Source organism: Sander lucioperca, chromosome 20 (genome assembly GCF_008315115.2).
Source record: "Sander lucioperca isolate FBNREF2018 chromosome 20, SLUC_FBN_1.2, whole genome shotgun sequence".
In the NCBI taxonomy this organism is placed as follows: Eukaryota; Metazoa; Chordata; class Actinopteri; order Perciformes; family Percidae; genus Sander; species Sander lucioperca.
Window position 1 is genome coordinate 16523983 of NC_050192.1, and position 72089 is coordinate 16596071.

At 41.4% G+C, this 72089-nt stretch overlaps 2 protein-coding genes and 1 long non-coding RNA gene across 7 annotated transcripts in view; 2 read left to right on the forward strand and 1 right to left on the reverse strand.

Annotated features, from left to right (window-relative positions):
- The first annotated feature begins 3577 nt into the window (after positions 1-3577).
- On the forward strand, positions 3578-53166 carry LOC116053447 (scavenger receptor cysteine-rich type 1 protein M130-like). 2 transcript variants are annotated; one of them, XM_031304566.2, is made up of 9 exons: positions 3578-3645; positions 5407-5439; positions 5704-5994; positions 8170-8487; positions 14330-14635; positions 15279-15611; positions 50088-50420; positions 50826-50911; positions 51914-53165. In XM_031304566.2, the coding sequence occupies exons 1-9, from the start codon at positions 3603-3605 to the stop codon at positions 52022-52024; spliced, it is 1854 nt and encodes a 617-aa protein (XP_031160426.2). In that variant the 5' UTR covers positions 3578-3602; the 3' UTR covers positions 52025-53165. The 2 variants fall into 2 exon arrangements, with proteins under 2 accessions (XP_031160426.2, XP_035851740.1); XM_035995847.1 differs by lacking the exon at positions 50826-50911 and having other exon boundaries at positions 51914-53166.
- Positions 20415-21918, forward strand: LOC118493944. The gene is made up of 2 exons (XR_004895985.1): positions 20415-20531; positions 21422-21918. It is a non-coding gene; the product is annotated as an uncharacterized LOC118493944 (long non-coding RNA).
- Positions 53167-59042: 5876 nt separating the features above from the next.
- Positions 59043-72089, reverse strand: part of si:cabz01090165.1 (uncharacterized protein LOC100333421 homolog) — a 471441-nt gene continuing 458394 nt past the window's right edge. For all 4 annotated transcript variants that reach the window (XM_035995843.1, XM_031304122.2, XM_031304121.2 and 1 more), the window contains one exon: positions 59043-59166. The gene's annotated coding sequence lies outside the window, so the exon portion shown is untranslated. The remainder of the gene's footprint in view (positions 59167-72089) is intronic.

The window sequence follows — 72089 nt, forward strand, 5'->3', positions numbered from 1 at the left end:
TGGTTTTACCACTGATGCTGTTTTTTAGTTTAATAAACTTTAATACAAAAGTCACTGCTTTGTTTTATTGATTGATTTTATGACTTGTTACTATTTACTTTTAAAATTTAACCTTTATTTTTTTTACTTGTACAGTACAACCTTTACTAAAGTACCATAAATAACAGGATGTCTGTGTGTTTTCAGAGCTGCTCTTTGATTCTTACTGGATTTAATGCACTTTGCAGACAAACACGGCTGTCAACAGTCCTACAAACAGCAGATCATGCACTTTATTATTTCATCAACCTGCTGAATGAAATTATTTTTATTTAACTCAGCTGCTAAGACATTGTCCTCAACATAATTTACGGGGTGATGGGGTGGGGTTACAACCCCCCCAATGATCAAAACTGGCCGGGGTTATGAAGTCAAAGAGTTTAAATGCTGTGGCAAGCAAAGATTTAAGATGTGCATAATTCCTAAAATAAAACATCCCGAAACACGCATCATGTTTAGAATCTTTAGGTTTTTAACAATACAGCAGATTAATTAATTAATAATAATACTATTTACATAAATGAAGACATTTGCACCATAACTTGATGCAGAAAAGGCCCAAATTGTTGAAGAAAGATTCACCAGAATGCAGGAAGTGAAGCGTTTGATGCTCTAAATTTCCTGGGGACGACCCAGACACCCCAGTTATTATTTGTCCTCCCCAATACTGAATCAAACATTTTGGCTAGATAGGTGGAGATTACATTACATTACATGTCATTTAGCTGATGCTTTTATCCAAAGCGACTTACAATTAAGTGCGTTCAACCTTGAAGGTGCAAATTCCAGACAACAAGTAGTAAGTGCAAATACATTAGCTTTAAATAACTAAAACTACAAAGAGCCAGATGAAAGTGCAGCATCAAGAAATATATATATATATATACAGTGTTGGGCAAGTTACTTCCAAAATGTAATACATTATAGATTACTAGTTACTGTCATTTGAGAGTAATTAGTTATATTACAATATTACTGTCTCTGAATTGTAATGCGTTACACTACTTTTGCATTACTTTTGAGTTACTTTCACCAAAATAACAGGGGAAGTTTGATTTGGCAGCTAGCTTGTGAATTTCACCATCGGATCAATAAAGTCTCCTCTTTATCCACTTTAATACATCATAGATTATTCATATTTTGTATAATTAATATAAATATGCAAAGTAACTAAAGCTATACAAAATAGATAAGTAAAACGTATAATAGGCAAGTAGGAGAAAATGAAAATACTCAATTAAAAGTACGGCATTGTTGTAAAATGTTTGTTTATAGCACTTCAATAAGAAATTCATGTTGTTTAGGTTAAAACACTCTAAAGGAAATGTTCAATTATAGTGTGATTAAAACTCACTATTAACATTATTTACAGTACTTGATTTACAGCTGATTTGTGAAAAGGTAGCCTACACAACCTTATTTAACAGTAATTTAGTTTTACTGCGAACCGTCACAGGAAGTGCTTTTATTTTGAAGTAGGCTACACGGAAGTTGTCTGTTGTGTAGCCTACTCTTGCTAGCTTACTGAGATGCAACATGTCCGTCAGGTTCAAGTTGTTCACTTTCTTGTTTGTAAAACTGCAACATATTGAACAGTAAATGGTCACAGTAAAAGACAAGCGTTTTTGGTCGTCATTCGAAGCCATTCCACTACAGGCATAGTTACTCTCCACGGCTGATAAAATGCAATGATATTTACGTGTAGCAAGCCTCAACATTAATTCCCGACATGTTTATATCTGTCAGCCGCTGACGTACCGTCACCTGTTGGGACATACATGCTGTCCGTACCGTCACCTGTTGGGACATACATGCTGTCCGTACCGTCTCTGGTTCTGGTTCTGACCACGGGAACAGATACAGGACAGCTCACTTCAACGCAGCGTAATAACTCCTGAAAATAATATCCATCTCGCAAATGTATTTGTCTCTGCAGTCATCTCAACCATCGAATACAGCGACAGGAAAACAATACGGCTTTTTTTTTTTCCTGTGAAGAAATGTGTCGCGATGTTGGTGAATTCTTAAAAAACAACAATGCACCGCTAAATGTTGCGTTAAAATGCGTTGTAACTCGCGTTACTGAGATTGTAACGAGTATAATATTACCGAAATTTAATTAGTAATGCGTTATGTTACTGCGTTACAGCAAAAAGGAATACATTACTGTAATTGCGTTACTTTTGTAACGCGTTACTCCCAACACTGTGTGTGTATATATATATATATATATATATATATATATATATATAAATATTTTTTTACAAGAGAAATGGAGGATTCTGCAGGAGCAGTTTGATCTGTTTCTATATAGGATTTGATATATTAATTCCACTTTACAAAGTAGCCATTATGGTCACATTTATCTCACATTTTTATATTTGTTGTAATTGAAGTTAACTACAGCTGCCATGTACCGTTAACAAACAAATGCAGTAGCTTTCAAGTCAGGAGCTGAGCTGTTTAATATTCAAAAGATAAGGAGGCTTCACTGCTGAGACTGCTGATCAGAGAAGAGGATGACAAACTGGGATAAGAAACTGATAAATGGTCCTAAGGTCTGAATTATCTCTTGTCACAAACATTTCCTTCTGTCTTTTAGAACGTCTAAAAGTTGACTCATGTACTCTGGACCTGCAAAGCCTTGTAAGTAATGAGGAGGATTTAAAATTGCATTGCATAAGAAACTGGCGACCAATGGAAATATACTAAACCATATTAACAGCAGAAAAACAATACACAACTCTTTTAAATGGGGCTAAATTATAATTTGAATATTTTCCCTTTCAGGCTTCACACTTTTGCCGGTGCCGTGCCAAAAAGTGATCACCTGCTAAAACTGATTGCTGTCAGTGGGAGTGTGTTTATACACTTCCACAACTTACATGACAAACTGTGTGTTTCTGGATGTATTGGCCCTTTAAAAAGGTATTTCAACAGGTAAAGTAAAGTTCTGGGTGGGCAATGATCTGTCAGATATAACCCTCAATCATTAAATCAAGATATTTTGAGGCAGGAACAGCCTTTCAAAAACAAGATTGGAGCTGCGATCACTTTTTGGCAAATGCAAAAGTTTATGGGTTGTATTGTGTCTTTAAAAAAGGTATTTCTACAGGTAAAAAGTTCTGGGTGGGTTATAATCTGACAGATAAAAGCCTTATGAATGAAATCAAGTCATTTTGAGACATGAATAACCTTTCAGTGACAAGGTAGAAGCTGAAATCACGTTTTGGCAAGTGGTAAAAAGGACTGGATTGGTTATAATCGAGGGCACAGGGCTCTCCCGCAGACATCAATCACTTTGTGGCACAACACCTGTCCACAGTCCAGTTCTAGTAAGTAAATGGTACTGCATTACCTGAAATTATCTGATGATCTTGATGAGCAGTTATTGATGCAACATCACTTGAACTAGCAGCTTCCTGTTGTCGAACGGAGAAACCACACGAAACCTGATGAGGAGATTAAAAGATAAGAGAGGAAACTGCACATCTGAGGAGAGCTGAAGACGATAGACGATAGAAGTGAAGATGATAGAGTGTCAGGCGACACACCAACTGGACATGGGTCATGTACCGGTGCTATTCATGTTGCTCTGGAGCTCAGGTAGGTCTTCAACCTGTTTAACTACAGTACAGCTGCCCACACAACACAAGTCTGGATTGTTGTTGTTTTTTACGTGCTTTTTCTATATACTTTGATTAGTTAACTGTCAATTGTTTCTGGATGTTTGAGTTGAGGACAGCTCCGCTTGTTATCGTAAGTGCAATAAAAAGTTTAAGGCCAATAAGTAGTAGCCTACTTTATCAAACCGTGAGTGAATATGATTGTGTGTCGTAGGCCAGGATGGGAAACTAACCCTCGGAGGACAATGTTTATTCAATGTGTCTATTAAACAGTCCCACCAGATTTTTGCGGCCTTTTTTTGAGCTTGTTGCAGCCCAAAATGCCTTTTGTGGGAGCTTGTATAAAAAGTTGCAATAAAAGTTATGATGTCTTTTGTATTTTTGTTGCAATGAAGTTGAGAGAGACAGTGAAAGTTGCAAAAAAGTTGCAATATTTTTTTTGTATAGTTCTTTAAAAATGAAAAGAAAGAAAGAAAAAGGAAACTTGTTTTGGGGAGAATAAAACTACTCTGGGCTGAGTTTTCCTAGTAACCTTACCAAAAAAGCTCAGGATGCTGCAAATGTTGGTGTAATATGAAAATGATGGATGGATTTAAGAGAAAAAAATAATAATTTATTGAATTAATTAAATTTGACCATATGTGTCAGTGGTTTGATGATCTTTACATTGTCAGTTAATTTCCTATACTGTATGAATGTGTGTCCACACTTTCATACGATTTGATAAAGTACTTATTGGACTTTAACTTATCATTGCACTTACAATAACGAGTGTAGCTGTCCTCAATTTAGGTCATTGTGTCGTCTCATCTCCGGTTTTTCCTGCATCCACTGTGTTTGTGTGTGTGTGTGTGTGTGTGTGTGCGTCAGTCGCGGGGAGAACTGAGCAGCAGCCCCGCCCGCTGCAGAGAGCCGACAGGATTGAAACAGCAGCCGCTTTCAGCGACTTTGGAGTGAAAAATCGTTACAGCGTACATTGATATTGAAATGTATACAGGTTGGCAGGACGGTCTGAAATGTTTTGCACGGTCTTTCGCTGTACGTTTTGTTGGTAAATGTGAGATGTTCGACTCACACACGTCTCGTCTTCATATCAGAAACAAGGAAACAAATTTGGCGACGTCACATACTGATACAAAGTCTGGCACGTGGGACTGCTGGGATTGGTTGAAGTCGCGGGAAACTCCGGTTATTGGTCAAATTTGCGGAAAAGTTGCGGTGATTGGCCAAAATTGCGAGTCGCACCAAATTCACGGTGATTGGTTGAATTTGTGTGAATTGTTGCGATCACGACATCGCAAAATCCTGGAGGGACTGATTAAAGCTATAGTGCCTAGTTTCTGTCGCCCCCATGAGGAATTCTAAGTAATGACAACAAAACTGTCGGTGCGTCCACATGATACAAGCCTTCTGTGACCGTGCACAAAATGTATGAGTATTTTTGCAGCATTGCTACTTTAAGGATCTGAATACAAAGCCCCTACTCACCCAAAAAAATTATCATATTGTGATACAGATTGTGCGAGCGGCTCATAGCGACCGACAATTAAGTTTCTTGTTAGCCATAAAACTCTCGTGGCTGTAGTAATTATCGCGAGAGCAGGTTTTAAACCGTCAGTTTGTGTTTCGATGGCTTGTTTGAATAATAACTGTAGAAACTATAAAGGATGTTTCTGCTGTAACCTATCTGCCTGACCTGTCCAGAACAGGACATGTTTTTCATTCATTTGTTTTTTTTTAGGATTCCTCCCAGGTTTCCAGACAGAGGAACAAGGTAAAACGGAGAAACTAGATATAAATGAAGAATTACACAGGAGATTATTTTACTAATTACTCTCTTGTTGCACACTGCCTGACTTGCAAAGATATTTAAAAAGGTTTTAGATCACCAGTTATTAAAGTTATCTTTGCAAGTTAGACAGTGTGCGGGAGTTTCTTTTAAACCTTTGACCTACTCGTCCCTCTCCTACACACCTGTCTCATGTAATAGATGTGTGAAATATTTCTCTGTACTAATTACTCTCTCGCCTGTGTTCAGATATTGATGATATCCGGTTGTTTGGAGGATCCAGCCGCTGTTCTGGTGTGCTACAGGTGAAGCGCCAGGGAGAGTGGAGAGAAGTGGATGACCAAAACTGGGACCTGAAGTTAGCAGACGTAGTTTGCAGACATCTGGACTGTGGCTCTGTGGTTCGAGCTTCATCAAAAATAGATTCAGACCCTTTTAGCAGCATCACACCTTCCTGTCTTGAGTCTGGACCTAGACTGAAGAAATGTTTAACAAAAAGGTCCCGGATTAGGGTTACCAGTTTGGAGATCACCTGCTCAGGTAACAACAATCAGTAACACAAAAACACAAATTCCAAAACAAGCTCAAAAGTAGGTTTGTTGCTGGAGGCTCATGGCTTCAAACCTTCCAAGATATTCCTCTTACATCAGCCACCAGAAGGGCACTGTCACTGAACTGGCCTGTAACAACGCATTATGTAATAACTTATATAATAACATTTCAAAATGTAATGCATTTATACTTCATTATGTAATAACACTCGCATTATGTAATAATTTGCCACATTTAGTAACAAAACCCTGATACAGAGCTCCATCAAATAAGCAGTAGTTGGTAGTTCAGTTTACCTGATAAAGGGGACTTTGATCCAGGTACAGGGCACCTGAGTTGTTGGTCATTTTGGCGGACATTAGAATTAAGTTTAGACGAAAAAAAGTGGGTGTCATGTGGCGACGACAGTTAAGTTTAGGCACCAAAATGACTCAGTTGTTCAACTCATGATTAAAATGTTCATTATAACAGCAGAATATTGTGTTTGGCGTCCAGACTCTGACCTCATTACTCCCCACAGATTGGGTTTACATGAGATATTGGGGAGTGATGATAAAGTAGCTTCCCCCTGGCTGGAGCCTGCAGGTGGATGCTGGGGTGGTGGTGGGGTTTACAGAGCAGTCAGCAATACGGGAGCAGGGCACCAGTGCCACTGACGAGCAGCTTAAAGGGATATTTCACCGTTAGAAAGATGAATATATCTTTAAATTGGGTCACTTATGTAGTAGAAATGTTAAATTGTTTTAGAACTTGGTGGCTTCTAGGCCGAGAAAAGCCAGAAAATGTGTTTTTGGCTCATGTGGATGAAAGACACCAAATCCCAGAATGCACTTGCTTCGCTGCTTTAGAGTCCTCTCCCAAGCCACGCCTACTGTTTACAGACAGACAGTGAGACAGTCCGACATACATATGAAACGACATACGAAACACACCCCATTTCTGCACAAGTCCGTGTTAACACAGCCCACCTCCACAAGTCTTACCCGGCGACAGAGCAGCAGGCCTGGTAGCCTGGTTTCCACAACAACAAAAACACAGCAGTCTCTGAACTTGCGTTGGGAGTTTCATTGAAGTGGATGTAGTCCAGTTTGTTGTCTAATGAGCGGACACTTGCAAGGATTGATGGAACAGGTGGCCGGCTAGCGTTAGCTTTCCACCTAGCTGCTTTCCACTCCTGCACACCGCTGTCGAGGCCCCTTTCCTGTAATAAAATAATAGTGTCCTGCATATTCTCCGATCTGTACCAATGTATCCCGGTGGTACACATGTGCAGTAGTTTGAATGTACATAATTGTTGTAAAAGTTTTCTGCTAAAAAGGCGGAGCTCCCTGTTAGCGAAGCTTCAAGATGGCTGACACTCGTTTTGCTTCGGTAACCTTCGGGTAAAGATGACAGTCCAACCCCCTATGGGTGGGTTGAAAACATGCGGAAGTAGCTCCTACTACTGGCTGTAGTCTATTGCCTCTGGGCAAAAAATCTTCCGATGACGCAAAAATTGTCATTTTCAGTCATCAGAAGATTTTTTCCAGACCCACAATTCAAAGATCTCTCGTCTCAGGGGGACATGAGGGAGGGAAGCACGGTCATTCAAAAATACTACCGTGTTTCTACTGATAAAAAGCTTAATGCTAAATCGGTGAAGTATCCCTTTAAATAGAACGCCACATGTGTATACAGCGGTGCAGATTGAGTTGCCTGCCTGAACTAGCTCGGAAGCGTCGCCCCATTTAAGGAAAAAGATCATGGTTTGGATTAAAACACTCCCAAGGAACACGCATTTCCTGTGTGAAAATCTTGTTTCCCCATGGAAACGAACTCCGCTCCCCGACTTGAAAGCGCTGTTTTATGACCCAAATATCCACCCTGACCTCCCCTCTACACAGCCCACAGCGTTCCTTTACAGCAGCAGTTAATGTGGTGCATACAGTGAAAAAAACATGGAATACATAGGAATAACAGTGCATAACTTTTCATAGATATGTACGAATAGTTCTGGTTTGGCAACATAAGGCCTCGATCAGACAGAGAGCGCGTTTTAGCAGCCTTGTGTCAGTGTTATTTTTCCATGCCATATACTTTTATACATTTTCAATTCTCTGTCTGCATTCTTTTCTGTCTGTCTCTTTCTGTCTCTCTCTCTCTCTCTCTCTCTCTCTTCTCCAGACTCTGTCAGGCTGGTGAATGGGACTAGTCTGTGTTCAGGCAGACTGGAGGTAAAGTCTAACCAGTCTACCCAGTCTAACCAGTCGTGGTCCTCAGTGTGTGAAGATGACTTTGACCTGCCGGATGCAGAGGTGGTCTGCAGGGAGCTTGGCTGTGGGGCTCCTTCAGTCCTCCAGGGGGCGCTCTATGGAGACATGGAGGCTCCAGTGTGGACCAAAGAGTTCCAGTGTAGAGGCCATGAGTCTGCTCTGCTGGACTGTGACAGCTCAGATAGAAACACCTGCTCTTCTGGCAAAGCTGTTGGACTCACCTGCTCAGGTAGAGTAGAGGAGCTGTAGCTTTGAATTGCATTTCTATTTTAATAAATGTGGCATGATCTATTTTTACCAATTACTCTTGTCTGCTCAGAGCCCGATAATTTCCAGTTGGCGAGAGGATCCAGTCGCTGTGCCGGTGAACTGGAGATGAAGAAAGAGGGATGGTGGCGTGGAGTGGATGTTAAAGATTCTGCCTGGAATCTAAAGGCAGCTGATGTAGTGTGTAGACATCTTGACTGCGGCTCTGCTGTTTCAACAGGGAGGAATCAGAGGAATTACTACACAGGAATATTCAGGATTAGATCAACTTGCCTTCAATCCAAGTCTGCAGTTAGGGAGTGTATATTAACAAAGTATTCCCTCTCCCTTTCCAACCTGGAGATCAACTGCTCAGGTAACACCACACCAGGCAATACTTCAGCTATAACTGTAATCTCAGTTTTGTTCAAAGCACGTCCAAATGAGTTACCATCCAATCTACAGTAGATCCAGGAGATGTCATCAAGAATAAGAGCTTGTTTTACATTCCATCTGACAGCGCCACATGGTTGCAGGTGCATGCAGCAATGCATAGATTTATGTGAAATGAAAAGGCAGCATTGAGTAAGTTATCTTATTCAGCCAGCAATGGAGAACTACGGCTGTATGTACCGAATCAGAATTAAGTCAGCTGAATCAGATTTGGCTGTTCAATACGAATATGAAAGTGCTGTGTTTTATGACCCACCCATCCACCCCGACCTTTTCCCTATGCAGTCCACAGCGCTTTGATAGAGCAGCAGTGTAAAGTGGTGCTCATAAGTTTATGAAAGTTGACTAAAAAGAGGAATAAAAAAAATCTTCTTTTGGAAACTGATCTTAATGCCTTAATTAAAAAAATAGGAAAAATCCAACCTTTAAGGACACCAATTTTCTTTGTGAATGAATAATGTATCGTAAATAAATTAATGTTTTTCCTTAAAATACAGGGGTCATAAGTAAGTACACCCCTATGTTAAATTCCCATAGAGGCAGGCAGATTTTTATTTTTAAAGGCCAGTTATTTCATGCATCCAGGATACTATGCATGCTGATAAAGTTCCCTTGGCCTTTGGAATTAAAATAGCCCCACATCATCACATCCCCTTCACCATACCTAGAGATTGGCATGGTTTGATTTCAGTTAGCCTAATAGCTGGTTTGATTTGCATTGAGAGATGATTTTATGGAGAGTACCCCATTTAAGGAAGAACATTCATTTATTTACAATACATTAATCATTCACAAAGAAAATTGGTGTCCATAAAGGTTGGATTTTTCCTCATTTTTTTTAATTAAGGCATTAAGCTCAATTTCCAAAAGATGATTTTTTTATTCCTCTTTTTAGTCAACTTTAGCATGGGTTCATAAACTTATGAGTGCCACTGTATGTGTTACCTATAGCTGTGTTGGGAATTCGTCCAAGATCTAATTATTGGCAAATTATCAAAGATGTTTTATCAATATTAATAAAGTTATGAATATGTGTATTCATAACTCCACCAAAATGACAAACAATCAAAACAGTGCACCACCCTGGAAGTCAGGGACCAATAATCAAACTGTGAAACAGTCTCATTTTGGTGGTGTTCCCTTTAAAATACCGATCTGAATTAATTTGATTAATTTATCTGGTATATTCTAAAAGAACAAAGGAAAAGGTGAATTCAAGCAATGACCTGTTTAACCAGCTGGCTATTACAATAAGTACACAAATAATCACAGACAACTGCTATTTAAAATATAGTAGAATTTATTAACTATTAAATTATAACTAATTAAAAATTATCAATGGCCAATCAATAATCCTTCGATCAATTAAAACCAATATACCTTTTTTAAACAACAAAACAAATAAAAAACAAACCAGCATGTGGTCTGATCTGGGTGTGTGTGTGGGTGTGTGTGTGTGTGTGTGTGTGAGAGAGAGAGAGAGTGCGAGGAGGGATGACGAAACCCGGGGGTTGCTAGGCTACGTCCAAGATTAGCTGTTAGCTAGCCGTTAGGCTATGTGGTAGCTGCACAAATGCTATTTAGCCTCAAGAGGGCGGTAGTGGGCTGTGTTGCCATGCCATGTGACTAAGCTAGTCAGTTAGCTCTCAAACTAACGTGTTGCTGACAAAAGGGACACACTAGCTACTTCGCTATATGCTAGCTGTGTAGCTATTCGACGTACGTGACTCGCTGTTGGCCAGCTGTTCACTTGGGTGTGTGTATGTCCGTACGTGTGTGTGTGTGTGTGTGTTAGTGAACGAGGAAAGAAAGCCCCTTAGAGAAAGAAAGACACTTTGAAAAACCTGATTTTCTCACTCCGTACAATAACTAAAAACTCTGTGAAAGGGGAGTTAGCAGGTAGCAATTACAGTTTTAACACGCTAGCTGCAATATTCAACACAACATATCAACAAATGCACCGTGATCAGAGTACATTCACAGAAATAGATTTGACTCAGTGGTCACAATCATAGATTAATAAATCAAAGTGTGCAGCAATAGCACCATATTAATCGATCACATTAATGGTAAACAATAGAGGGTTTTCACCGACGTCACGTTCTGGGCGGTAACCTGGATGCGCGGCCATGTTGGAGGCACTCGGTGTAAACAACTGAATGGAGTAATGGAGTATTGTGCACTTTGGATGCTTTAATACTTTATATCTAAACAACAGAAAAGCTCATCAAAACGCGTCCAAGATGCAAAGGCATATAGGGAAGGACTTAGACCACAAAAAAGGCGTGATATTTTGAGAAATTACAGTTTACTGGCGGTGCAGATCCCTACAAGTTGGCTCCCTCTTCTTGGATCCATGGCGACCCGGTGATTCTTCCTTCAGTTGCATATCCCGATATAGTCAACTACCTGGTTTTCTCGCCGAGCCCATACACAGCGGAAGACCTTAAATCCTACAAAAGTTTGGAGGCTTATAACCAGATGGTGTGTGGATGGGTGAGGGAGACGCAGTACGAAGTCATTAACGACCGTTATGTTGTGAAGGCCTGAGTAAGTAATGCAATAACGTCTTTAATCAACCTAACCTTAACTGTATGATATCATTGCGATACTCAAGGTGTAGCCAAGTGACTCTCAATTGTTTATTTTCATTTCAAAGACCGAACAAGACAGATTTTTCCCTCGTAGATCCTGGTTGAGCTTTGCCAACCACAAGCGCCTCCTTTCCTCTGATAACTTCTGGCATTCCTCTCCCTGGTTTTTAATAACTTTTGGAAGTCGATAATATTCCAAATGTTTTTCTTGGTCTGACCTATTGGTACAACCTAAAACACGGCAATAATTAGCCATTTTCCTTGACGTCGTTCGGGATCTACTTCAGTGCCTGTGCTTTGTTGTGATGCGGAGTACCTCCAACATGGCGACTTCAGGTCTGATGACGCGTCGTGAAAACCTCTATGGCAACATTAGCTTTTACACATTAATAAAACACACAATTCCTCTGCCCAGAAAACCTTAACCATTGTTACTGTGCGTTCAGTCCTTTCGTGTCTGTCCATAACTTTCCACAGAAAAAACAGAACGCAATCCGGCCGCTCGTCAACGGGCACGGAGAAAAGCTTTCTGATCCCCAGGGCAGCGGGGAACAAGCCAGAGTCGACTTTGAAGAAACAACGGTGTCAGTGTCCGATTTTCTTCTAGAGAATGTCATTGTTCTCTCTGCAGCGTTGAAACACAACGTGTGTTTCCAGGATCCCCTTAATTAAATCCACTTTGTTCAGAAATAGAAGTTTTTAGCACAAGTGCTTGTGTGCATCCTTCAGCAGCGTGAGCCGCCAGCGGAAGACCGGGATTTTTGGGTGGTTAGGCTATTTATGGCTCAGGTCCCCTGACCTGGCTCCATGCTGTTTTATGGTCCCAGGAGCCAATGGGAGATCAGAGTTCTCAGACCTGTGGCCATTTTGTGCAGTAACACCTACTTGTGACTTGCTGGTTGTTGCCGTGAAATGGCTTCACCCTCTTTTCTGAGGAGACATGGATTGGAATTTTCCATGTAGGCTGTTTCTTTGTCTCAGGCCTAATGTCTCTGAGCACATGTTGGCTGGAAATCCTTTGTTTGAAAAAGATAATGTTTATGTTTATTTATGTTCCAACAGTTGTATGGTTCATGAGCAGCCTGATACGTTGGATATTTTATGTTCTGGTTGGGCGACATAAGGCCCCGATCAGACAGAGCGCGTTTTATCAGGCTTGGGCAGCTTTTTCAAGAAAAGTGAAGCGTTTTGCTCGCTGCTTTTGCGTTGCTGAGCACCAGAGCGCCGGAGTGCCCTTGAGTTGAAAAAACTTCAACTCAGAGAGAAAAAGTGCCCAGAGCCGGTGATTTGGTGGTTGCCTAGCAAGAGTAACAAAAACACGCAACTGGCAGTGCTATTGTATTTTAAGGTGTTAGTGTTATTTTGCAATGCCATAATTTTATACACTTTCAATTCTCTGTCTGCATGTTTTCTGTCTTTCTCTCTCTCCTTCAGACTCTGTCAGACTGGTGAATGGGACTAGTCTGTGTTCAGGCAGACTGGAGATAAAGTCTACCCAGTCTACCCAGTCGTGGTCCTCAGTGTGTGAAGATGACTTTGACCTGCAGGATGCAGAGGTGGTCTGCAGGGAGCTTGGCTGTGGGGCTCCTTCAGTCCTCCAGGGGGCGCTCTATGGAGACATGGAGGCTCCAGTGTGGACCAAAGAGTTCCAGTGTAGAGGCCATGAGTCTGCTCTGCTGGACTGTGACAGCTCAGATAATAACACCTGCTCTTTTGGCAAAACTGTTGGACTCACCTGCTCAGGTAGAGTAGAGGAGCTGTAGCTTTGAATTAACGGTAACACTTTATTTGAAGTGTGCAAAAGACTGACATGACACCGGTCATGAACATGAACAAATCTTTATGAATGTTTGACTGTCATTAGGTGTCATTCGGTAAAATGTGAGCCTTTTAATGCAACGTTAAAACATTTTAAGATGTTTGTGATATGACGATTTGAAATGAAGGAAAACAATATAACCTGGCAATGTCTGTGTAATGATTTCTATAGGTTTAGACGACTGGCGGGGACTTCCCATGACACACTGAGCCAAGGGCGTAACTTTAGGTTCAACATTGGACATTGGGGGGGGGGGGGGGGGGGGGTTGAGATCTCCACTTTTGTGCTTTTTCTGCATCAATTTATGGCGCAAATGTCTTTATTTATTGTAAATGAAATTGTAAGTTTTTGTACTGATCTCCTCTCTCCTCCTCCTCTCTCTCTCTCTCCATCTGTGTGCATTCATAACTTAGCTTCTTGCCCGGAGCCCATGTGCTGTCTAACCTCTTCTTTCCATGGATTGTTGTGGAACCTGGATCGTGTCTGTAGCTGCTACCATGGTCCTGCTTGACGGCCTGCTACACCTTGCACTTCTACTGCTATTATTATTAGTCCTAGTTCTAATATCTTTACTGTTACTATAATTACCACTCTTCATCATGACATTCCATTATACCACTTATATAATTATTATGGATCTTTCTCTCCAACCGGTTGAGGCAGATGGCCACCCACCAAGAGACAGGTTCTGTCTGAGGTTCCTGCTTGTTAAAAGGAAGTCTTTCATACCAAATGCTTTCTCTTGTAGGAATTGTTGGGTCTCTGTAAATTATAGAGATTGTTGGTCTTGCTTAAAGTCATATAATTCCAACTTTACATCAAAGGTGTCATAATTTACCTAATGAAACACCATCATGTTAATGTCACTCTTATGCACACCCTTCAAATAAAGTGTTACCAAATGTACTTATAAAAATGACTTAATTTACTTTATTAATTATTCTGGTGTCTCCGTTCAGAGCCTGATGATGTCAGGTTGTCAGGAGGAGGCAGTAGCTGTGCTGGTACGCCAGAGATGAAACAACAGGGACAGTGGAGACCAGTGACTGACTGGGATTCTGAATGGGACCAGAAGTTATCATCTGCAGTGTGTAAACAGCTGGGTTGTGGTTCTGCTGTTTCCACAAACATAAGCAACAGCTCTTCAGAAACATCTGTGTGGGGGATCAGTCATTCTTGTGTTCAGTCTGATTGGATGGTACGGGAGTGTTTATGGTTAACAAGTTTCTTGACAAGCTCCAAGAACCTGGAGGTGGTCTGCTCAGGTAACCCTGAACATTTAGTCACATTCTTAACCTTTACTTTCTTTTGCTAATAAACAAATCCTGTCATCTTATCCGTTCAGCGCGGTCGGGATGGTGTAGATGACGCATATGGTCGCTGCCAACCATCTGATCATTCATACTGGTTGCGGTCAAAGCAGTTAAAAAGGAAATATTGCCTTAGTTTCAAGATGCTGTTTACTCCAAATCCCTACCCTATCTACAGTATGTTATGTAACTTCCAAAATAGTTACATCAGACAGTTTTTGCCACTTTTCTTGTGGCAGGAGTTGTTTTGTTCTGGTTTAGGAAGACAGTTGGAGAACAATTAGACATAAAACAGGATTTAGGCTTTACAGGATGGTTATTTTCTTTGGCAACTTTCATGTTTTTTCTCAAGTGATTTAAGGAGTTTTATGCATTCTTTTATCAAATGTCTTTAAAATAATAGTGTACCCCAGGAATCCCCCCACCCCACCCACCCAGGTTAGAGCTGAACCCCGAATGTTTACAACGTCCGCCCCTGGATGAAACACGTTTTACTTTGCTCAGTGTTTATCACTTTAACAAAACAAATAAAGATGATGATGGTAGAATCTTATATTCTTGATATGTGGTCTTCATTTTTCATCCACTGTGTCCACAGATTTGCTGGCTCAGCCAAACATCTCCTTCTCTACCCACATTGACGGGGTTTCTGAGGCCACGCAGCAGGGATTGCGAGTGCTCATGGGCTCCGACTTCACCATCAGCTGCTCCATCCTGCCACAGTACCCAGGAGGCTCCTTCCAGCTCATCTTCAACAACTCCGACCCAGAACAGAAGAACTACACCCTGCCAGCTGTCAATCACTCGGCCCACTTCCTGTTCTCTGCTGCAGACTCCACCCACCGAGGGGAGTACCGCTGTGTTTATCACCTCTATGTTTTCTCCCATAACTTCTCTTCTGAGAGCCGGCCGCTCCATCTCACTCTCGCAGGTAACTTTATAGAGAATCTAAATCAAATGATTGTATGAAATGCATGCATGAAAGTATTATTTGTCTAGATTAGATGAAAAGTCATGAGGTGCCAACTGTTTCATGTATGAAAACACACGTCTTCATGTTTCCTGCTGCTGTTCAGAATAATCTTATGAATGAATGAATGGATAAAAGCCATGCAAACTGGGACTAAGTATAAAGTTCATATGGAGTTGATTTAAGGTTGCTAATGTCTGTTTAACTGCATTTTCATTTTGCATTTAGTTGTTTATTAAACTAGATTGTGTATTTAAGGACCTGACAATCTGAATCAGCCGGTTTATACAACTATTTGACTGTATGAAAACACATTTAGCATTTATGAGAGTCCATCCAGAATGATTGTAAATCTGTTTCAGCCTCTGTAACACATCTGGTCATCAGACTGGTTGTCCTGGTCCTGCTGGTGGTCGTGTCCGGTGCTGCCCTGTTTTGCTACTCCAAGGTACTATACACAAACACACACTACACAATTCTATGTATCAAACTCACGGACATTTCAAATTAAAAGCCTTCCAGTGGCTCATCTCTCTCTTTCCTGGTAGGCTTTTAATTAAAAAACATCTGCAGAAAATGCTGTTTTTCACTCTCATGAAAGTGTACTGTAACATCAATTGAAGAAAAACGGCGAAGTAGAAGCAATTTTAAATAATAGTGAATAAAAACTGCAATTCATAGGAATGGAAACTGGACACACGGGTAGATTTGCAGATTGTCGGCCCTTTTCCAGCACTCTGCCGTGACGCGCTTCTTCTGTAACTTCTGTCATCTCGGCCACAAATTCCTCTTGTCCCTGCCCAAGCAGCGCTCAAAAAATCTAATTAACCGCCACAGAGTTTGACAGAGAGACTGAATAAGTAACGGATATAAAAAAGAAGTAAGATTTTAACTGGCCTCCACGCTGCTTTGTACTGTTCACTAACCCTGTGTTATAAGAGTAACGTATCTCTTTTGGATAACAAATACCGTATTTTCCGGACTATAAGTCGCTCCGGAGTATAAGTCGCATCAGTCAAAAAATGCGTCATGGAAAGGAAAAAAAACATATAAGTCGCACTGGACTATAAATCGCATTTATTTAGAAATTTATTTCACAAAATCCAGGACCAAGAACAGACATTTAATCTGGAAAGGCAAGTTATTCAACTACACAATAGCACATAGAACAACAGGCTGAATAGGTGTCCGGTATGTTAATGTAACACATTAACAGTTATTCAACTATACAATAGCACACAGAACAACTACCAGGGCGTGGAGACGTAACTGCACCGTTGACGAGCCTCTCCCGGCAGCACGTTGTTCAAGCACCCATCTGTCGACTCGTTCCTCCAGCTCTGGCCATCTTGCTTTCAGTCCGCGATTAGCCGATTAGCTTTCTTTGTTTTCTTGATTGCAGTAAGAGTCACCTTTTCGCCAGTCCCTCGCAAGTTTCTCTCTCACTCCAAACTGTCTTTGTGCTGCTCGATTACCGTTTTCGGCTGCATATTTTACTACCTGCAGTTTGTAATCTGCAGAATAGGATTTTCTTTTCTTTCTCAGTTGTCTTTAGGAGCAGCATATAGTTGTCACAAGCCTAGAGCGCCCTCTCGCGACTTTAGATGGTAATGTTTTCAGTATGAATTAACATTTAAAAACATGTTAAATTATATATATTTTGATATATAAGTCGCACCTGACTATAAGTCACAGGACCACCCAAATTATGAAAAAAAGTGTGACTTATAGTCCGGGAAATACGGTACCTACATATACCTACGCTCTCCGTCTCTGTAAGATTGGGAATGATTGAGATTTCTCTTGGCACAGCTACCAGAAGACTTCCAATTTTCAGACAGGTTGCTCACGTCACATCTACGTCTTCAAGCTCAGTTGGACGCTGCACAGTAACGCTCAGCCATATAATAGCCTTCACTGGTCGTCCAGAGCAACGGGATCTACTGGTCCATTTATTTTACTGTCTATGCATATGTCGCCAACAGTGTCAACCCGGTGTGCGACAGTAATAATCCTCCGTGCGGAAACACCGTGAGTGATACAATGTTGGTAATATTAATTAAACGAAGCTTCGAGGCAAATCATTTTGCATCGAGGATTTTTAGTAATCGAATTATTCGAGTTACTTGATGAATCGTTTCAGCCCTACTGTTCACTAACCCTGTGTTGTAAGAGTAGCGTATCTCTTTTGGAGAACAAAAAGGTATCTAAGACATTTCCTGTCATGTTTCTCTAGGCCAGAAGAGGGCAGACACCAAGACGAGAGGACAAAATGGGGCTGGGTTACCTCGGTGGTGCTGACGACTTGTTGGGTGAAGAGGCAGGAGGAGCGCAGGGCACAGAGTAGGATCTCACAGCCAGATGGACGGCTCCGCTCTCAAACAGCCAAATCAGAGCAGTTGAGGTGTGGGATAATATCAGGCATAGCTTTCCTAGAAAAGACCCAGACAGACAAACAACTACATTGGCAAACTTTTAAACCATTGCAAAGGGGGGAACAATTATAGAATATGATTGTACTTTTGTTTTTATTATTACAGAGATTGTTTTCTGCATAGAGAAATATTTGGCGCCCCCCCAAAGAGGTTTTAGCCAGCATCTAAAGGAAAATCACCAGCGCTAATACATCTTTGACTTCCAGCTGTCAACTCCCCTCCCCTCTCTCTATGATATAGAGGCATCAGCATTACATTTAAACAGTCTTATATGCAGTTGAAAGTTCCTTGTAGTCAATCAACATTTACTTGTATAGCTCTTTACAGCAACCAATGGGCATCCAAAGTGCTTTACAGAAAAGGACCAAGAATAAAACAACATAACATACAATAAAAAGAATAAAACATAGAATTGTAAAATCAGAAAAGGTTGCATTTAAACAGGAGGAAGAGAGGTCAAACGTCACAGCACTACTATATATTAAAAGCCATTCTAAATAAATAAATTTTGAGTTTGGATTTAGAAAGATCTACGTCTTTGATAGTGCTAATGTCAGGAGGTAACTTAACCAAAGTCTTGGGGAAGCAGAAAGCTGCAGAAGCCCGATCACCCCCCAGTCTGTACCTTGACCGAGGAACTTCTAAAAGAAGTTCATTGAAGTTGATTTCCTTAAATAGCAGTCCACTTCCGTGTTTTGCTACAGGTGTTTTCATACCTGATGCGTACCGTACGGGAGTTACACATGAACCGTAGACCTCAAAACCACCTTTTCAAGTGGACTTGGCCACGGTTGGACCAATTGGGCCTTGGTTTGGTACACAACGTTTAAACTAGGGATGCACCGAATCCAGGATTCGGATTAATATTGGGCTTTTTGACGGGGTTCGGTTTATGCCGAACCTTAGAATTTTTTCCACCGAACCCTACGCTTGCACTACGTGCGCTATGCTGGTCGACGTAATGACGCCGCCACCGATTACGGGAAGGTGTTTACGTAGGTGGAGTGTTCAATGCAGTAGGCTGTGAGAAAGTGAAAATGGAACTCGTGAGCAGAAAATGTGTTGTTTGGCAGTACTTTCAGTCAAAAGAAGACCATTCAAGTGATTGATGTGTCACAATAAAAGCCTCCCAGTGGCTCATTAGACACAATCCCTCCCTTTCCTGGTAGGTTTTTAGGTGGAAAGAGACACCAAAGATAATTAAAGTTGCTTTTGTAACTGATTATAAAGATGATGTAGGGAGGAAAATGTGATATTTTGTTGCATCATATAATCTGCAGAGCCAGTCAAAGAAAAGCTGTAGTATGTTAGCCGTTAGCTTGCCTTATTCATGATAATCAGAGTGTATATGTTTAACTATATTATTTTTTACATGATGAAAACAAGATGCGAGTAGTGGTGATGAAGTTAAGAAAGCTGATGATGTAATTGTTTTTATATATATATATATATATATATATATATATATATATATATATATATATATTTATTAGGGCTGTCAGCATTAAGGTGTTAATCGCGATGCGATTAAGGGCCAAGCATAACGCGTTAATTTTTTTTAAATCGTATTAATCGCTTGCCGCCATTTATTAATTTATTTTCACTTCACTCGGCTTTGCGTCGTGCCTAACAGGCTACTATTTTGCCGTACTTCCTCGTAACACATCCTGCTGTTGCAGGAATAGTAACGTGGATTTCGGTGCCTCATTCTGGTGCCACTGATATGCCTGCACTTCTCTCTGATGCTCTGAAACAGACGTTACAGGCAACAGAAACATTGCTGCACGTGATGCTAGTTAACACTATACTCGTCAGCAGCTAACGTTAGCCTACCGCTAGCTAGTAGTTGGATTAAACACGGTTGCAATGCTAACGCTAAATGGTGTAAAGTTTGTCTGTATTTCACTGTAGAGGATTCCGACACCGGGATGTAAGCTGCTGTTGTCGGAAAAACACAGACGGTGCGTTCAATGAAACTGGTAATTTACACCCTCGTGGTGCATTAAAAGTTGTTGTTAAATGCCCTTTTCCCATCTGGTGGTTGTTTTTGTCATTCAACAGCTATTTACTAGTGAAATAAGTTCTTGTTATAGTGATTACATTGTTATTAAACATTTAATTTTGACGATATGGCCTTAGCAATAAACAAGCCATTCTTTAATGTGGCCAACTGTTTAGTACCCTTCTTTTTTTTTTACTTTCTTTAAAAGTATCGGTTCAGGCACCGTTAAGGCACCGGCACCGGTACCGTTTTAAAAGTACCGCTTTAGTACCGGTATCCAAACCAAACAATACCCAACCGTAATATTGACTCTAGATTCAAATGTGTGATATTTTACACATTATACTCAGCTTCATATTTTAACTTTGCACTATTTTAAGTTTTGGATTCTCTTTTCTTTAATGATTTTCTTTTTAAACACATTTAATGAGCGTTGTTGGAGGGGTGCGATGTCATTTCTCCAATGCTCCATTGTTCCGACCTCTCAATAACTCGAAAAATTCCCTTTGGTTCTACAGCCCACTAGTCCGACGTATTACAAATCCCACTATTATGGCTAAGCCTAAAACTTAAAGCCACGGAGGGGCTGCTATGCGGACTTAAAACAAACAAACAAACAAACAAACAGTCTATGGCTAGTAGACTAGCTGACGCGCTCTATTGTATCTGACACCGCTCAATAGTCTCCTGTTGATCTCACAGACTCCAAAGTCATCATTGCGTTTTGCTCGGCATTTATTGATCACAAAGTTCTTAATATCAACGTACAAGAAACCATGTGTCCATCAAGCTCAAGCTCCAAACATTTCATCATACACATGAGCGTTGCGCACTGTAACAATTTGATGCGGTCAAAAAACTGTTTGTGCTCCTTCACTTAACAGCACCCCTAGTTGCCTGATGAAGGTTCCTACCTATATAGACTTCACTCATATGCCTACCAGTGCCACCAGTGGACAATTTGTGTCCTACACCCAAACCAATGAAAATGGCTCTTACACCCACTATGGCCACGCCAAGACCCGCCCTTCAATAGCATTTATTGGCCAGGCGTCCATGCTTACGCGAGGTAACATAACCCCATTTGTACAGGTCCTATGCCCTGACCAATCGGCTATCAACCTTAACCACTCGAGGTCAAATGCCTAAACCCAACCAACCAATCTAGCTGCTTCATATGGGGAAGTCTTGGCCATAGTGGGATTTGTAATTTCGCCACCAGCGGGACGTCTGACTAGTGGGCTGTAGGACCAAAGGGAATTTTTCGGGTTATTAAGAGGTCAGAACACTGGAGCGTCGGAGAAGTGGGCAGTCCCCGTTGGAGGGAGCCCGAGATCTAAGAATTTCATTTCAATGATAGCTTTTCTGTAATTGATGTGCATATGACAAAATGACTAATTAAAGGCTCTCTTACATATCGTTGCTGTCAGGCGAAAAACTTGTATGTCCAAAACTGTTGCTTTTCAGGAAATGAAAAAAAAAAAAAAAAAATGCTAATTTGAAGACATTTTATTGAGCTATTTAGCTTTGAAAAGTCAGATGAAACTGCCTCGTCACTGTTTAAATATTTAGAAAAAAAACCACAGACAGACAGACAGACAGACAGACAGACAGACGTAAAGGGGGACAGATCGCTTTATAAAAATATAAGATACAAGGTTTCTGCCCGGCAGCGACGATATACGGAATACCAAATGCATGATATTAATAATATTTTATTACTAGTGAGTAGTTGAACAGAAGAATATATAAACACAATTATTCTCACTTTTTTGTTTGGTTTTACCACTGATGCTGTTTTTTAGTTTAATAAACTTTAATACAAAAGTCACTGCTTTGTTTTATTGATTGATTTTATGACTTGTTACTTTTTTTTAATTTATTTTTTTTATCCGAGGTGTAGTCGGAAGAGATGCGTTTTTAGCCTTCGGCGGAAGATGTGTAGGCTTTCGGCCATCCTGATATCGATGGGGAGCTCGTTCCACCATTTGGGAGCCAGGACAGTGAACAGTCGGGATTTCGTTGAGTGATTAGTTCTCCCTCGCTGTGAGGGAGCAGCCAGCAGTTTGGCTGATGCAGAACGAAGTTGGGCGGGTTGGGGTATATGGTTTGACCATGTTCTGGATGTAAGCGGGTGCTGATCCGTTCGTGGCCCTGTACGTAAGTACTAGTGTCTTGAAGCGGATGCGGGCCGCAATTGGTAACCAGTGAAGAGAGCAGAGGAGAGGTGTAGGGTGAGAGAACTTGGGGAGGTTGAAGACAAGTCGAGCCGCTGCATTCTGAATGAGCTGCAGGGGTTGGATGGCACATGCAGGCAGGCCAATCAGGAGGGAGTTGCAGTAGTCTAGACGTGAGATGACTAGAGCCTGAACCAGAACCTGAGCCGCCTTCTGCGTTAGAAGGGGACGTATCCTTCTGATGTTATGCAGCATGTATCTACACGATCGGGTGGTTGCAGCAATGTTAGCAGTGAAGGAGAGTTGGTCGTCAAGTGTTACACCCAGGTTTCTAGCAGTCTTGGTGGGGACTACTATAGAGTTGTCAATTGTTATAGTCAGGTCTTGGGTAGGAGAGCCCTTCCCTGGAAGGAAAAGGAGCTCAGTCTTGTCGAGGTTGAGTTTCAGATGGTGTGTGGACATCCAAGAAGAGATGTCAGTCAGACAGGCCGAGATACGTGCTGCTACCTGAGTTTCAGACTCAGAAAAGGAGAGAATTAGTTGGGTGTCATCTGCGTAGCTGTGATAAGAAAAGCCGTGCGACTGAATGACAGACCCGAGAGAGTTGGTGTACAGAGAGAATCTTTAGGTTTTTAACAATACAGCAGATTCATTAATCAATAATAATATTTACATAAATAAAGACATTTGCACCATAACGTGATGCAGAAAAGGCCCAAATTGTTGAAGAAAGATTCACCAGAATGCAGGAAATGAAGCGTTTGATGCTCTAAATTTCCTGGGGGACGACCCAGACACCCCGGTTATTATTCGTCCCCCCAATGCTGAAACAAATGTTTTTGCTTGACAGGTGGAGATCTGTACAAACCCCCCCAATGTTGAACCCAAAGTTACGTCCTTGTGTACTCAACATAACCTTAATCACTGCAGCAGTATCTCTCCTGTGCAGAGCAGCAGATATGTGTTAAAGTGATACAGGTTTGTACATGTGGATGGTGTAATCATATTCTGGTGAAAATAAGAGTTTAAAACTTGTTGAACACATGAATGGACAGTGGGGAAATGGAGGATTCTGCAGGAGAAGTTTGATATGTTTCTATATAGTATTTGATATATTAATTCCACTTTACCAAGTAGCCATTATGGTCACATTTATCTTACATTTGTATATTTGTTGTAATTGAAGTTAACTACAGCTGCCATGCACCTTTCAAGTCAGGAGCTGAGTGTTTAATATTCAAAAGATAAGGAGGCTTCACTGCTGAGACTGCTGATCAGAGAAGAGGATGACAAACTGGGATAAGAAACTGATAAATGATCCTAAGGTCCGAATTATCTCTTGTCACAAACATTTCCTTCTGTCTTTTAGAATGTCTAAAAGTTGACTCGTGTACTCTGGATCTGCAAACCCTTGTAAGTAATGAGTAGGATTTTAAAATGCATTGCATAAGAAACTGGCTGTCGTAGTACTCAGGGAACGGTGGACCCAAAAGCAGAGAGAAGGCAGGAGTTTCGTCGTTTGAGAATTTATTAACAAAAACAAGGTTCAAACAAAAGAGGAGTCCCAAAAGCAGTCGGCAAAACTGATTTCCAGAACGACGAAAAAACACAGAACAGGATATCAAAACTGGAAATAAATGACAGCAAGGTAAACACAACACGCGACAAGAACAAAATGATCTGACACAGGACAAGGGGAAGACAAAGACTAAATACACAGGGTAATGAGGTAACAAGAGGCAGGAGACACAAGGGCTGGGAAACAGGTGAGAAACATCAGGCAATCACAAGGGCGGGAAAACACAGGAAGTAAAACTAGACATGACAGCACAGAAAACCAGGGCATTTCTCAATCTCAAGAATGTAAAGAACGGACTTGTGTTCTTGGGGAGAAGGTTCTTGCTGGTTGTTCTTGGAAGAATGAACCTGCAAGTTCACAAGCACAGAAAACGCTGTTAACAGTTTGAGATGTTGTGTTCTTTCTGTTATTGCTCAACACCCCCAGCACAGAGGCTACCTGCAGGGCTCCAAAATAACAGCTAGAAATAAAAACCACAACAATATAACCACTTTGTATTAAAACAATTTCCGGACAAGAAAACCTCATAATGCTACAACTACTGCAATAATATTGAAAAATAAAACTTATTGAGCTTTAATTTTATTGTTTATGGTTTAGCTCAAACACCCCTTACCGATCCCTACTATTGTTAGTGTATTAGTTTAAGTCCTATGTGTCCCTATTAGTGTTATGTGGAATTATCATTTCTATATTATTGTAGTCCACTGTAGGCTATATGCCCAGGGATAACAGATGGGAATTAGTAATTAAAATTATAAAGGTTGGTGTCTCCCCTTTAGTCTACATAACATGTCATAGAATGTTACCACTTTATGTACAACTGTTCATGTATCATACAAACTGAAACTCAACTTCTAATAAATCAGAAAACAAATACACCAACAAAAATGTGAACTAAATACTAAATCTAATGTATAGCCTATGGCATAATTTAAACAAGTCTCCCGAAGAGAAACAGGTATATCTCTTTACCCCGCCTCTGTCTGCTGCGCTGTGTGTGTGTGTCTGTGTCTCCGAAAACTTTAGAGCAAATTGTCAATTCGGCAAAGATTTTCGCAAGAAGGCCTATATTTGAAATCTAAACCGTTTATTTCTCGCCTAAACTGTTCTCAGAAGTGAATTTAGTGATGAATAAGATAGCGAAAGTTGTTAAAATTGTCCCGTTTTTGGTCTGTCTGTGTACCGGAACCCCGACCCTCACTGAATGCCATAATGAATGTTAGGATACAGGTGATGCCAAGTTCATACAAGTTACCAACCAATGCATCCTCGGTAAAATGGGCGTGTTAAGAACATTTCCGGGAATCTTAACTGTTCTTGGTGAAATGCAAACTTTTGTATTGGGACAGTACTTTGGCAACACGAGATGACGTTTCACAGGGACACAAGAACACAAGTCAATAGAACAACACAGATTGAGAAACGCCCCAGACTATCACAATAAAACAGGAAACAGAACATAATACAAAACAAGACCATAAATTACACAATCACAACGAGACAAGACAACCAACATACCAGATCCAAATTAGAACAGAAAACAAAGCAAAATACCGAAACCATAACACTGGCAACCAATGGAAAGATACTAAACCGTCTTTAAAGCAGAAAAACAATACACATAACTCTTTTAAATGGGGCTAAGTTATAATTTGAATGATTTCCCCTTCAGGCTTCACACTTTTGCCGGTGCCGTGCCAAAAAGTGAAAACTGTCAGTGGGAGAGTGTTTATACACTTCCACAACTTACATGAAAAACTGTGTGTTTCTGGATGTATTGGCCCTTCAAAAAGGTATTTCAACAGGTAAAGTTCTGAATGGGCTATGATCTGTCAGATATAACCCTCAATCATTAAATCAATATATTTTGAGGCAAAAACAGCCTTTCAAAAACAAGGTAGGAGCTGTGATCACTTTTTGGCAAATGCAAAAGTTTATGGTTGTATTGCGTCTTTAAAAAAGGTATTTCTACAGGTAAAAAGTTCTGGGTTGGCTATAATCTGTCAGATAAAAGCCTTATGAATGAAATCAAGTCATTTTGAGGCATGAATAACCTTGCAGTGACAAGGTAGAAGCTGAAATTACATTTTAGCAAGTGGTAAAAAGGACTGGATTGGTTATAATCGAGGGCACAGGGCTCTCCCGCAGACATCAAACACTTTGTGGCACAACATCTGTCCACAGTCCAGTTCTAGTAAGTAAATGGTACTGCATTACCTGAAATTATCTGATGATCTTCAGCAGTTATTGATGAAACATTACGAGAGGTCACTTGAACTAGCAGCTTCCTGTTGTTGAACGGAGAAAGCACACGAAACCTGATGAGGAGATTAAAAGATGAGAGGAAACTGCACATCTGAGGAGAGCTGAAAGACACATATAAGATCAAGAGACAGTACGTGAAGACGACAGAGTGGCAGGCGAGACACCAACTGGACATGGGTCGTGTACTGGTGCTGTTCACGTTGCTCTGGAGCTCAGGTAGGACTTCAACCTGTTTAACTACAGTACAGCTGCCCACATAACACAAGTCTGGATTGTTGTTGTTTTTTATGTGCTTTTTCTATATACTTTGATTAGTTAACTGTCAATTGTTTCTGGATGTTTGAGTTGAGGACAGCTCCGCTTGTTATCGTAAGTGCAATAAAAAGTTAAAGGCCAATAAGTAGTAGCCTACTTTATCAAATCATGAGTGAATGTGAATGTGTGTCATAGGCCAGGATGGGAAATTAACCCTCTGAGGACAGAGGGCCAAATGATATCTTTGCACATTGCTCTAGGAGAGATTTGGGCCTCACTATACAGAAAGCTGAGTTTGTTCTGAAAATGTTGATATGACACACATGGGAAGATGGCGGTGCGCACCTGTGGCAAGGCAGGTGCTACCTGCGCCATCCCCAAGCTGACAGATGACAAACCTGGTTTTTGTTTTAAAATCAATGCCAAACAAGGGGAAATTCTTCCTTGATTCATAAAGCCATAGTCATAAGTTATATTTTTACCCTTCTGATTTTATCTCCGCGTTGCTGTTGGACAACAAACCTAAAACAACAAAGACAAAGTAAACAGTATGTTATTACCTTCGATCCACACAGCCAGTTCGTTACCTACTCCATGATATTGAAAGATGGTAAAGCGACTTCTCCGACAAAGCGGCTTTGATCCACGGAGAGAGAAAAAACTTCTCAACAGCTGAGGAGATCAGTTGGCTATCTTGCTATCACTCTCCTACTCGCAGGCGATGTCCACCAAAACAGTGGGCCTAACTCCAGCTGTAGTGGTGGCCCACAACTCGCCACTGTATCTACCGGACAAGGTAGGCCCACTGTCAATTTTGAACTGTGCCACTCCATGACTGAGATGCCCCAACGAAGTAATCCACCGTGCTCTATTTTGTCGTTTCTGGCAAATGCAATTCCAGCCCTTCCAACTATCCCTAAAGTGCGTGATAAATCACCCATTCATAAACAACGCAACTTCCTACTGTTTCAAACAACAAATAATGCAAAAGATTTATGGGACCCGCACGCAAAACCTAATGGGTTACTCGGGGGACATTTAAACATCAGAAGAGTTACTTCAAAAACTGATCAACTCGAAAAACTACTTATGGACTCAAATCTGGATTTTCTTTTGTTTGTCGTTTGTCGGTCGAAATACTGGCAGAGGAGGTGGACTACTGATGTATGTTAAAGACTGTATAAACTGCATTGAAATTGAACTAAACTGTATGGATATTGAATGTATGGCAGTAAGAATGATTTTATCTACTAGCATGTCATTTACTGTTATTTGTATATATAGACCCCCGTCATCAAATAGTATGTTTTATGAACACCTGAGAACATTTTTTAAGAATTTGACAGAAACAAAGAGTTGATTTTGGTTGGAGACTTAAATATTAATTGGACTGAGAAGTCAAAAAGGAAAAAACTTAAAGACATAAGTCAATTTGACCTCACACAATTGATACAACGTCCCACCAGGATCACCCCATCATCTCAGACACAGATTGATCTTATATTTTGTAATAAACCAGAAAGAATAACTAAAACATTCAATTTTCTGACAGGGCTATCGGATCATAATCTGACACTGGTATCATGGAAACTAACAAAACAGAGGTTCATATACCAGCAAGAGAGTAAAAAGGTCTTAAACATTATACCAAAGAGGTTTATCAATGAATTTGAAAGCCAGTTGAATCAACTAACTTGGAGTGAGATCCTGTCCACAGAGGACTTAGAGGTTGCTTCTAGGAGCTTAATGACTAAGGTTAATAGCGTTAAAAGTGAGTTCAGTAAAAGTGTTATACATTCTAGAAAAAAGCTAAATCTGCCCTGGCTTAATGAACAAGTATGGAATCTAATGAAGCAGAGGGATCATGCACTGAAAACTGCAATTAAGTCAGGGTTAGCCCATCATAGGAGAACTTTTCAACAGCTACGTAATAAAGTTGTAAATTAATTGAGAAAGGCAAAAGCAAAGTTTTTTATTGATATTATAAATTATTCTAAAGGGAACAGTAGGCAAACTTGGGAAAACATCAATAGAGCCTTAAAGAAGAACACCAAAAAAAGAGATAAAGAGTTTGAATTACAAGTACCAGGGAACCTTAACTAAAGACAAAGATCAAATTTCTTCTATGTTTAATAGTTGTTTTATAGATTTGGTTCAAGATTTGGCACAAGGCTTTGGTCCAAGAGGGAAGGTCATTATACCATCAAATGATAATATTCCACTGTTTAGCATCTCCGAAGTGCTAGAATCTTCCATAACTAAAATCTTAGGCAAGTTTAAGAACTCTAAGGCTAAAGATGTTTTTGATTGTGAGTATAAAACCATCCTCTGTACTCCAATTGCTCATCTGGTAAATCTATCCATTAAACAAAGTTTTTTTCCCCAATGCCTGGAAATCAGCAGTAATAACCCCTGTTTTTAAAGCTGGAGATGCAACTAATATAACCAATAATAGACCTATTAGTATCCTCCCTGTTGTCTCCAAAGTAACGGAACGGATAGTCTGTGACCAGTTGCAGACATTTTCCACGGCACCCTATGCAGTTTGGATTCAGAGAACATCATGCCACAGAAACAGCTTTATTGAGCAAATAAAATCCAGCCTTGACAATGGAGAGTTTGTTGGGGCTGTTTTCCTCGATTTTAAGAAGGCGTTTGATATAGTGAATCATAATGTTTTGTTATCCAAACTGTCAAAGATTAATTTCTCTCCTAATGCTCTGACATGGATGGAGTCTTATTTAGATTCTAGAAACCAGTGCACCAGGATTAATGATAGATGTTCTACTCCTTTGCTAACTGCACTACGGGCGTCCCTCAGGGATCTATTTTAGGACCAATTTTATTTAGTTTATATATTAATGACCTGCCTTTGATTTGAAGTCCACATCCAAATGTACGCAGACGATACAGTTATCTATACCCATGCAAAAACAAGAGAACAAGCTGCAGCAAAACTTACTGCAGTACTAATCAAAGTATCAGACTGGTTAACTCTCAGCTGTCTTACTCTTAATGTAAGCAAAACAGTGGGCATGTATTTCTCTATCAAGAGGAATGTTACACAACATCAGCCTGATATCTGTATTATTGGAGAGGTGATACATATTGTCGACCATTTTAAGTATCTGGGCATAATTATTGATTCTAACTTAAGTTTTAAAAAACACATAAAAAAGATATCTAATTGTGTTAGAGCTAGTTTAGCTAAATTTAGACATACGATACCAGTTACCAATAGTTGCAGCTAAACTGTTTTTGCATTCAACGATCTTCTCACATTTAGCTTACTGTTCTAGAAGCTGGTCCCATGCAGGTGGGACAACGCTAAAACCCTTATGTACTCTTTACAAACAAGCTGTGAAAGTTCTTGACAAAAAACCAAGAAACTACCATCACTGCACAATCATAAAAAAACACAATCTATTAACCTTGACAGTTTTCTCTGTTTTGCAGATATGTCCCTGATGTATAAATTGACCCATGATCTTGCACCACCCCCACTCAAGCAATGTGTGTCATTTTGCAGAGATAATATAAGGGTCTCCAGGGCTTCTGTAAGAGGTGACTGTTACACTCAATTTAGGAAGACTAAATTTGGTCAATCAGCTTTTTAATTTACTGTAGTGGAAAAGTGGAACTTAATCCCACTTCATATTAGAGATTGTGCAAGTCTCAGCAGTTTTAATATGTCCTTAAAGACTTGGCTGAAGGCGAATCAACTATGTGATCATTGATCTTTTTATAATATGGAATGTGTATTGTATACTGGTTTATACGTGATGTAATGCTTGTTATATGTTGTTTGTTGTTAAGTTTCTATCTGTTTTGATAGTATCGTTTGTATTGTTTATATTGTCCTTTTAGCTCCCTTGCCCAGGGACCACAGATGTAAATTAGCTGTATAGCTAACTCTGGTACAGGGCCTGAACTGTGCATGGTCCCTGACAAATGAACTAATAATATAAAATAAATCAAATAAATGGGGATCAGGTTATATGCAAATACGAATAATATGTAAAATCGAGAAAATGCCCTTAGACCTAAGGCCGGCTGCACACTGGCTGCATGGCATGAGCGTGGCGTTTCTGTTGCATGTCAGTTGTGTGGCGGCTGCGTGGCGTGCATGCTATGAATGAATGAATGAATGAATGAATGAAGAAATTTATTTCAGACATGACAAAAATAAACCAAACATGTATCAAAGATGCTAACTATAAAAACACCAACTTTGCCATATCTGGACCAAAATTAAGACTATAAACGCAAAACTTTAGATTCTTGTTTGCCATAACGCTCTGGAGGTCCCCCACACATTTTGCAAACATTGGCCACTAGGGGGCGCTACAAGTACAAAAAGTTTATATCTCATGAACGGCTCATCCGAGTTTTACAAAATTTGGAGGGTACCATCTAGGGCCAATTCTGAGGCCACCCCTACAGTAAGGTACTGATTGGTCAAAGTGGGCGTGGCCTATGGCGACAAATATACGACAACTCACAAAAATTGGCGCCCACATAAACACCTGGGAGCTTTGCGAGACTGTACAGCGATTTGGCCCATACCTGTAAGCGGGCTCCATAGCGCCCCCCTAATGCGTGGAAGGCCTTAACTTGGACATAGTTGCTCCAATCTTCACCAGATTTAATACACATATTGCTCTAATCATTGCGGACATTCAATCATTACCTTCATTAGCTCCTCCCAACCGGAAGGCGGCCATTTTTAATTTATGCATTTTTCATGTGTTTTACATTCTTTCAAACTTGTCCCAGGCCGTGATTTCAATCTTTTTGAATCTTTGCAGGTAGCATCTCTTGACCCTCATGCCGAAAAGTTATACAAAGAATTTTGATAGTTGAATAAATGTTAACAAAATTAGTTATGCAAATGTTGCGTTATCTTGGCAACAATTATTCCAATTTCCCCGAAACTTGACAACGTTTTTCCTCATGGCTGGTTTAGCATCTGTGCCAAACTTGGCGGCAATCGGCCATTAGATGGCGCGGTTTTCATTTTTTTTAAATAATCAGCAAAATATCGATATATGGGAAACCTACTTTGTCTAACTACTCCTGGGGCGTGGATCCGATCGGCACGAAAACTTGCATATAGACTCGGAGGACCCTCATGACAAAAAGTTATCAAAAGAATTTTGATAGCTAAAACAATGCGCAAGTTATGGAGGACCAACTTCCTGTAGGTGGGTGTCGAAACAGGAACGTTGTATCTTGGCAAAAGTTATTCCGATTTCCATAAAACTTAGAATGTGTGGTCTACATGTGATATTGAGCTGCCCCCTATACTCTAGCCACACCCATGTACACAGACCACTTTAATAACTTGTGAACCGCAACGAGTTCTTTTTTAATTGGTGACGGTTTGCCCTGCCCCAAATGCTTAAGTGACGCCCCCTTTAATAACTAATGACCCATTTCTTGTACACTATTGTATGAAGTATCATTGAACTCAGCAGAGAGTTCACTTTTCATTGGTAACAATTTGCAGTGTCTGAATGCCGCGCAAATGCACGGCCGCAAGGAGCGTCCGCCAGTACCCAAGGGGCAAGGAGCGAGGGCCCGTTCATCGCTGCTTGCAGCTTTATTATTATTACGTCAAATGAATCACCTTTTTGAGGGGCTTAACATACTCAAAAACTCACCAAAGTTGACGGTTGCATCAAGCCTGGTGAAAACTTACGTATTTTAAGGGTTTCGGGAATAGGCGCACAAAAATGGCTCGCTAGCGCCCCCTACAATGTTAAAATTTTTTTGCCCCTGTAGTACGTGTAACGTAGACTAACAAAATGTGATACACATATGTCAAGACGTACAAAAAAACGTCATTGGAGCCATACCCTAAACCCAAAAGGAAGTCCGCCATTTTGAATTGAATGTTCGAAATTAGTGCGATTTTGGCCATTTCCACATGTCGTACTTTAACGAACTCCTCCTAGAGATTTCATCCGATCAACTTAAAATTTGGTCTGTGCCATCTTAAGACTTTAAAGATGAAAAGTTATTAAAAGAAAAACTTTTCGTCATAGGGCATGGCCGTGGCGGGATGGCCGTTTTGTGTGTTTCGCCATTGAAACAGGAAGTGGGTGTAACTTGAGTGTCCAGTTGGCTCGAAACTTTTCAGGATTCATAAGAGTCCAACCCTGACGACATCTACAGGCCGATATTGGCTCAAAGTCATAACGCCCCCTAATGGCAACAGGAAGTAGGCCTAAAAGTCAAGGTGCTATACTTTAACAAACTCCTCCTAGAGATTTCATCTGATGGACATTCAAATTTGGTCTGTACCATCTCACCACCTTAAAGATTAAAAGGTATTAAAAGAAAAACTTTTCGTCAAACGGTGTGGGCGTGGCGGCCATTTTGAGTGTTTAGCGATGAACAAGAAAGTGGCTGTAACTACAATGTACATTATCATATCTGCTTGAAATTTCTCACAATCAACAATAGTCCAGGCCTGAGGACACATACAGGCCAATATTTACTTTTGGTCATAGCGCCCCCGCTAGCAACAGGAAATCAGCCTTATATGACAAACATCATCCGATTTACATGAAACTTAGAATGTGTGACTTGTGATACTGAGCCGGCCGCTATACTTTAACCACGACCATGTACTCAGACCACGCCCCCTTTATGGCTTTTGAACCGTTTAAGGTAGAATCTTGTGTGAGGTATCATTGAACTCAGCAGAGTTCCTTTTTTATTGGTGATGTTTGACCCGCCCCCTATGCGTTAGTCACGCCGCTTTTCATAACTAATGACCCGTTTGATGTAGAGTCTTGTGTGAGGTATCATTGAACTCAGCAGAGTTTCTTTGTCATTGGTCATGGTTTGGCCCACCCCCTATGTTTAAGCCACGCCCCCTTTCATAACTGGTGACCCATTTAAGATAGTCTTGTGTCAGATATCATTGAACTCAGCAAAGACTTCCCCTTTCATTGGTGACGATTTGCCCCGCCCCATATGCTTAAGTCACGCCCCCTTTAATAACTAATGACCCGTTTCTTGTACACTATTGTGTGAGGTATCATTGAACTCAACAGAGAGTTCCGTTTTCACTGGTCATGGTTTAGGCTGCCTATGCTTAAGCCACTCCCCCTTTCACAGCTAATGAACTGTATGACGTAGAGTTTTGTGTGAGGTATCATTGAACTCAGCAGTGAGTTCCCTTTTCATTGGTGACGATTTTCAGTGTCTGAGTGCCGCGCAAATGCACGGTTGCAAGAAGCGGCGTCTGTCAGTAAACCCAACGTGCAAGGAGGTGCGAGGGCCCGTCCAACGCTGCTTGCAGCTTTAATTATTATTATTATTTCATTTACCACATATTTGTATCTCATTTATATTTATCACAACCATCTTTTTAATTTGCTCATTTCAGATGTGATTACCTCCAGAAGCTGCTGCAAATCCTCACCAGTACAACAAATATTTGTGTCATCTGCAAATAAGACAAATTTTAGAGATTCTGATGTTTTACATAAATCATTTATGTAGAGAATAAAAAGAATTGGCTCCAACAGATAGCTTCTCAGCCAGTTCAAAACAACCCCCCTGATACCATACCGTTCAAGTTTACAGATTAATCTGTCATGATTTATTGTATTGAATGCCTTCTTGAAATCAATAAATATCCCAGCTGCATATTTGTTTTGGTCTAAAGCATTTGTGATTTCTTCAATAAGCTCAATAACGGTTAAAGATGTAGATCTGTTGGGTCTAAATCCGTATTGACTCTCATCTAGTATGTTGTGTTTATTGATGAATTTGTTAAGACTGCCAACAAAGAGTTTTTCTAAGATTTTGGAAAAGTGGTGTTTGTCTTCAGTTTTGGACAGTGGTATGACTTTTGCAATTTTCATTTTACTTGGGAATTTACCAGTTTGAAATGATAAATTGATATACGTTAGTGGTTTTGCAATTCCCTCAATTACTTTTTTTTAACTATTCTCATGTCAATATCATTAGAGTCAGTTGAATTTTTGTTTTTACAGTTATGAAAAATCTCTATAATTTCCCTCTCTTCCACTGATGAAAGAAACATTGAGTAAGCATTATTTTCAATGAAATTGACATTCTTCTCGTCAGGAGAATCAAGGATTTTTTCTGCCAGTTTTGGTCCAAGATTTACAAAATAATTATTGAAGCCATTTACTACATCATCCATATTATTAATAATCATATCATTATTAATAAAGTGATGGTAATAATTACCTTGTTTAGAACCATTACCAATAACACTATTTAATATATTCCATAAACCTTTAACATTGTTTTTATTAATATTAATAATTTGCAATACTATTCTTTCCTACAATTTCTCATAATACTAGTTAGCTTGTTTTTATATTTCTTATACTTTGTTTCTACCTCTTTGTTTCTATTTTTATGAATTCTTTATATAGCCTAGTGAATTTTTTTTTTGCAGGCATTTTGTAATCCCTTTGTTAACCATGGTCTATCTGAATATTTATGTTTTCTATTGATTCGTTTAAATGGTTTTTATCATACAATTTAAATACCCCTAAGAATATGTCACTTTATCAAGGTTTTCTTCATTATATAGCTTTTCCAAATTTTGATTTAATAATTCATTTTTTAAAGCGTTTATTGCCACGTCTGTCCGTACTCGTCTGTACTCAAATTTAATCTCCTGCTTTTCCTTCTTATAGTCATTATCAAAAACTGTAAACACTGGTAGATGGTCGCTGATGTCATTGATCAGTAATCTACTTATTGTATTATTTTCTGTAATATTCGTAAATATGTTGTCAATCAAAGTGGCACAGTGAGATGTAATCCTGCTGGGTCTAGTAATTTTTGGATATAGGCTTAAGCTGTACATTGTGTTTATAAAGTCTTCAGTTGGTTTGTGGTTATTTGGATTAAGCAGATCTATATTGAAATCCCCACAGATGAACATGACCTTTTGATTTGACATTGTAAACATGTCTTCCATCCACCCCTTGAATAGTTCAATATTGGAACCTCGTGCTCTATAAATACAGCTAACAATTACATTCTTCTTCTTTTCGATGCAGATTTCAATTGTTAAACATTCTAATAAATTTCCTATTGCAGTTATCATTTCCTCTAACACCTTAAAATTGAAGTTTTTGTCCACATACACAGCCACACCTCCTCCAGTCTTGTTCTCCCTGTTCTTATAATTAATATCTAATTCAAAGTCCATACCTTTTTCAGGATTAATCCACTTTTCCGAAATTATGTTAAACGGTTTTGTGAATTGACGTAAATATTCCTTAATATTGAGAACATTTGCATACAGACTTCTACTGTTGAAATGAATAATTGATAGTTTCCGATCTGTGTTGATGGTGTTGTTGTACTGATCATCGGCGTAATAGCTGGGAATAGCATGCTAGAAATAGGGCTGATGCCTATTTTTCACGCGACACGCAAGCATGTTGGAAGCGTTTCCAGGCAAAGTAGAATACACATACCTGCAAACTCAGAAGGGCTGAAAAAGGTGCCCCCCCCCCCCCCCTCTAAATGATTTATTAAAAATGTAATAACAATAACTTATTTCACCAGTAAATTCCTGTTAACGACAAAAAAAAACACTGGATGGGAAAAGGGTATTTTACAATTACTTTGAATGCAGCATGAGGCTGGTGAGGCGAGGCGGAGTCTGTGTTGTTTTTCAGACAACGGCAGCTACAGTCTGGTGTTACAGTCCTCTCCAGTGAAATACAGACACACTTTTACACCGTTTAGCTGTCAGTATTTTAACCGTGTTTATTCCAGCAACTAGCTAACGGTAGGCTAACGTTACCTGCTGTCGAGTGTAGTGTTACCGTAACTAGCGTCCCGTGCGCCGATGTTTCAGTTCCCTCTAACATCCGTTTTCGGAGCATCAGAGAGAAGCGCAGGCATTTAAGTGGCACCTAAATAAGGCAACGAAATCCGCGTTGCTATTCGGTCCGGTAGATAACGGTCGTTAAGCACCGGGTCTCGGACTCCCCCCCCCCCAAATAAAAACTCTTCGGATCTACACGATTCACGTGGATGACATTTTCCCATTTAAAACGGCGATTTGCGCCGAAAAGCGACTAGTTTGCAGGTATGAATACAAAGATGTTTATATGTCATTTTGACACAAATACATTTAATAAATGACATTTTTATGTTTGAAAGGCTCTAGGTTTTGACATAAATGCAGATATAAATGTAATAATAATAAATAACTAGAACTGCAAGCAGTTATGACGGGGTCCAAACCTTCGATGCCAGTCGCCCCTGCCGCCCCGGGAAGCTGCGCCACTCGCCCCCGATGACCCGGGGAGCTGCGCCAAAGCAGGATCTAAAGCATTACGTGGGGGGGGGCAAACATTGGTGAATATTGAGAGGTTTGATCTGCAAGGTCTGCGATACGGTGTGAGCCACGACGTCTGCAGTACATTGCTGTTGCAAATGTAGTGGTTAACAGTTAATCTCCATGCATACACAGACTACCTTTAACAATTCTCTACAATAAACAAACTTCTTAATCCCCCTGACCACAGGGGACAGCAGAGAGAAATGAGAGCGTGACTGAGAGGGTGGAGGGGGGAGGCAGGTGTGGTGGTTGAAGGAGCAGGAGAGGTTGTCAGGTTGTTGTAAATGGTGTCATAGGCGCTGATTTATGTTTTCCTCCGTGGGTGGTCACAGGCGCACGCCCTTTAAAAAGAAGTAGTCAAAAATGGTTTGCATTTCAGAACCTTATGAAATGGACAGCGGCCGACGCGAACACACACGCCTATTAACTTGATAATTAAGCCGTAAAGTAGGTTTCATCTCAGGACAGCGCTACTTCTCACAAATACAGATAGGATTGGAGATGAAAAGTTTAACTGACACGTAACCGCGATCAGCTTCGTGGGAAATTAAGAATCAATGTCACGACATAACCAATCACACTATGACAGACGCTCCACTTAGCACCAGCTGCAATGTTTAATTTTAAATGAATGTAGCCTACTGGCAGTCTAGCACACGTGGGTGCTCAGTATTTTCCGTGGGTGCTCGAACTCCGGAGCACCCACGGTATCGGTGTGTACGAATGGTGTTGATTTTGAATTGAAAAAGTGAGAGAAAACAGTTGCATTTGTCCACTGTGAAGGTTGTAGAATCTTTGTCAGGTGGGTTAAGAAGTTTGTTTATTGTAGAAAACTAGGGGAGCACGCGAAAGCAAAAACCAAAATGTAACGGTAGGAGGTAAACATCAGTAAATATTGAGAAGTGTGTGCTGCAAGGTCTGTGGGTTAGGGTTAGGGTTATGTCATTAACAGTGATTGAGTTAAAGTGCCAAAACATGTCTACGTTGATTATAGTGCCCCCTAATGGCCGATCTTGGCCAAATTTGAAAGTTTCGTGTTGATTGCATTTACTGTGGCAGAGATATTGCAATTGCAAATTTCCCATTTAAATGCATTGAGTTATTGGCCAAAACAAATAAACGTTGCTTATAGTGCCCCCTAAAGGCTGATCTTCGCCAAATAGTGGGATGTTGAAAAATGATCTCAAGTTCTTTGCTGATAACATTTAATTTGGCCGAGATATGATGATACGTGTGTGGTAGCTAGCTATGAACATTTGTTTGGTCGTCAAATGCGCATACCTTAACGTAGCAAAATTCCTTGAGTAGACTTCTTGCAGACTCGGGCTTGGACCCCTAATTATCGATTTTCAAATATTGCACCTGTCAATACAGAACAAAATATTCTGTAGCCTATTTTGCCGTCAATACTGCCGACGTTGTCTATTTTGGGCCGCAACAATCCCAAAAAAAGGCCGCAAGATCATGGATGGATGGTTATTATGGAACCCATGCAACTTCTAGGACAGGGTTTCCTAGACTCATAGAGCTTGTCAGTCTGTGTGGGAGCATAATGTATATATTCTTATTCTTTATTTTATAAAGGACAACACACATTAATTAACATTTCTGTGAATGTGCCAGTATTAGCCAGCCGGTTAATTTTCAACTATAGTCCTTTGGCCAGATGATTTTAGACAAGAGCAACAAGAAACAGCAATTAGTACAGGTTAAACTATACAGACAGAAGTCAACAAGACACCATACAGACAGCTATATCAACAAATAAGCTTTCTCAGTAAGCCATGCAGAGCTACAGGAAGCAGCAAGACATTAGCACAGTTACACATCAACAGTAGGCTATCCCCAACAGTATATACTGCATATATGGGTGTAGTTTCCAATTTTTCAAACATGTTTGAACTGATGAAGATCTAAGTAGGATTGAAATGTTGTCAATGAACTTTTGTTGCTTGGAGAAAGTGTGCAGGCGTTACCCTTTCTTCACTGACGCTGCTTTCTGACTGTGATGTGATGATGACTCACCTTTAACCTAGAAACCTAAGCCAAAAACACAGACACACACAAATACTAGTTTGGTATTTCCCCCCTGGTGGTTACAGCTAGAAAGACAAAATGTTGACCCTGATAAAATATTCAAAATAATATAGGCCTATATATAATTCTTTAGCAGGCAGAAGTGTCTCTTTTGCTACTAGTTTATTCAAAACTTCTCTCTAATTCCACCGTGAAAACTAAACACACAGCATAATGAAAACATATAGACCATATTAGCATTCTACTCGAAACATAAACCATTCACCAGTAACAATACAGAAATACAAAACAACATACCTCGTTGGCTGCATGCTACAAAGAAGGTCTCTTTAATCACTGACATTACATTAAAGGCTCTTTTATTACCATTGTCAAACTTTCACAGGACCATTTAGTCCGTGCTTGCTGCTAGCTTGCTGTTGTTTGTTGTGGGTCTTTCACGTGCATCCCAAAGAGCCTTCAAAATAAAAGTACTTTGAGTCTTACCAAAATAAAAGCAATTTAAATACATTTTTAATTATGACATTGGTTGTTAACTAATTATACATCATGTTATGAAGTAATTGCAACAATTACAATATATTTGATTACAATTATATATAAAATAGTTGTTTAGGGGAATAGAAGTCGAACTCTTTTGATTTGTTATTATTAACCACTGTGTTATTATTCCTTACAGTTGATTTATAGAATAGTTGGCTGAATAACTCATGTGGTTGATTGTAGAAGTACCCAAAATATGTTTCAAGCTTTTTAAAATTCTGTTTTCAAATTTCATTTTTTTAGGAACAAAATCTTAAAACCGGCATAATGCAATTCTGAAATATTTAATCGTCTTTACTTTATAATTACACCTTAATATCGGCTAGTTTATCTTATTTCTAAATTATCTTTTATTTAAGTTAAACTTGGATTCAATTATTTTTAGTCCACCTTCAAATACAAAATGTATGAGTATTTTTTGTAGCATTGCTACTTTAAGGATCTAAATACAAAGCCCCTACTCACCCAGAAAATGATCAGATTGTGATACAGATTATGCAAGCAGCTCATAGCGACCCAACAATTAGGTTTCTTGTTAGCCGTAAAACTCTTGTGGCTGTAGTAATTATCACGAGAGCAGGTTTTAAACCGTCAGTTTGTGAGCCCTCAATGTGTTTCAATGGCTTGTTTGAATAATAACTGTAGAAACTGTAAAGGATGTTTCTACTGTAATCCTTCTGCCTGACCTGTCCAGAGCAGGATACATTTTTCATTTATTTATGTTTTGCTTTAGGATTCCTCCCAGGTATCCAGACAGAGGAACAAGGTAAAACGGAGAAACTAGATATAAATGAAGAATTACACAGGAGATTATTTTACTAATTACTTCTCGTTGCAAAGTAACTCCTGCACATTGTCTGACTTGCAAAGATACATTTAAAAAGGTTTTACAGGGTCAGCCCTATGTTCCCACATTTCTAAGATTTGTAGGGTTAGTGTTAGGGTTACATTCCATCTGTAGTCCATTGCTACTGGATAATAGGTTGGGTGTAAATTTTTGAAAAAAATCTTAGAAAAGGAACATAGGGCTGTGGGAACATAGGGCTATGGGAACATAGGGCCTAATTTTCAGTGAAAAAAAAAACTTAGAAATGTGAGAACTTAGGGCTGTGGGAACATAGGCATGCTCCCAACGTCACCAGTTATTAAAGTTATCTTTGCAAGTTAACATTGTGCGGGAGTTTCTTTTAAACCATTGACCTACTCGTCCCTCTCCTACACACCTGTCTCATGTAATAGATGTGCAAAATATTTCTCTGTACTAATTACTCTCTCACCTGTGTTCAGATATTGATGATATCCGGTTGTTGGGAGGATCCAGCCGCTGTTCTGGTGTGCTACAGGTGAAGCTCCAGGGAGAGTGGTCAGTAGTGGATGACTATGACTGGGACCTGAAGTTAGCAGACGTAGTTTGCAGACATCTGGACTGTGGCTCTGTGGTTCGAACTTCATCAAAAAGACGTTCATACTTAGACTCTTTTATCAGAATCACACCTTCCTGTCTTGAGTCTGGACCTAGACTGAAGAAATGTTTAACAAAAAGGTCTCTGACTGAGGCTACCAGTTTGGAGATCATCTGCTCAGGTAACAACAATCAGTAACACAAAAACACAAATTCCAAAGCAAGCTCAAAAGTAGGTTTGTTGCTGGAGGCTCATGGCTTCAAACCTTCCAAGATATTCCTCTTACATCAGCCACCAGAAGGGGACTGTCGCTGAACTGGCCTGTAACAAAGCATTATGTAATAAAATTAAAAAATGTAATGCATTTGTACTTCATTATGTAATAACACTTGCATTATGTAATAATTTGCCACATGTAGTAATAAAACCCTGCTACAGAGCTCTGTGACGCCAGGTGGAAGTTGTAGGTAGCCGATACAGAGTCTCTTAAGAGTCAAATAAGCAGTAGTTGGTAGTTCAGTTTACCTGATAAAGGGGGCTTTGAGCCAGGTACAGGGCACCTGAGTTGTTGGTCATTTTGGCGGACATTAGAATTAAGTTTAGACGACAAAAAGTGGGCGTCATGCGGTTAAGTTTAGGCACCAAAACGAAGAGTTAATATTAGGCACCAAAATGACTCAGTCGGACACAGGGGCGATTCTAGGATCAGACCTTTAGGGGGGCTCAGCCCCTAATGAGAATGTGACACGGATACAATGCCTTGCAAAAGTGTTAACCCACCCTGCTAAACCAGTAATTTCATGAGCCAATAATCTCTAAAATAGTTATTGAACAACAACGTCAGGGACGTTTTTTGACACTATGATGGAACTAAACCTGACACTTTATAAGTCACAGTAATAACGGCCAATTTGACACAATGTTCTAACATTCAGCGATTTTAGTTGCTTACGTTTCAATATGGGTTCTAATCTGAGTCAAGAAATTACCAACTTCTTCTCTGGTGACCACCAACGTTAAACTTTACGACAGCACTCCTGCTCTCCCTCTGACAGATTAGATAGAAACTCAGCCAAAGGCTGGAGTCTGGCACAACCACCTACGATTGGCCAACACTACGTTTCTGTTAACCCTTTCATTGACGGGGTTACAGGTGCATAGCATCGGTGACAGCCACACAGGATATTAAACCTGTTTCAAGCCCTTTGAACCTGTAATTGTGTGTCCTCTGTCACTAATAGACAAGTTTGCAAACTCTAACTTGAACCCCTAACATTTCTTTTGTTTTTACTATTATAATTCTTAGGGGGGCTGAGATGAAATTTAGTCTAAAAAGGGTCTAAAATCGGCAATGGTTGGACAACTCATGATTGAAATGTTTACTATAACAGCAGAATATTGTCTTTGGCATCCAGACTCCGACATCATCAATCTCCGCAGATTGGGTTTACATGAGATATTGGAGAGTGATGATAAAGTAGCTTCCCCCTGGCTGGAGCCTGCAGGTGGATGCTGGGGTTTAGAGAGCAGTTAGCAATACGGGAGCAGGGCAGCAATGCCATTGATGAGCAGCTTAAATAGAGCGCCACATGTGTATACAGCGGTGCAGATCGAGTTGCCTGCCTGAACTAGCTCGGAAGCACCGCCCCATTTAAGGAAAAAGATCGGATTGGATTAAAACACTCCCAAGGAACACGCATTTCCTGTGTGAAAATCTTGTTTTCCCATGGAAGCAAACTCCAGACAGCTTTCAAGCTCCCAGACTTGAAAGCGCTGTTTTATGACCCAAACATCCACCCTGACCTCCCCCCTACACGGCCCACAGCGTTCTTATACAGCAGCAGTTAATGTGGTGCATACAGTGAAAAAATAATACATAGGAATAATAGTGCCTTACTTTTCGTAGCCATATGTACGAATAGTTCTGGTTTGGCAACATAAGGCCCAATCAAACAGAGAGCACGTTTTAACGGCCTTGTGTCAGTGTTATTTTGCCATGCCATATACTTTTATACACTTTCAATTCTCTGTCTGCATATTTTTCTGTCTTTCTTTCTCTTTCTCTGTGTGTCTGACTCTCTCTCTCTTCTTCAGACTCTGTCAGGCTGGTGAATGGGACTAGTCTGTGTTCAGGCAGACTGGAGGTAAAGTCTAACCAGTCTACCCAGTCGTGGTCCTCAGTGTGTGAAGATGACTTTGACCTGCAGGATGCAGAGGTGGTCTGCAGGGAGCTTGGCTGTGGGGCTCCTTCAGTCCTCCAGGGGGCGCTCTATGGAGACATGGAGGCTCCAGTGTGGACCAAAGAGTTCCAGTGTAGAGGCCATGAGTCTGCTTTGCTGGACTGTGACAGCTCAGAAAGAAACAACAGCGCTTCTGGCAAAGCTGTTGCACTCACCTGCTCAGGTAGAAGAAGAGCTGTAGCTTTGATTTGAGTTTCTATTTTGATAAATGTGGCATGATCTATTTTTACCAATTACTCTTGTCTGCTCAGAGCCCGATAATTTCCAGTTGGCGAGAGGATCCAGTCGCTGTGCCGGTGAACTGGAGATGAAGAATGAGGGAGAGTGGAGTAAAGTGGATGTTAGAGATTCTGCATGGAATCTAAAGGCAGCAGATGTAATGTGTAGACATCTTGACTGCGGCTCTGCTGTTTCAACAGGGTGGAAAAAGATGAAGTTGTACAGAGGAACATGGTGGATTGGATCAACTTGCCTTCAATCCAAGTCTGCAGTTAGGGAGTGTATATTAATAAAGTATTCCACTTCCACTTCCAACCTGGAGATCATCTGCTCAGGTAACACCACACCAGGCAATACTTTAGCTATAACTGTAATCTCAGTCTTCTCGCTTGCATTTACATTTCTCACAGATGCTTTTGTTCAAAGCATGTCCAAATGAGGTACCATCCAAGCTACAGTAGATCCAGGAGATGTCATCAAGAATAAGAGCTTAGTTTTATATTCCATCTGACAGTGCCACATGGTTGCAGATGCATGCAGCAATGCATAGGTTTATGGGAAATGAAAAGGCAGCATTGAGTAAGTTATCTTATTAAGCCAGCAATGGAGAACTACGGCTGTATGTACCCGACTCAGAATTAAGTCAGCTGAATCAGATTTGGCTGTTCAATACGAATATGAAAGCGCTGTGTTTTATGACCCACCCATCCACCCCGACCTTTTCCCTAAGCAGTCCACAGCACTTTGATACAGCAGCAGTGCATGTGTTACCTACAGTTGTATGGTTCATGAGCGGCCTGATACTTTGGACATTTTATGTTTTGGTTGGGCGACATAGGGCCCCGATCAGACAGAGCGCATTTTATCAACCTTTGGCGGCTTTTTCAAGAAAAGTGAAGTGTTTTGCTTGCTGCTTTTGCGTTGCCCTGAACGCCTTGAGTTGAAAAAACTTCAACTCAGAGAGAAAAAGTGCCCAAAGCCAGAGATTTGGTGGTTGCCTAGCAAGAACAAAAACATGCAACTGGCAGCGCTATTGTATTTTAAGGTGTTAGTGTTATTTTGCAATGCCATACTTGTATACACTTTCAATTCTCTGTCTGCATGTTTTTCTGTCTTTCTTTCTCTGTCTGTCTCTCTCTCTTCTTCAGACTCTGTCAGGCTGGTGAACGGGACTAGTCTGTGTTCAGGTAGACTGGAGGTAAAGTCTAACCAGTCTACCCAGTCGTGGTTCTCAGTGTGTGAAGATGACTTTGACCTGCAGGATACAGAGGTGGTCTGCAGGGAGCTTGGCTGTGGGGCTCCTTCAGTCCTCCAGGGGGCGCTCTATGGAGACATGGAGGCTCCAGTGTGGACCAAAGAGTTCCAGTGTAGAGGCCATGAGTCTGCTCTGCTGGACTGTGACAGCTCAGATAGAAACACCTGCTCTTCTGGCAAAGCTGCTGGACTCACCTGCTCAGGTAGAGTAGAGGAGCTGTAGCTTTGAATTACTGGTAACATTTTATTCGAAGTGTGCAAAAAACTGACATGACACCGGTCATGAACATGAACAAATCTTTATGAATGTTTGACTGTCATTATGTAAAATATGACACTTTTAATGCAAAGTTAAAACAGTTTAAGATGTTTGTGTTATGACGATTTGAAAGTAAGCAAAACAATATAACCTGGCATATTGCACTGGCCAGTTTTGAATCACGGCTATGCACTGAGCTCCTCTCTCCTCTCTCTCTCTCTCCATCTGTGTGCATTCATGTCCCATTAATGTCATGTCCCATGTTACTAACTTAGCTTCTTGCCCGGAGCCCTTGTGCTGTCTCACCTCTTCTTTCCATGGATTGTGGTGGCACCTGGATCGTGTTTGCAGCTGCTGCCATGGTCCTGCTTGACAGCCTGCTACGCCCTGCACTTTTACTGCTATTATTATTAGTCCTAGTTCTAATATCTTTACTGTTACTATAATTGCCACTCTTCATCATGCCATTCCATTATACCCACTGATATAATAATTATGAGTCGTATTTCTGAATCTCTTTCTCTCTAACCGGTCGAGGCAGATGGCCGCCAACCAAGAGACAGGTTCTGTCTGAGGTTCCTGCCTGTTAAAAGGAAGTCTTTCATACCAAATGCATGCTCTTGTAGGAATTGTTGGGTCTCTCTAAATTATAGAGGTCTAGAGCTACTCTATCTGTAAAGTATCCTGAGATAACTCCTGTTATGATTTGACATTATGAATAAAATTGAACTTAACATTAATTAGGCCTGCTGTGACATATTTATAACAGGTTATGTTGTCTAGGTTATTAACACAGAGATTGTTGGTCTTGCTTAAAGTCATTGGATTCCCTTGGCTGTCCTTGCACAATCCCCACATCAACTGGTCTGACAACACAATTTTGGGATGGAGCCCCATCTGTCTGTCCTCATGCCTCAAGTCTGCTATTACTCCTGCCTCTCCTTCTCAAGCCATTGAAGAATTTCCTGATTTATCTGGGGTTCCACGCAAGTATTTGGACCTCAAGCCTGTGTTCAGCAAGTCACGTGCAGTCTCCCTACCCCCTCATAGGCCATATGACGTGTGCGATTGAGCTCCTCCCTGGCACCTCTCCCCCTAAGGGCAGGCTCTACTCCCTCTCTCCCTCAGAAAGAGGAGCCATGAATAAGTACATTGCAGAGTCACTGGCTGCTGGTATCATCCGCCCATCATTGTCCCCTGCTGGTGCTGGCTTCTTTTTCGTTAACCAGCTTTCAACACCCCAACAGGCCACTATGAGTATCTTGTGGTCCCTTTCGGATTGACCAATGCGGCAGCTGTTTTTCAGGCTCTGGTTAATGACGTCTTGAGAGACTTCTTGAGTGTTTTTGTTTACCATGATGACATTTTGTTTTTTTCCTGTTCTCTTGCTGACCATAGGCTCCATGTCAGGCAGGCATCTGGAGAACAAACATTTTGTCAAGGCGGAGAAGTGTGAATTCCACAAGGACTCGGTCTCCTTTTTGGGCTACATTATCTCTCCCTCCCAGGTCCAGATGGACACCTCGAAACTGAAGGCAGTGGTTAACTGGGCCACTCCCTCTTCAAGACAAGAACTCCAGCGTTTCCTGGGCTTCGCAAATTTCTACAGGCGATTCATCAAGAACTACAGTTCTGTGGCTGGCCCTCTCACTGCTCTCACCTCTACCAAGTCCCCTTTCCGATGGCATGAAGGTGCAGAGGAGGCTTTTGCTGAGCTCAAGCGGAAGTTCACTTCAGCCCCTATTCTCATCATTCCCGACCCCACCCTTCAATTTGTGGTTGAGGTGGATGCCTCTGAGTCTGGAGTGGGGGGCGTTCTCTCCCAGAAGTCGCGCAAGGATAACAAGCTACACCCACATGCTTTTTTCTCTCGCCGCCTCTCTTCAGCAGAGAGGAACTATGATATTGGGGATCGGGAGCTACTGGTAGTGAAACTGGCCCTGGAGGAATGGAGGCATTGGCTGGACGGAGCTGATCCTCCTTTCCTGGTCTGGACGGATCACAAGAACCTGGAATATCTCCGAACAGCCAAGCGCCTCAACGCTCGACAAGCCCGGTGGTCCCTCTTTTTCGCGCGGTTCAATTTCTCTCTCTCTTATCGTCCAGGATCCAGAAATGCCAAGTCTGATGCTCTTTCCTGGCAGTTCGCCTCAGCTCAGGACCGGACCTCCGTGGAGACCATCCTCCCTTCTAGGTGCCTGGTGGGAGCTGCCCGAATGGATATAGAGGCCCTAGTACAGGCAGCTCGGGAGCAAGAGCAGGTACCAAGCAAAGAACACCCTACCGCTTGTTTGTGCCTCTCTCTGTCCGATCACAGGTGCTGGAATGGGGGCATAATTCCAGAATTGCCTGCCATCCCGGGACAGCCCGGACCCTGGCATTGGTCGGACAGCGCTTTTGGTGGCCATCCATGAGGAAGGACGTCCAGACCTTTGTGGCAGTCTGTGCCGTCTGCACTAGGAACAAGACGGGTAACAGACCTCCTGCGGGGCTCCTAAGACCTCTCCCCACCCCTCACCTAGTCACAATTTTGTGACTGGGCTCCCCAATTCTGATGGCAATGCATGCATTTTGACTGTGGTGGATCGGTTCTCCAAAGCTGCCCATTTTATTCCCTTGTCTAAGCTACCCTCTGCCAAACAGACTGCTGAGTTACTAGTTTTTCATGTGTTCTACCTGCATGGTCTTCCTTCTGACATAGTATCTGATTGAGGGCCTCAGTTCTCTGCTCAGTTTTGGAAGGCGTTTTGCAAACTGATCGGTGCTTCTCCCAGCTTGTCTTCAGGTTTCCTCCCCCAGACAAATGGACAGACCGAGCAGACGAACCAGAAGCTGGAAGTGGCACTCAGGTGTATGACCTCTCAGGACCCGGCCTCGTGGAGCTCGGCTCTTCCCTGGGTGGAAGCACACAACTCCTTGCCCACCTCAGCCACTGGCCTCTCCCTTTTTGCTGTTTGGGTTATCAGCCCCTCTTGTTTCCCGCCCAAGAGGGGGAGGTTGTAGTCCCCTCGGCCCAGGCGTTTGTGTGTCAGTGCAAGAGGACTTGGTCTTGAGCCAGGGCCCGGCACTTGCACTCTGTAGAGGCCTTTAAGGAACAGGCAGACAGGCATCGTTCGGCTGCTCCAAGGTACAGAGTGGGCCAGAGGGTACTGCTTTCCACTCGCGATCTGCTCCTCCGGTCCCCCTGCCGCAAGTTGAATCCCAGGTTTGTTGGGCCATTCTCCATCTCGAAGGTGATCAACCCCTGTTCAGTTAAACTTGCCTTACCTCGGACTATGCGCCATATTAATCAGACATTCCATGTCTCCCTGGTGAAACCTCTTGTCTCTAGTCCCCTGTCCCCACCCTCCAAACCCCCTCCTTCTCCCAGGGTTGTTGATGGAGGTGAAGTGTTCACGGTGAGCAGTCTCCTGAGCGTACGTCGCTGAGGTAGAGGGCTCCAGTACCTCGTTGACTGGGAAGGCTATGGCCCTGAGGAGCGCAGATGGATCCCTGCCAGTTTCATCGTGGACCACTCCCTGATCGCAGAGTTCCACCAACGCCATCTGGAGGCCCTGGCTGGGACGCCTGGTAGCGTCCGTCAGAGGGTGGTACCGTCACAGCTCGGACCAGAATCCCCTCTTCGTCATGCCTCTGCTGTTCTTGGACTCCAGTCTGGGTTTTCCCTCTATCCTGTCTCCTGGTTGACTACAAGGCAGTTGCCTATCATCAGCGCTTGCACTGCCACACCTGTTGCCATTCTCCCACACCTGTTGCCACTCTCCTCGTCAGCCATAGTTTTTTTAAGCAGTGGCGGGAGGAGCACTCTTTGCCAGATTGTCACATGCCCATATTCTATTGTATTTACCGTTTTTGACCAAAGCCTGTGTTTTTCTGGACTTGGATATTGGACTTAACCTTCTTGGAAACCTTCGCTTGGACCTTGCCTTCCCTTTTTGTCTGCCAATCTGTGTACCGAACTCTGCCTGTTTTTGCCACTTTGGATGTCTGACTGAACCCTGCCTGTACTACTGCCTGTGTTTTTGCCTGCCAAACCTGTGTACCGAATGCTGCCTGTTTTTGCCACTTTGAATATTGGACTGAGCCCTGCCTGTTACCTCTGCTGTGTTTTTTTGCCTTTTTGAGTTAACGCTGCCTACCAAGTGTTCTGCCTGGCTGCCTATTCCTGTGTTTCTTCAATAAAACCTACATAATCTACTCTCTGCCTCCTGAGTCTGCTTTTGGTTCCACAATTTCTTACTGGGCCTCACCGGCCCTGACATCATATAATGCCAACTTTATGTCAAAGGTGTCATTAGGTAAATTATGACACCTTTGATGCTTTGAAGGGTGTGCATAACAGTGGCATGTCACTCTTATGCACAGCCTTCAAATGAAGTGTTACCAAACATACTTATAAAAATGACTTCATTTATTTCATTAATTATTCTCGTGTCTCTGTTCAGAGCCTGATGATGTCAGGTTGTCAGGAGGAGCCAGTAGCTGTGCTGGTACGCCAGAGATGAAACGGGGACAGTGGAGACCAGTGACTGACTGGGATTCTGAATGGGACCAGAAGTTATCATCTGCAGTGTGTAAACGGCTGGGCTGTGGTTCTGCTGTTTCCACAAACATAAGCAACAGCTCTTCAGAAACATTTGTGTGGGGGATCAGTCATTCTTGTATTCAGTCTGATTGGATAGTACGGGAGTGTTTATGGTTAAGGTCCAGGAAAAGCACCAAGAACCTGGAGGTGGTCTGCTCAGGTATGGACAGTGACAGTCACATTCTTAACCTTTACTTTCTTTTGCTAATAAACAAATCCTGTCATCTTATCCGATAGCACGGTCGGGATGGTGTAGACGGCGCATATGGTCGCTGTGAACCATCTGATCATTCATACTGGTTGCGGTCAAAGCAGTTAAAAAGGAAATATTGCCTTAGTTTCAAGATGCTGTTTACTCAAAATTCCTACCCTATTATCTACAGTATGTTATGTAACTTCCAAAATAATAATAATAATAATAAATAAATTTTTAATAATAAAATTTTTTGCCATTTTTCTTGTGGCAGGAGTTGTTTTGTTCTGGTTTAGGAAGACAGTTGGAGAACAATTAGACATAAAACAGGATTTAGGCTTTATAGGGTGGTTCTTTTCTTTGGCAACTTTCATGTTTTTTTCTCTAATGATTTACAGAGTTTTAGGCATTCTTTTATCAAATGTCTTTAAAATAATAGTGTACCCCAGGAACCCCCCCTCCACCCCACCAGGTTAGAGCTGAGCCCCGAATGTTTACAACGTCCGCCCTGGATGAAACACGTTTTACTTTGCTCAGTGTTTATCACTTTAACAAAACAAATAAAGATGATGATGGTAGAATTTTATAATCTTGATATGTGGTCTTCATTTTTCATCCACTGTGTCCACAGATTTGCTGGCTCAGCCAAACATCTCCTTCTCTACCCACATTGACGGGGTTTCTGAGGCCACGCAGCAGGGATTGCGAGTGCTCATGAGCTCTGACTTCACCATCAGCTGCTCCATCCTGCCACAGTACCCAGGAGGCTCCTTCCAGCTCATCTTCAACAACTCCGACCCAGAACAGAAGAACTACACCCTGCCAGCTGTCAATCACTCGGCCCACTTCCTGTTTTCTGCTGCAGACTCCACCCACCGAGGGGAGTACCGCTGTGTTTATCACCTCTATGTTTTCTCCCATAACTTCTCTTCTGAGAGCCGGCCGCTCCATCTCACTCTCGCAGGTAACTTTATAGAGAATCTAAATCAAATGATTGCATGAAATGCATGCATGAAAGTATTATTTGTCTAGATTAGATAAAAATTCATGAGGTGCCAACTGTTTCCATGTATGAAAACACACATCTTGATGTTTCCTGCTGCTGTTCAGAATAATCTCATGAATGAATGAATGGATAAAAGCCATGCAAACTGGGGCTAAGTCTAAAGTTCATATGAAGTTTGATTTAAGGTTGCTGATGTCTGTTTAACTGCATTTTAAATTTGCATTTAGTTGTTTATTAAACTAGATTGTGTTTATTTAAGAACCTGACAATCTGAATCAGCCGGTTTAAACAACTATTTGACTGTATGAAAGCACATTTAGCATTTATGAAAGTCCATCCAGAATGATTGTAAATCTGTTTCAGCCTCTGTAACACATCTGGTCATCAGACTGGTTGTCCTGGTGCTGCTGGTGCTCGTGTCCGGTGCTGCCCTGTTTTGCTATTCCAAGGTACTATACACATACACACAGACTACACACACTATACACTTCTATGTATTAAACTTACGGACATTTCAAATTAAAAGCCTTCCAGTGGCTCATCTCTCTCTTTCCTGGTAGGCTTTTTAATTTAAAAACATCTACAGAAAATGCTGTTTTTCACTCTCATGAAAGCGTACTGTAACATCAGTAGAAGAAAAACAGCGAAGTAGAAGCTATTTTAAATAATAGTGAATAAAAACTGCAATTCATAGGAATGGAAACTGGACACCCGGGTAGATATGCAGATTTTCGGCCCTTTTCCAGCACTCTGCTGTGATGCGCTTCTTCTGTAACTTCTGTCATCTCGGCCACAAATTCCTTGTCCCAGCCCAAGCGGCGCTCCAAAAAATTTGCCGGCACAGAGTTTGACAGAGAGACTGAATAAGTAACGGATATAAAAAAGAAGTAAGATTTTAACTGGCCTCCACGCTGCTTTGTACTGTTCACTAACCCTGTGTTGTAAGAGTAACGTATCTCTTTTGGATAACAAATACCTACATATACCTACGCTCTCCGTCTCTGCAAGATTGGGAATGATTGAGATTTCTCTTGGCACAGCTACCAGAAGACTTCCAACTTTCAGACAGGTTGCTCACGTCACATCTACGTCTTCAAGCTCAGTTGGACGCTGCACAGTAACGCTCAGCCATATAATAGCCTTCACTGGTCGTCCAGAGCAACGGGATCTACTGGTCCATTTATTTTACTGTCTATGCATGTGTCGCCAACAGCGTCAACCCGGTGTGTGACAGTAATAATCCTCCGTGCGGAAACACCGTGAGCGATACAATGTTGGTAATATTAATTAAACGAAGCTTTGAGGCAAAAGGATTTTTAGTAATCAAATTATTCGAGTTACTTGATGAATCGTTTCAGCCCTACTGTTCACTAACCCTGTGTTGTAAGAGTAGCGTATCTCTTTTGGAGAACAAAAAGGTATCTAAGACATTTCCTGTCATGTTTCTCTAGGCCAGAAGAGGGCAGACACCAAGACGAGAGGACAACATGGAGTTGGATTACCTCGGTGGTGCTGACGACTTGCTGGGTGAAGAGGCAGGAGGAGCTCAGGGCACAGAGTAGGATCTCACAGCCAGATGGACAGCTCTGCTCTCAAACAGCCAAATCAGAGCAGTTCAGGTGTGGGATAATATCAGGCATAGCTTTCCTAGAAAAGACCCAGACAGACATACATTGGCAAACTTTTAAACCATTGCAAAGGGGGGAACAATTATAGAATATGATTGTACATTTATGCTTTTATTATTAGAGATTTTTTTCTGCATAGAGAAATATTTGGCACCCCCCCAAAGAAGTTGTAGCCAGCGTCTAAAGGAAAATCACCAGCGCTAATACATCTTTGACTTCCAGCTGTCAACTCCCCTCCCCTTTCTCTCTGATATAGAGGCATCAACATTACATTTAAACAGTCTTATAAGCAGTTGAAAGTTCCTTGTAGTCAATCAACATTTATTTGTATAGCTCTTTTACAGCAACCTACGGGTATCCAAAGTGCTTTACAGAAAAGGACCAAGAATAAAACAACATAACATACAATAAAAAGAATAAAACATAGAAATTGGGGTCAAGTGAACTCAGATTTGTGTTTTCTGTCACATATATAAAGACGTATCCACCATGTATTGGGGCATAAAAATGTATCAGAATGCAGGAAACAATGTGTCTGGCTCTCAGAATTTCCTAGGAGAGGACCCAGAGACTTCCCCCCGCTTAATGTGCCCCCCCCCCAAAAAAAAAAAGCCAGGAAAAACCCTGTACTATTTTCTTATTAAACTCCTGCACTGATGTTTCACAATAAAAGCCTCCCCGTGGCTCATTAGACACAATCCCTCCCTTTCCTGGTGGGTTTTAAGGTGGAAAGAGACACCAAAAATTATTGATGTTGCTTTTGTAACTGATTATAAAGATGATGTGGGGAGGAAAATGTGACATTTTGTTGCATCATATAATCTGCAGAGCCAGTCAAAGAAAAGCTGTAGTATGTTAGCCGTTAGCTTGCCTTATTCATGATAATCAAGTACTGTCACATTAGACGACTGTATATGTTTAACTATATTCTTTTTTACATGATGAAAACAAGATGTGAGGAGTGGTGATGAAGTTAAGAAAGCTGATTATGTCATTGTTAATGTGTTGCTTGAAATAATTGTCGGACATCATTTTAGGTCTTCAAAGTTTTCACACAGACTGATCTCAATAAGTGGCGTATGTATGACACGCCAATTCGTATGCCATTATTGACGTGTTATCAAGACGCATACTCGCTTTTTAGTGTGTTTATCAACGCCATTTGGCCTCCATTGACTTACATTACCTTGTGATTGCGTGTGAATTTACGCCATAGCGAGTAGTATGAAAGCCCGAAAATCCGCATAGGGAGGTTGGATGGGGGGGTGGATGGGTCAAACAACACAGGACTTTCACCCAGGAGACTGGGGATTGTGTCCCGCGTATCACGTTTCCTAAACCCAACCGTAGCTTTCTTCTTTTCGTAAACCCAACCTGTCCGCTGTGATGCTAATTGCTCAAGTCGTCTTTCCTGCTCCGTCTCTGTGTCACTCTTACACTGTTGCCCCTGGCAACGGATCCCAAAATGTTGGGCGGGCTCAGACACCTCCCAAATCGTCACATGACAGCAAACACCTCCCAAATCGTCACGTGACAGCAAGCTCAATACGGCGTAGACATACACGCGGATAGCTCAAAATGCGTACAGATAACACGCCACTTGGCTTTAGAAAGTGGCGTGTATGTTTACGCAAAGTCATGATGTCACGTTGTTTCAGAGGAATTTTCACATTTTGTGTAAATAGTTACACAGCTGTAAAATAAAAGTACAAACACATTTGATTCTAGGTTAATGTTTCTGAACTGTTAATATGTACTTTTTATAATGTATCCCAATAAATGAAGTTTGCATTAACTGGAGTGTGTGGATGACTTTTATGTAGTGAGGGGTGACTGGTTGGTCGTGTTTCTGGATTTTACTGGATAGTTTCTTTTCCCGCCTTTGGCCACCTCTCGGTTAAAAGGAGAAGTCTCCACTTTGCTGAGGAAAAACAAACACACATTATTGACAGGGACAATGCAGACTGAAACAATAAAAAAAAGAATGAAAGCAGACAATTCAAACAGTTTCAGACAAACGGACGAATGCTGTGACAACAGGACCTAAGTTAAAGTCATTTTGCCATAATTGATTTCTCGTCCACTTTGGAGCAGTGGAGCAAGCTGCAAACACAACAACTGACATTTTATCACCTCAGAGTTTTTATGGAGAAAACGTTTCACCTGTAGATTTCCAGCAGACACAAGACATGCTTTTGGCAATGGACGTCCAATATCCACTCTCCTTTTAGCTTTCCTCACCAGCTTATCTCTTAGGCCTCCTGCACAATGCCTGCGTGGCGTGAGCGTGTCAGCTGCGTGGCGTGTCCGTTTTTATTTCGACTCCCATGTTAACAGGTTCTAACCTGTTTACAGTTTACTGTAACTTAACTGTTTACTGTTTTTTAACCTGCTTGTACACTGCCTGCGTGAGACGCACGTCTCAGGCGCGGCTCGAGTTGCGCTGAAAACGCGTGCATGCTAGAAATAGGACCGATGCCTATTTTTCACGCAACAAGCGTTTCCAGGCAAAATAGAATACGAAAAGATGTTTATATGTCATTGTGACACGAATACATTTCATAAATGACATGTTGAAAGTCTCTATGTTTTGACATAAATGCAGATATAAATGTAATTTAAAAAAATAATAAATAATTATCGATTTTCAAATATTGCACCTGTCAATACAGAACAAAATATTCTGCAGCCTATTTTGCCGTCAATACTGCCGACGTTGTCTTTGCTGTAATCAAATCAGTATATATTTATGTTTAACATGAAGTATACTACTGCTTGAGCAGCAGCGCGCGTCAGACATGTTTCTGGTGTGCAAAGACATAGAAAACGCCACGCAGCCGCCACGCAACAGAAATGCCACGCTCACGCCACGCAGGCAGTGTGCAAGAGCCCTACCTGTGTCTGTTTGCTCTTTGGTGTGGAGCAGGTTGTGTTCAGGTCGGTCTGACTGAAAAACAGTCGGCTGCTAATGGAAACAAAGTTGATGAGAGCAATGAGATTGAACCAAAACACAGAGCTGAAAGACGGCAAACACAGCTGACTGATAATTCTCTGTGTGTTTGTCACGAGTGAATCCTTTTACATTACATATACAGTACGCATTTGACCCGTTGTTGCTAGAAAAACAAGTTTGTGCAGAATTATTTTTGTACTTACATCTTTTGTGCGTTTTGCACGGTAAGATGCCTTGTAGGTAAGCTAGTAAGTGAGTACAGTTTATTTGATATAGCACTTTGACTAGATACAAATCACAAAGTGCTTCACAATAAAGTGAAATACAATAAATAAAAGACATAAGAATACAAAGGAAAACATAGGTATACAAAATCAGACAGCCATAAAAACCCTTCCCTAACTAAAAGCCTGTTAAAATAAAAAGTCTTTGACTGCTTTTTAACCCTCCTGTTGTCCTCAGGGTCTAAAATTTGACCCATTTTCAAAAAGTTTCTATATCAGAAATTTGGGTTTCCCTTAACCAAATTGTCAACAAAAAAAATCACGTGGATGGCTCCATAAAATGCCCTTCACAAGTAAAATAACTGATCAGTTCACTAGTTTCATTGAATTTGGGTGTTTTATTTAATTTTATAGCATTTGAAGAAAAATAACTGATTAAAGATCACTGAAAAAAAGTGACCGAAATGTAGGGAAAAAAACGTCAAAAAGTGACAAAAAAATTCGGAGAAAGCTTCAAAAACTTGGTCAAAACAACAACAAAAATGTCCAAAAAAAAATCGACAAAGAACTTCAGGAAAAATGACAAAAGTGTTCAATTTTGAGCCAGAAAAACTAAAAGTTGCATGGTCTACGGCACACATGTCAAACTCAAGGTCCGCGGCCCAAATCCGGCTCCTTGCAAATTTTTATCCGGCCCCTATATCAATTTAGATTCACAATACATTTCGGCCCGTCTAGTTTTTGTCACTTTTTACAAAGTTTCTGGGCCTTTTTTCAGCATTTTTGCCGTTTTTGGCATTTTCTTCAACATTTTTGTCTACCATATGAGACCTGCAATTAATACAGTCAAAGATATTTGACTTTTTTCGATGACATAAAAGCATTTAACTCGACATGTCTGGCCCTGGATGTGATCCTGATTTTCCACGGTGGCCCTTAGGGAAGCCGAGTTTGACACCCCTGGTCTACGGGAAGACAACACGAGGGTTAAAAGAATCAACAGAATTTGAACAACATATAGAGATGTTGTTACTTGTTTGCTAAATTAAGATCCTAATGAAGGTGTCATCCGGGTTCTGCAGCAACCTCGTTACGCAACAGTTGATGGCAAGTAAAAGTGCCGATCATCCTATAATTAAATCAAACCAAAATAAATTAAAAGCCTCATTAAAATGGCCAGTATTCAGTAGTTTCCAAGGCACAATACAAATCCAATATTTTCCCAGGGACCCATCCAATCATCAAAAGTTCTTTGAAAAACTGCGACAACAAAAAAAAAATGCACATCTCAAAGGGGAAGATGAGCTTTTCTTATTCTTGACAGGCCGACATTATGGTGATTTTTCCTGAAGGCTGATGATGATATGCAGCGCTGCCTGTCATTAAAACTTCCCTGTCGGGAAATGGAAGCAGCAATTCAGGCAATCTGAAAACATTTATCACCGTCTAACCACGACGAGGCAATTTCAGCTTCTGCATTTAAAACTGACAATCACAATCAGTTGACACAGAAACCGCTGTCAGTGCAGTGAAACATGGCAGCACAAATGAGCCGACAACAAGACGTCACAATTCAAATTTAGGATTGGAACATAAAAGATCTTTGTATGCAGACGTAATCATGTCTATCAAGAAGTCCCATGAATACTGATATTAAACCCTTTGTGGTGCATGTCTGACTTTCACAAGGTCATATGAACACAATGTTGCTTTATAAGAATATAAAGCTTCTTTGGTTTCTATCCAAGACTGAAATGAGAAGAATTCAGTTTTCGACTGTGCTTGTTCCACTCTATGCCACGCCCCTTTATGCCCAGTTTTATTCTTCGTACTGTATGTGTAAAACTCTGGTTTGACCCGTCTTATGTGTAAAGGAAATTTGCTTAAATGGCAACAGGTGACTTTTCTCGATATCGGTCTGCAAACTGAGCATTTCACACACACACACACACACGCACCTACACACACACCCACCCACACACATGAACACCCCCCATCACACACACGTAAACACATACAACCACACACACCCCCACCCACCCACACAGACACCGCCACACGCACGCGCACACACACACACACACACACACACACACACAAATGTACACACACAAGTACACACAAACACCCACACGCACCCACATGTACACCCACACACCTGTACACACACGTACACACACACACACACACACAGCAGTCTGTGCTAAATTTGACAGAGTAACTGTCCCTCAGTGTGTTTTGCAGCCAAACATTTCATTGTTTTAAAAGAAATCATTAGATGTTTTATTCATTTGTTCATCAAACATTTCATTTGTGTAAAAAAAAATCCACTTTCCTTCAGAAAATGTGGCCTATTCCACTACTAGATGTTATTGCTACCAGTCAAGTAGACAGGACCAGCAACATGTTTGGTTTAAATCCCCCTAATCACATAAAGTCATTCTGTCAAAAGAAAAACACAGAGTTCTGCTAAAAAATTACACCTAACACATACACCTTTTCCAAGAAAAATACCTTTTTATTTCATTATAAATCCACATAATTGTATCTATGAAAGCATAAAATCCCCATTTCGCATGTTGTTGTGTTTTTTTCTCCTTATTGTGGTCATTTGTTTCGTTATATTCAAAGTAAATCATGGGTATCAAACCATCGAAGACTGTAAGGTGTATGTCACATACAAACACAGACACTGTCAAACGGCAAAGAGGGGAAGGGAGGGGACAGGACAGCGCAAGTTCTGCTGGCCATCTTTTAAAACCGCTTAATACATTTAACTATCTCGAGTGCCAGCTTTTTAGTAACAGGAACACTTATGGTCAAGCTCACCAATGTTTCGTACGGGTACAGTTGCTTTCGAGTGCCAAACAAAGCATCAGAATTCGCCATCAAACGTAGAGCCGGACGTCTGGCTTTGAATAATTCCTTGCCGGAGTTCCTCAAGGCTCTGTTCTCGGGACACCAAGGTTGTTTTTTTTTTTGTTTTGTTTTTTCCAATACTCCAACATAGAGAGAACCAATCCACCATGGACGCATAACACACTGATTATTTCAACATTACCTATGTCATTCGGAGCCAAAAGAGTTAGATTGGTAATACTGGAGAGTATACTATTCATTTGTTCATGAAAATGAGAGATAAAGAGAGAGTGAGTGAGAGAGAGAGAGAGAGAGAGAGAGAGAGAGAGAGAAAGAGAAAGATAGAGGGGAAAGTGAAGACATAGGATTAAAGTGCCAGAGAAGTTCACCGTTTAGTTTGACAGTTTGTTATTATCGATGCTTTGAGACAAGACGTTGACAATGTGCTTGTATTTCAATCCAAGGCCCAACATGAATTTTCTCTTTGACTGTTGAGAGAGATAATAGAGATGTGTGCTTTTCAAAGTCTGCATATTCTCCCGATATTGTAATAATGCTGTCATAGTACTGTAGTAATCCTTTGGCATATGACTGTATGCTGAGGAAAAGAGAGGAGCGGTGACGCCGAACCAATGACAAAAAAAAAAAAAAAATCATAAAATGGGTTTTCCATAATCCACAGTAATCCGTTCAGCGTATTCCCATAGCATTCAGTGTCCGCATGGATTTTCAACTGTCAAATTCAGAGGCTAAATCCATGCAACACCCTTTAGAGCCAGCCGTCAGATCATTGGATACTTCCTTCAGAAAAGAAGAAGAGATTCCACACTGTGTTCTCACTGATTCCTCTGATCCAAGGTGTCAACCCTCCAGTTAAGCACCGAACCATGAGCAGGGTTCAAAGCCCAGAGCCTGACCTGTATCCAACATGTGGACTGGTTCTGGTATGAGGTGGCGTCAGAGGGTAGGGTGTCTCTGGGTCGAACACCTGATCATTGGGGCTCAACATAAGGATGTGACCATGCAACCCACTGGAGTACCTGAAGGAGACAGGAGAGAGAGAGACAGGGTACATGTTGATTGATTACTGTAACTAAAGGAGCATTAAAGATGCAGTAGGTAAGACTTATAAAACTAACTTTCTGTCATATTTGCTGAAACTGACCCTATGTTCCAGTAGAACGACATAAAGCAGGTAATAAAAAAAAAAATCCAGCTCCTCTGGCACCACCTACAGCCTGTAGTGAGATTTGTAAAAATCTACCGCTCCCTGTTCAGATGCACCAATCAGGGCCAGGGGGGGTGTCTAACTGCATGTCAGTCACTGCTCAGTCACACACATTCATTCTCCCTTGTGGGGGGAGGGGCTTAGGAGACTGTTTGGGCTTTAGCAGAACAGGGGGGAGGGACTGAGAAGTTGTTGATGTTCAAATTCTTTGGCTAAATCCTGGATCTTTACAATCCTACCTACAGCACATTTAAGTCTGATTTTAGTTGTGGACTGTGTTTGTGGTGTGGTTTTTAAAAACTTTTCCCCGGTAGTTGTGGAGGTAGTATTCCAATACGTTGCGTAAAATTAACCCATTTAAAAATATATATTCTCATAAACGGGTTTGTATGATATTGTACGAAAACTTATGCACAACAATTTGTAAAATATCCTACGAAATTAAATTACGAAACGCCAGCCGGTCACATGACGACTGTCACATGGCAGTCAATTTTCTATGCATTTGATTGTGTAGTGGACGAAAGCCACACTTCCAGGTACTGTCTTTCAGCATTTTCTTGCAAGGTGCGGGCAACAGCTTCAATTCCAATCTGCAAACGTAGGGAAACAAAACACTCACACGGTCTCTCCTGTATAACATTCTCTGAATCAACCCGTTCTCACTCCCAACACGTCAAAATACTGACCCTTGGTCAGTGTCTCTCAGCGTCAGATACCACCGCAAAAAATCACCCTTCAGCATCTGTATGGAACCCACCAGGCAGAGCAGCAGCTCGACCGTGGCACTGTATAAGAGAGATAACGGTAGAGAGCAGTATGAAAGACTGAAAATCTGTGTAAGGAGGCAGGTTGGGGTGGTGGATGGGTCAAACAACACAGGATTTTCCCCAAGGAGACAGGAGTTTGTGTCCCGTTCTTGTCCCGCATGCCACAGAAGCGTACATTTTGTAACCCCACCCACCATCTTTTCCTAAACCTAACTGTCCCATTCTTGTACCGCGTGTCAGTTAAACGTAGGTCCCGACCAAGAGCGTCAAAAAGTGACGCCAAAGGGCTAGACGCTAAAGGAGACTTTTTGCGTCAGTATCAAACGCCAAAGACACCTGACCGAGTGTCACTTTTTGATGTAATGGGAGTGTTGTCCAATGTGTTGGACAGCTGTTACAGTCCAGTTGAGTTTAGCAGACAAAAGTTGAGCGTCATGTGGCGACGAAAGTTAAGTTAAAACACCAAAACAACTAGTTAAGTTTAGAAAAAACATTGTGGTTTGGGTTAAAACACCAGCCCCCTTAAGTAGTACTTAAGTAGGAAATGAACACCCATTTCCTGGGTGAAAGTCCTGTGTTTTCCCCTTAACTTCTTCCGGGACACGAACTCTGCTCCCCGGCTTGAAAGCCCCTTTGTTTTAGGAGCCAAACATCCCACCCCCCACCTCCTCCCTACGCTGTTCTCCACGCTCTATAGCAGCAGACACTAGCTAAGTTTCCATCCACTTGTCAATCAAATTATCTGAAGTTCGGTAAAAAAACTCATGCGAATAAAGCTGGTGAAAGTGTGTTTCCATCCAACGGTTTTAAAGCGAATAAAAACCTGTGCGTAATGACGTCACATGCTGTTTTGCAATCAAATTGGTATATCGAATTGATTTGAGACATTTTAAGGTGTTTCCATTCATTTTCGCACTGAATCGCACAACATTCAAGCTAACATTTGCGAACAAAGTTTTGCTAGACAAAATGAATCATGCCATCTACCAACAAATGATCAATATTGCACAAGTTGTAATAGTGCTTATGTGCCAGCTGATAGCAACATATCAAGCTATAATAAGAAAACAACGACGCTATCAACACATTGCTGTGATGATGCAGATGCAGATGCACGTAAATGCCCGACGACAACGGAGGCGGCCTGTGGTGTGGGAACGACAACGCTCCAAACAGTTCTGGGAGATCGTGGTTCAGAGACACTTCACGGAAACCCTTTGGTTGAAGCATTTTCCCAAATTTCCCGATTTCTTTCCCAAATATTGCGATTGCGATTCGATATTCGATTATTTTTTTAAACTCTTTGTCTTCTGTATTATTCAACAAAGAATAATATAATAATTTATAGTATGAACACACAATTACACACTAGACAGTTAAATAAGTAAAAATATAGTATATAGTATATATCTATACACACACACACACACACACACACACACACACACACACACACACACACACACACACCAGTGTATTTTTTTACAGTGCACAGAGAGAAGCTGCCTCCAGCCCCTCCCCCTCGTGAAGTTGCGTGCTGCAGTGTGCACTTGTTCAGAGAGGCTATCGTTACGTTAGCTAGTTGCTGGTGTTCTTGCCGTGGGATTAACTGTACTAATAAAACTGTTGAAACACCGCAGCCCCGCTGCTGTGAAAGCTCCCCGAACGTCATTTATCAGTCTGATTGTTACCCCTCTCAATGGCAGCTCCTCCACTCCATATCTTTATAATGGAGCTAACCGCTAACCGGAGCTAACCGCTAATCAGAGCTAATAGTTGCCAACTGAGCCTTCAGTTCTGCGTGCCTGTATCCATTAACTGCATGTATAGACTCAAGCCCGAATAAAACCCTTCATTTTATTAAAATGGTTGTAAAAGTTTTAAACTACAACTCAGAGTTGTTTGAATGACAGAAATCAGCTCAAGGTACGGCGTAGCGTTAGCATGCTAGTTGATGCTTTCTCTGCGGAGTGCAGACTGATTTGCTCTCGCGAGTCATGTGACCAAATCGCAGCCTTTGCGATTAGGAAATCGCGTTTTAACATATCGCGATATTATCGCAAATGCAATTAATCGCTCAGCCCTAGTTTATGAGAACAGCCTGAACTCTAATATTATATTATTAACATCTTGAAGCAGTCAGATGCATCACGCCAGATACATGTCTATCTGTCCAATCTGAGTTTTCACTCGCACCACTATTTTACAGCAGCTCAGTGCGGTGCTTAGCGCCGCCCATGACGATTGTGATTGATTTGAAGAAATGCCAATAAACCAGAGCACATTTTTCTCCCATCCCAGAATACTGTGTGGACTCGCCAGACCCTCCTCCACAGCGCTGTGGAGGAAGGTCTGGCAAAGCGAGACTATACTTCAAGCAATAAGTAGCAGCTGCTTCAGCAGGATGTAACTTGAACTATTTTACATACCGTTGGGCTGTACTAGTGCATCATATTTTATGAACTGTAGGTTTGTGAATTAAAACTTAAAGCTGCTGTCAAATAAATGACAAATGGAGTGAAGTACAAGTGTACAATATTCACCCCCTGAAATGTAGTAGAAGTATGAAGTAAATGTACTTGATTAGTGCCGTTTCTTTTTGCATTAACAGAACAAATAATGTTCTGTTTCTCTTTTCTCACTCACAAGTGAAGTTGTTTTTTTATCGGCTGGCCTTCTGTGGAGTTATTCCCCCTTACATATAGTGTGCAGGTTCCCTGATTATTTGTTTGTTCTATGTTTTAAACCTACGTACTTGACACATCTCGTTTTTGGACAACAGAAAAACGAGTGCACGCAACCTCTCCCACCTTGTCCAGAATCACAAAAAACACCCCAACAGTATCCACAGGGGTCTGTAAAGTTGTTCTTTTCAGTACCGATGACTCAGCGACTGCTCATCCAACTGCTGAGATTTCAGGCTTTAAAAAACATTCCCTGCCTGTGCTTTACTTTGGAAACTATCCCCGTCACACCCACAAACTCTTTTGTAGGTGTACTTGAAATCACAACACATTTCTTTGTCTGGTAAATAAAGCCGATGGTGGATCTGTGCTCTGGTGCACGGTGAGATACTAATACAAATACTAATAAAAAGGTGCAGGAAAGTAAAGTACTTCAACTTGTAAAATTGCCAGCAGGGGGGCCCTCGAAGTGCAGTCAATGCAAATGACAGTCAACTATGGTCAGGAGGAGACTGAGGGCCCTGTCTAGCACCCGGCGCAGCGCAGCTCAAAGCCCGACGCAAATGTCTTTGCTAGTTTAAGACCGATGCAGTTGTCAATTTCCCGTCCAGTGCCCGCGTTGTTTGAATAGCAAATGCACCTGCACCCATGGGCGTGCTGGTCTTACAGGGAGGTGTGTTCATGTGCATTCTGGGTGTATTGTTATCTTGAGGCAGCGGGAAGTGATCGTGCCATTGACAAAGAAAAACCTGGTCTAAAGTCAATAGCGCAGCATTTCATTGTTATTTTAACAGCAAAATAGTAAAATGTGCCTAGACTCGTGCACAGCGCGCGCACACTATGCTTGTTACACACACAGGGACGCACAGCAGCACACACACATGCAAAAGATTACATATAAAAATATTATGGTGCAAATCAGCCATCATAATAGCAATGCTCCAAGGTCCAAACGCACCTGGCTTTTAAAGGGAATGGGAGATGATCTCTGATTGGTTTATTGCATGTTATGCCCAAAACACATCTATGAATTAATGAAGACACTAAGTACAACCCGTTTGAACCATGCGCCCGGCACACAGACCCTTTTTTTCAAGGAGAAGAGGGACAAGAAAGGAGAGAAGAGAGCAGAGAAAAGATAAAGAAAAAGTGAGTCAAGGACAAGTGGAAGAATGGTGGAAAAAAAGACTTGAGAAGACAGAAAAATGAAAGAGGAGAAGAGGGAGATGATGCAGTCAGAGGGAAGAAGTAAAAAGTAGGTTAAGTTCAGGATACGTAAAGAAGAGAGGGGGAGTAGGAAGAAAGAAAAGGAGAGAATAGGAAGACAGGAGAAGAGAGAGAAGTTGCAACAGAAAAGAAAAAAAGAGGGAGGAAGAGGGAGGAAAAAGCAAAACAAAGGAGAAGAAGAAAAGAGGACAGGACAAGTAAGTAGGATAAACAAGAAATGATGAAAGATGAATTAAAGGAGAAGAGGGACAAAATGAGGAGAGATTAAAAAAGAGAGAAAGTGAGTCAATGATAAGTGGAAGAAGGGAGAAAAAAGGAGAGGAAAAGAAGACTTGAGAAGACAGAGGAAAAAAAGAGGAGAAAAAGTAGCATGAGGAAAGGATATAAGATAAAAGGAGAGGAGAGAGGGAGGTGATGCAGTCAGAGGGACAGAAAGAGGAAAAAAGAGAAGAGAGAGAAGTTGCAGAACAAAAGGGAGAGAAACGCAGAGAGAGAGCAAAAGCAAAATAAAAAGAGCAACGGCTGAAAAGAGGGCAGTCAAAAAGTGTTCAAAAGATGAGGAGAGAGTGCCGAGGATGTGATGGAGAAGCAAAGCGAGGGAGAAGAGGAAAGGAGGAGTGGAGGAGAATGCTGCTTACATAAGCGAAGAGACAGCTTACATAATGGAGCGACACCAATCTGCATACAGTTGAGGATCAGGCCATTATATAATGGCCCAATAAAGAGGAATAATGTTGTTTACTAAAGCAAGGCGATATTTACAGGGCACTTAAAGGCAGACAGACTCCAGGACTGCTAATGGCTACTGCTGCTCTCTCTCTCCATCTCCTCCTCATTGGCTCTCGCATCCGCCTTTTCTTTCTCTCTGATAAAGTATGCCTGGCATGTTTCCACCCCTCTCTCTCCCTCCAGATAAGATGTTCTGTTGGAGCTTCTCTGGAGGAACAATGAGTGTTTACCCTCTCACCTGTGTGTGTGTGTGTGTGTGTGTGTGTGTGTGTGTGTGCACATTTTCATGAACGGTCTGTATGAACTTATGTACAACAATTCACATGACATCCTACTAAATCACGGCGATCGCCGGCCAGTCACGTGACAGTTAAAGGTGCAGTAGGTAAGCCTTAGAAAACTAACTTTCTGTTATATTTGCTGAAACTGACCGACAGCAAAGAGGCAATGTGCAGCGCAGGAACGTTCTGGAATTGATTGCGCCTTGAAAGGTCAGCAGGGATCCTTTCCATAATGTTGTCAGACACTTAGAATATTAATCTGAGCCTGTCAGTGGCATAAACAGCACTTTTAGTGGACCAATCTGACGCTGAACATTTACCCCATAGAGTTACATTGCAGCACGGTCTGTGGCTGCCGGTTACAGTGTTCACGCTTAATACTGGACCAATGTCAAAGACTGTTGTTTCCATCAGTCACTTAGACACAAAAACATAGGAAAATAGGGTCCAGGTTGAAAAAAAACAAACATTAGTTACCCTTTAAGCAAGGACTTGAAAGTTTCAGCGTTTCAGTTTCTGACCAGTTCTTTGATGGAAAGGTAAACTCTTCCAGAGGTTTGGAGCAGTCACGGAAAAGGCTCGATCACCTTTCATTTTTAAACCTGGATCTGGGAAGCCAGTGGAGCGAGGCTAAAACTGGGGTTATGTACTCACGCTTTTTTTAGTCCCGGTTAAAAGCCGAGCTGCTGCGTTCTGGACTAACTGTAACCAATGAAGAGATGACTGATCCAACCCAACATACAAAGAGTTACAGTAGTCTAATCGAGATGTAATAAATGCATGTATGACGCGTAACAGGTAGAGCTTCACTTTAGCCAAAAGTCTCAGATGGAAGAAACTAGGTTTAACAACAGAACTAATCGGTCTTTCCAATTTTAAAGCACAGTCAAAAAATCACACCCAGATTCTTGGTAAATGGACAAATGTAGGAACCTAAGGTACCAAGAGCATCTACACAGGTAGGGTTGCCTATCGTTTGGGTTTTTACGATTCCAATGACGAACTGGTTCTTTTAAAATGATTCCGATTCCTAAACCGATTCTTGAAAAACTGAAAAATGACATCAAAGAAAGGCTCTTTTATAGAGGTTTTTTTTATTGAAAATTATTTAAATTTAACAATATATTAACATTTTAAAGTACTTAAATATATAATAAGTAAACCTAAGTCACCTCCTTGGCTGTGAAATACAGCCACACTTTCAACCGCTTCGCTTTAGGCATTTTAAATGCACTAAAAGCTAACTAGCTAACGACAGACTAGCAGAGCAAGTGTAATATGTTTACTAGCGATCACGTGCAGTGAATGGTTAATATGCTTTTACGACCGTTTTGGTGAGCCCAGAGGGAAAATATGGCATTTTAAAAGTAGCCTACACTTATGGTAGCTAGCTAACGGTAGACTACAGAGAAAGTGTGATAATTTTACGTCCGTTTCGGAGCGACAGAGGGAAAATATTTTTAATAACACATTAAGTGGAACCAAAATGAGAAACCAAAATTTGCGTTGTAATCCGGTCCGATTCCTATCGGTTGCGTAGGAACCGGTTCCATAGTGGAACCGGGTTTCGGTACCCAACCCTATACACAGACACAAAAATTTACAGCACGACCAAACACAACTGCAGTCTCATTTTCGACGAGACAGAGAAAATTCTGATCCTGGTTCATGAGAACAGCCTGGTGTGTGTGTGTGTTTGATCTCTCACCTCCTCACCCTCCAGCACCATGAAGCTGAATGTTAAGTAAATCTGGAAAACACACATTACCGAGAGAGAAAAATAACAAGAACAAGATGGGATTGGAGACGCAGCTCGTCTGGCTCTGTGCAAAGACAACAAACACCTTCCAGCACCTCAACTGAACTCAATGATCAAGGGGAAACGCTGCAGCTGAATGGGGGGAAAAAATGTTAACTCTAAATTATTATGCAAATGATTTTTGACACTGATTTTCCTAAATAGTCAATGCAAATGACAGTCAGTATAATTTTCAAGTCACCAACCGTTAGGGTATAAGTCAAATTTCATTGAACAAACCACCCAATGAAAACAGTATTTTCTCCAAATTATTATGCACAACATTTTATAGGTTATAAAGAACTGAAAATGGTCATTTGCTGAATTTGCAGCATTAGGAGGTCATATTTACTGAATCAAAAGCTATTTCAATCAAACTCATCTGAACAGGGCAAGTTACATGTTAACATAGGACCCCATCTTTGATATCACCTTCACAATTCTTGCATCCATTGAACTTGTGAGTTTATGGAGAGTTTCTGCTTGAATTTCTTTGCAGGATGTCAGAATAGCCTCCCAGAGCTGCTGTTTTGATGCAAACTGCCTCCCACCCTCATAGATCTTTTGCTTGAGGATGCTCCAAGGGTTCTCCTTAGGGTTGAGGTCAGGGGAGGATGGGGGCCACACCATGAGTTTCTCTCCTTTGATGCCCATAGCAGCCAATGACACAGAGGTATTCTTTGCAGCATGAAATGGTGCATTGTCATGCATGAAGATGATTTTGCTACGGAAGGCACGGTTCTTCTTTTTGTACCATGGAAGAAAGTGGTCAGTCAGAAATTCTACATACTTTGCCGAGGTCATTTTCACACCTTCAGGGACCCTAAAGGGGCCTACCAGCTCTCTCCCCATGATTCCGGCCCAAAACATAACTCTGCCACCTCCTTGCTTGCTTGACGTCGCAGCCTTATTGGGACATGGTGGCCATCCACCAACTATCCACTACTCCATCCATCTGGACCATCCAGGGTTGCACGGCACTCATCAGTAAACAAGACTGTTTGAAAATTAGTCTTCATGTATTTCTGGGCCCACTGCAACCATCCTCCTTTGGTGACTTGGAAATTATACTGACTGTCATTTGCATCGACTATTTAGGAAAATCAGTGAAAAATATAATTTGCATAATAATTTGGAACACTGGTTAAGATTGCATTCACACCTGAGCAGTTTGGTCTGCTTTAGCCGAACCCTGGAGCGTTTCGTGGGATAGTCCCATTGGTTTGGTGGCGGTGTGAAAGTTCATCCGAACTCTGGTGCGGATCAAACAAACAAACTCTGGTTCTGCTTGAAAACGGGGTCTCGGTTCGCTTCCAGGTGAACTAGAGTTGGGTTCACTTCAGGTGAGAACGCGATCCGACCCAAATACAGGAAGTGAATAACCTGACAAGCCAGACTCACATCAAGATGTTGGGTCTGGGAACTCACCATTGGCAGGGCTCAATCCAAGGGGCGGGATAAACGGTTGTCTTTCAAATTCCCTCTGCACGCAATAGGATAGCGCTACAACCAACCAGAGCAACGCTAGTTGATAGATTCAACTTTTGCCGTATCCGGTTGGCAAAACTCCGAACACATCTTCTTTTTTTAAGAATTACTTCAGTGCCGTTCTTTGTTCTTTTCTCAAAGAAAAGCTGAACTCCAAGTCTTCCAGAGTTGCGGCCAAAGCCGATTCCAAAGACCGCTGTTCGCCAGCAGCAGCAGCCATCTTCTTTGCTTTCAAGTAGCAGGGAATTCACGCGGAACCGTCGCAACTCTGCCGTCATTATGTTAAGCCCGCCCACCGACTCTATACACGATGTGATTGGCCTGACTAGAGTTTGGTTTTTCCAGCTCGCAAGCCAACGAAGAGTTGCTAGACTGATAGGGTGCATCTAGATTTCTAGGCTAGGAAGTGAACCAAAAAGAAAGCATTTACTAGCCTGCAGTTTCAACCTTGTCGTCGTTGTGACAACACGTCTTCATCTCTCTCTCTCTCTCTCTCCGTATGTCAGCTGCTCACATTGTTCACCTTCTTCGAAAATATTAGATAAACAAAACCAAATAAAAAATGGAACAATGTTGACACTTCACCCCTAGCCTGGCTCCGCCCTCCTACGTACTTTCCTCAATTTTCATTTTCCTTCAGTACTACTCTGGGTTTGCGGTATATTCGCGGTTTTTTCTGGCCAAATCTTTACCTGTCCAATCAGCGAACAGAGGGAGTGGCTGAGAACGATGACGTTGAGGTTGTGCGCTGAGCAAGAACACTATTTGCTGAGTTCTGTTGGTGGCCATGATGTCGTGGCCCTCCTCCCCACTGGGGTTCGGGAAAAGTTTGATTTTCCAGCTCGCTCCGTTGGTGGTTAAGGAGTTGGCTAAGGCGAACGCTAACGATGCTAAGCCGACGTCACGACCAAACGTTAGTGATTGGTTATGGCAGGTCCAGAGTGGCTCTGGGCAGATCCAATAGTTAATAGTTAAACTTCAACAGAGTACCCGCCTTCAAGGAAGTTAACACTTGTCAATGGAGAGTGGCCAGAGTCTGGTAGGACCAGGCTAATGTACCAGAGTCTGGTAGGACCAGGCTACCATCAGCCCCTGCAACGCACACCAAAATATAGCTATGAAAGTGCCCTGATCAATATCACAATGAAAGTTGAATTCAAATCAGTGAACTATCATTACCAATGACTTTCATTACTGATGACATTAAATTCACGGTGATATGAAACAGAGGAAAAGCAGCAAATCCTTGACAAAATAATTGACAAATAAACAAGAAAGACATGATGGATAAAGGATAAATAATCATTTTTAGATGGCTTCTCAGTGAGCTGTAAATCTGGGCTTCAGCTTTCTATTTGCAGACTTCTCCTCTTCCAATCTCCTCCCAATCCTCCTCTCCTCCACCTCTTCCTTGAGTTTTCATTTTCTCTCCGTCTCTCTTTATCCCTCCATCTCTTTTCGTCAATAACTGTGTCTCGGGGCTCAGTGACTCATCCGTACTTCTCTCTCCATTTCCTCGGCTGTTTCTCTACTTTTCACTGTCTCACTGACTAAATATAAGTCCATAATCCTCCCTTCTGTCTCTCCCTCTCTGTTTGTCTTTCCTTTGGACGTGTCCGTCTCTTTCACCAACTACAAACCCACAATCCGCCCGTCTGCACTTCTCTATCTTTGTCTTTCTGTTTCCCTTCAAACACTCAGGTCTTTTTTTCAGACGGAGATTAAAAACGACTTTGACTTTGTTTTATTTTTTGTCAAAGGGTTTATGGGAAGCCACCGGCAATGTTACGCTGCAAATTGTATTCAAAAGCCTCCCCGTTTAAATAGATATCGGGAAAACAGCAGAGCTGGGATTTCTCTTTCTGTGCTTTTATGTGCAGATTAATTTAGAGTAAGCAGCTGTGTAGACAAGAGTCAAACTGGACTACTTTAAGCCTTAAAGAGACGCTATTCTGTTATCTTTTTACAATTGTGCAAAGAAACAAAAACAAAAAACACCTTTGAAAGCCAAAAGGTTTTACCTCCAAATGAATTTGTTACGCTTCTTTTACACGTCTTCATTTCCTGACTTCTACATTTACATGTATCAGTGGTGGAAGAAGTATTCAGATCCTTTACTTACTTTACTTATGTAAAAGTACTAATACCATACTTTAAAAAACACTCTGTTACAAATAAAAAGCCTGCATTGAAAATGTTACTTAAGTAAAAGTATTTAAGTATCATCAGGAAAATTACTTAAAGTATTACAGCGAAAACACAGCGGGCGCGTAAGCGTCACGTATAGCAGCGTAGCGCAGCTATTTTTTATTTCGGCGCCCATGTTATCCAATCCGTCCGTTCATACCAGGCGCGTAAGCGTCACGTATAGCAACGTAGCGCAGCTATTTTTTATTTCGGTGCCCATGTTATCCAATCTGTCCGTTCATACCAGGCGCGTAGCCTCCACGTCGGGCTGTGCGATAGTTTTCGGCATCTCCTCTATTTCTTGTGCTAGACGCGAGCGTATGTGTCAAGCCAGGCAGGTATTCACATACAGGAAGACCACAGTGCAGCCGGATGCTTTACAAAAATAAAACGCATTTCAAAATAAAACACCCAGGTGATTTGGGCGGTCTTGACCTCTCACAGCGAGACATGCGATCAGGCACACGGATCACCCGATATGAATGACCAGGCGCGGGATCAGGCACGTATCTAAACTACGCAGGCTATACACGAAGCTTACGCGCCCGGTGTGTTTTCACTGTTAGAAGTATAAGTACTCGATGCAGAAAAATCCTCACGTTTTAGAAAGTGTCAAGGATCCAAACAGTTGTGTGTTTAATGGTCTAATCATTTCAGCTGGACTTGTAGGCCGTTAGATTGTTGGCTAGTTTCATTTATTATAAAACATCAGATTTTATAAACTACATGCGTTTTGGGTGCACAGATCCTAATTTGTAAAGTAACTAGTAAGTAAAGCTGTCAGATGAATGTAGTGGAGTTATAAAGTACAATATCTCTCTCTGAAATGTAGGGGAGTAGAAGTAGAAAGTGGCATGAAAAGAAAAGACTCAAGTAAAGTACAAGTAGATAAACATTTGGACTTAAGTACAGTGCTGGAGTAAATGTACTTAGTTACATTCCACCACTGGGTGTGATGTTGTTTTATCACGCTCTGATGAACACAGTGTTGAAATATTGAATAAAATGACTTTTTGTTGGGACGAGGGAGAGCGAAAATAAAAGATATTTTTCCTTTTCTATTGTTTGGTGACTAAAAAGTCTTCTTTTTCTCTCCTTTCTTCTCCACTCCCTAAAGCCGTTAGACATCCTCAGGAATGCAAGGTGTGTGAACATGCTGCTTTCACTCCAAAATGTTTCCCAGCAGCAGACTGTGGTGGGAACGTGTGAACGCATGAATGTGAACGACGTAACTAAGTACATTTACTGAAGTACTTTACTAAAGTACAAATGTTGAGGTACTTGTACTTTACTCAAGTCTTTTCTTTTCATGCCACTTTCTACTTCTACTCCGCTACATCTCAGAGAGACATATTGTACTTTGTGCTCCACTACATTCATCTAACAGCTTACTTTACTGTGCAATAACCCACACTGCATAACACACTGTATATAAAACCATACTTATTTTTTCATATGTATATAGTGTCTCAACTGTGCACCTTACCCCCCCTTTTTTAGCACTACTAATTTTATTCCATGTTGTTATATCTTTTTACATATATGTTGGCACTGGAAAAGGAGTTGCTTTC

What these genes read in the sequence shown, in the direction of transcription:
- LOC116053447 (XM_031304566.2), top strand. Translation starts at nt 3,603, where the DNA reads ATGGGTCATGTACCGGTGCTATTCATGTTGCTCTGGAGCTCAG. An exon ending in CATGTTGCTCTGGAGCTCAG is followed by an intron (nt 3,646 to 5,406) that starts GTAGGTCTTCAA and finishes GTTTTTTTTTAG; the next exon opens with GATTCCTCCCAGGTTTCCAG. An exon ending in CCTGGAGGTGGTCTGCTCAG is followed by an intron (nt 14,636 to 15,278) that starts GTAACCCTGAAC and finishes CTGTGTCCACAG; the next exon opens with ATTTGCTGGCTCAGCCAAAC.